Genomic DNA, 64,395 nt, shown 5'->3' with positions numbered 1-64,395 from the left:
ACTTGTGTCTGTAGCAAAAATCTCTCTCCCTCCACCCCTACCATATTCAGGTGACATTTCAAAGCCTCTAAACATTTGCAAGATAAAGCTTACATCTGTATTATACTTGAGAGCTGAAACTGGTATCTGCTGACAATGAATTTTTCCCATGGCATCATCTGCTCAGAAACACCTACCTGAAATGTAGTTCACATTCTTTTCCATATTTGGAATTACTCCAATAAAATATTCAACCTGTCAGGATCATTTATCTATAGCTTTCTGGTTTTGTAACTTTTTTAAAGTCCTATCTTGTAGTGCTTCCAATTGGCCTGGTTTAGCAGCTACTAGTTCCACCTATTTAATAGGGTGACCAGACAGCTAGTGTGAAAAATCGGGACTGGGTTGGGGGGTAATAGGAGCCTATATTAAAAAAAAGCCCCAAATATCGGGACTGTCCCTATAAAATCGGAACATCTGGTCACCCTACCTATTTAATGACCATGTTTGACAGCAGCAATTGTGACACTTGTAACCTGGATTCAGCTCCTGAACCAATGAGAGAGGCGACACTATATTTCCTCCAGTTAACTTGACAGCAAAACCAAAGTCCAATGATACATTGAGCAATATTTTTACCAACGTGGTCATTCTAAAGAAAACATGATATCCAATGACAAAGTCCAGAAATGGGAAACTTTGTATTGTATGGCCAGTGTTTTTTACTGTAGGTTGGGGATTTGGTACACCGTTCTTCAGTGCAATAAGAACTTAGTTATATAGATTTTTGCACAAATGAAATGGCAATACTAACAAATAATACCCTTAAATAATCCTGGTGAATAAAAGCAAAATATAAACCTTCACAACAAGCATAATCAGTTTTGCAAACAAGACACTAGCTAACTGCCACCTGATTCTGCTCCTACCAGTACTTGACTTTTGTCTTTTGGCCTCTCTGCTGGTATCGCTACCTTGACTACCTGTCATTGGATGTCTTTTTCCATGGCCTCTTTGATTTTCAACAGCTTCACTGTCGAAATTGGGAGACTGAATCCATTAACATGATGGTGTATATCTTGTTCCTCTTTCTCCAACTCACTGATACTGGGTTTCTGTGCCCTGCTCAGGGTGTCAGCTAACACCAGTAATCATCTTGGACAATATCTGATCTCTACCTGGTAGTGCTGGAGATATATCAACGTGTGCTGCAGTGTCTTTGGAGAATTAAGAAGGGACTTGGCCATGATTGTCTGTAGGCATTATGGCCTGATATCACTTTTACTTGGTGGCCATATGTGATGGAACTCAGCTCTATGTACATTAATGGAGAAAGGACCACTTGTCCCCAGGATTACTATGGACATTAAATGGTGTGGAGGTTGCTCCAGTTATCCTGGGAGACCTGGGTTATCCTCTACTTCCCTGAATAATGAAGACATTCTCAGGCTGCTTGGACAAAAGGAAGAAACTTTTTAACTACCTCCCTCAGTAGGAGAATGGTAGTGGAGTGTGTATTTGGCCAGTTGAAAGGAAGGTGTTTCTGTTTGCGGCTAGGGCTGGGGGTCAGTTAGGGTGACCAGACATCCCGATATTACCGGGACAGTCCCGATTTTAGGGGACTTGTCCCGTGTCCCGACCTTACATCGGTCGGGATGCACTTTATGTCCCGATATTGGGGGACCGCGGCAAGCCGGTGCTGCTCCCCGCTTCTTCCGGGCCCTGGAGCAGCGCAGCTGAGCTCCCGGCGCTGGCCGGCAGGAGCCTGCAGAGTGCTGCAGCCCCACTCCCCAGGCACGCACAGAAGCAGGGGCGGGGCTTGTAGGTGCCTGCAGTGGGCAGAGAGCACCCCTGCCCCCGCCCAGTGCAGGGAGCTCTTTGGGGGACGGCTCTGGTTGCTGGGTGGGGGGCAGGGATGGTAGCCCGGCTCAGCTTGTAGCTGAGCAGCAGCAGCTCGCGTTGCTCCTGAGCCACCGGCCACTCGCTCTAGGTAACTGCTTGCCTGCTCGGCCCCCTTTCCTCTGGCTCCCCGGTTCCAAAAGCCTCCAGTCCGGGATGGGGTTTAAAGGAGCAGCCCCCTAGCCATGCTGCCTGCCCTGCCCTCCTCTGGGGGCCGAGGAGCTCTCTGGAGTTAGGGCAGTCTTGCAGACCCAGCAATCGCTGTTTCCAGAGCCGAAGTCTCTTCCCCTGGAAGGGAGGGGATCTGGGTGGAAGGAGGCGTTTGTAAATGCACCATAGATTGAGTGGCTCTTGTTGATATACACAAGTACTGCTGTGTGCTCTCTTGAACAGAGTGTGTGTGTGTGGGGCTTTGGTTTCTGCTCTCTGCTAAACAACGAAGGCTTAAAAATGTGAAGAGGAGGACCAGAGGAGAGGAGGACCAGTCTGAGGGGAGCAGAGTCTCAGCCATAGGTGTGTTGGGGTATATGCTAGGTTGAAAAGTACCTCTCAAGACCCACTATACAAAAAGAATTGGGGGTTTGTTGTTGCTGGCTGCCGCGCCTCCCCGGCCTGCCCCCACCAATTTTTCCTCCTGTGCTCTGGCGGTGTTTTTTTGTTTTTTTTTTCTCCGCCCCCCGCATCCCGATATTTCACTTCTGTCATCTGGTCACCCTAGGGTCAGTGCCTGTGGCCAGAGCCTGGAGCTAGGGGCACGTGCTGTGCGGCCAGAGCCAGGGGTTGGAGCCTGCTGCCACATGGCTAGAGCTGTGGGTCAGCGCTTGGGGCCAGTGCCCACCACCATGTGGCCAGAGCCTGGAGCTGGGTGCTGGAGCCTGGGGCTGTATGGCCAGAGCTGGGGGTCAGCACCTGCTGGCGCTTGCTGCTGCAAGGCCATGGGTCGGCCCTCACTGCCTTGCGGCTGAGGATCAGCACCGGGGCTGGGGCCGCACGGTTGAAGTTGGGGGTTGGCATCTGAATCCCTGCAGCTGGAGGCTAGGGCCATGCGGCTGGAACTAAGGGTTGATGCCCAAAGCCCCATGGTCAGAGGAAACTGCCGTGCGGCTGGGGCTGGGGCCCAGAGCCAGTGCCTCCTGCTGCACAGCCAGAGCCCGGGAGTGGAGTCAGTGGCCAGCACCTGCCACTGCATGGCTGGAACCAGGAGCTGGAGCCCGAAGCCCTGTGGCTGGAGACCAGGGCTATGTTAGGGTTACCATATTTAAAAATTAAAAAAAGAGGACACTCCACGGGGCCCTGGCCCCGCCTCTGCCCCAACTCCGCCCCCTCCCCTGAGCGCCCGCATTCCCCCTCCTCCCTCCTAGCCATGTGAAACGGCTGCCCGAGCGCTACCGGCTTCGGGCAGCCCCCATGCCTCCGGACCCTGCGCCCCCGGAGCGGAAGTGCCCGGCCGGCGGCGCAAGATCTGGAGGCATGGGGGCTGCCCGAAGCTGGTAGCGCTCGGGCAGCTCGGCTCTTACAGAGCCGAGGAGTCAGGGAGCACAGCAGCCGCCGGAGCCCTCTGTAAGGTAAGCCAGGGATGCCGGAAGCTGGGAGTATTTTTCCCGGACATGTTCGGCTTTTTAGCAATTCCCCCCAGACGGGGTTTTGATTACCAAAAAGCCGGACATGTCCAGGAAAAACCGGACGTATGGTAACCCTAGGCTATGTGGCTGGAGACGGGGATCAGCACCTGCCGGGGTTGCACAGCCAGGCTCCTGAAGTCCTGCCGCTGGAGCCTGCTGTCCAACCACCATAGGGCTGACACCTGAGCTCCTCTTCCCCCCAGGTGGGTCGATAACTCACCTTGCTCCTGCAATGTTGCACCTCACCTGTCTCCAGAGGCAGTGCAGAGCAACACATCCAGGAGGGGGAGGGGCCAATGTTTTGCCCCCCAATCACCGCCCAAGAGGTTGTTGTGACTGCACAAAAAAACCCTGGTGGCCACATGCAAGAAATGCCGCTCTAGAGAATTTGCCTCTGGCTGGGACTTGGGCTGCATTGCAGGAATCAGGTTGGCTTTCTACTTGGCTGGCATGAGGGTCCTGAGTCCCAAAGAGATCCTGGCTCTTAGGGAACAGCAGGCAGCAGGTTCAACAACCTCACCGGATTGGATGGTTGTTTAGTGCAAAATTCTGTCCAGTTCCTCAAAAAATGGACAGGTTATGTGTCCCCTATCTGATTTCCCCCCTCCCCCCATCTTCCCTGGTTTTAATATTATCTGGCACTGCTCAGAATCCTGGACATCTACTTTTCAATGTCCACCAACAGATCATAATTCTGGAGGCTGGCCACAAGAGCTTCTAGCACTGTCACTTCACCCCAGATGGTGAGATCCATCTCAGCATGGCTCCAGGCGGCTGTGTGAGGCATGTTGTTGTGGGGCTTCTGGAGTAGCATTTCAGCCATGTTGATACATGGGAACCCAGGAGCAAATGGGCAAAATCTGGCCCTCCACCAGCTTTAAAATGGTGGGGGGCGGGGGGAGAGATGTCTTGGCAACATGACACCAGAGCAGGGGAGGGCATGCAGGTAAACAGGCAGACCAATAATGATCACCTGCAAAGCAGCGTGGGATAGTGATTGGAGGTATACCAAAGTGACCTGCAGCAGGATTGAGCGCACACAAACAACAGACCCAACTAATTCAGTTTGCAGCAAACAGCCCACTTTGCAAGAGGACTCCAGAGTTTGCAATAAATGTAGAGTTAGTGTGTTGTGGTGATTGCATCGTGTGTACAAAAGTGTTTCAAACCAGATTAACTTGATTTAAACCCTTTGGGTATGCAAGCCCTAAGTATCTAATTACATTTACATCTGTATTATGCACAAGATTCAGATCAAGCTTGTGCAGGCTTAAGCGCAGTCGCCCGGCTTCTCAAACTGAGGTTGTAGCAGTAGGTGCAAGGTGGTTGCAACCTCCCACTGTTGGGGGAGTAGGTGTTGCTAGATGTGTAGGAGGTTTGACCACGTCAGATGATGTATACTCTGATCCAGCACCTTCCTTCAGCAACTCTCACTGCAGGGCTCCCATGTAATCGTTAATGGAAAGCCTCAAAGAGGATGGTGTCTGTGCAACTGTCTTCATCTTTTAGGGTGGATCCCCTTGGGTGTAATTTAAACATCCCTGGGACAGGGTTGATGCATCTGATTCACAGTCATTAAGCTGAGTGTGGGTGCAAGAACAACACTTAGCAATTATAGTGCTTCATACTTGTGAAATGCTGTGCAACATTAATTCTCACAAATTATCAGCTCTTCAGGGCATGGATTTATACGTTCAGCACACTAACTCTTTATAAGTTATGTGTAGGCTGCTGGCATCTGTAATTAATAGGTGAGCAGAGAATGTGCCAATACCTTTATGTTCTATGGTCTGTGTCAGTGGTTCTCAACCAGGGGGACACGTATGCCTGGGGGTAGGCAGAGGTCTTCCAGGGGGTACATCAACTCAACTAGATATTTGCTTAATTAACAACAGGCTACATAAAAAGCACTAGTGAAGTCAGTACAAACTAAAATTTCATATAGACAAAATGAGAAGTAAGCAATGTTTCAGTCATAGTGTGCTGTGCCACTTTTGTATGTTTATCTGATTAAGTAAGCAAGTAGTTCTTAAGTGAGGTGAAACCTAGGGTATGCAAGACAAAGCAGACTCCTGAAAGGGCTAGAGCAATCTGGACAGTTTGAGAACCACTGGTCTATGTCCTCCAGGCAGTCAGGCTCGATGATCACAGTGGTGCCTTCTGGCCTTGGAATCTATGAAAAATCATTACTCCCTGCTTGTCATCTGCACTTGTTTCACACCTTAAACTGTGCTAAATTAAACTAAGCTAGGCAAAGACTGTGTCTTTCTGGGAAGTGCCCATTGTATTTTGGGGTACCACAAAATAGTAAACTTGGGCAAAGGAGGATTGGCATGTGAGGGGTGCCCTGGTTTGGAGGGAAGTGCTCTGGGTGTGTGTTAGGAGAAAATATGTGTGTGTGTGTGTGTGTGTGTTGGGCTAAAGTGGGATGGGATTGGGGGACAATGTGTGTGTGTGGGGGGGTGGAATTGGGGGACAGTGTGTGTGTGTGGGGGAGTGTTGGGCTGCAGTGGGATGGGATTGGGGGATGGTGTGTGTGTGTGGCATTGGGCTGCAGTGGAATGGGATTGGGGGACGGTGTGTGTGGTTGGGGTGTTGGGTTGCAATGGGATGGGATTGGGGGACAGTGTGTTGGGGGGTTGTTGGGTTGCAGTAGGATGGGATTGGGGGATGGTGTGTGTGAGGGGCATTGGGCTGCAGTGGGGTGGGACTGGGGGACGGTGTGTGTGTGTGTGTGGTGCGGGTGTTGGGGTGCAGTGGGATGGGATTGGGGGACTGTGTGTGTGTGGGGGGGTTGTTGGGTTGCAGTGGATGGGATTGGCGGATGCAGTGTATGTGTTGGGAGGGATTAGTTTGGCAGGTGGGGCGGGGGCAGGGTTGTTATCACTGCCCCTGTCTCCGCAGCAGGCGGCTCCACTCCAGCCCTGAGCACGACCGGTGCTGCCGGTCAGGGGCCCGGGCTCCACAGGGAGGGGAGAGAGGAAGGCGGGCGGGGCGACCTCTGCTCCCGAAGCCGCTGATTGGCGCCGCGCCGTGGCCTGAGGCAGCCGGCAGGGTTGGGCGGTGCTAGCGTAGCGTCCCCTCCCCTCCTCTCCTCTCCTCTCTCGCCCGCAGCAGGGAGTAGCCACCTCGGTGTCAGCAGCAGCGGCGCGGCCCCTTGCGAGTCCCTGGCAGCGCGGTGCGCTCCGCCGCAGCCTCCTCTCAGGTCAGTGCGGCCGCTGCCCTGCTCCACCGGCACATCTGCCCCGGCGTGCCCCCCATGCCGCCTGCTGCTCCCCGGCAGCGTGCGGGCACCGCTCAGCCTGGCCGGGGCGGACCTTTCCCCCGCCCCGGCAGCACGGCCTGGGCGGTGACAAGAGACTTGGCGGGTGCCAGGGCGCCGTGAGGCCTGGGGCTGCCCTGGAGCTCATTCACCCGAGGGAACCAGCCCCGGCCCCGACCCCGGCCCCTGCTATTCTTTTAATGCCTAACTCTAGCTGTGTCCTCGCTTCCCTAGCGCAGGGGCGCCTGATATGACTTCCTGTTTCTCTGTGCGGTGTAGTAGGGTTGTTGTTTATATGTTTGTACCGCACCTAGCACGCTGGGGGCCTGAACTGTGTCTGATCCTCGACATCAAGTGCTACCCCAGTGTGAATAATAAATTAATACTAATAGCTGACAGCGTGCTGCCTCTTTGAGTCACAGCTGTGTGACTTTCCCCTCCTCTCTAAAGTAGTTAAATATCCCCCCTTATTGTAGGTATTTATCCTCATTTTATAGATTGGGGGGGGGGGGAAACAGGCACAGCAAGGAGAAGTGAGTGGCCCAGTGTCACACAGGAAGTCTGTGTTGGAGCAGGAACTTGAATCCAGAACTCCCAAGCCCTAGGTTACTACCGGAGCCATTTAGCTGCCCTTGTGATCCTTTAGAGATACCACGAATATTGCTAAATCTCAAAAAGAACAGGAGTACTTGTGGCACCTTAGAGACTAACAAAGTCTCTATGATACGCTGAAGTTGCGTATCTTAGTTCGAAGTGGGGGGGTTAGTGTGGACCAGCCCTTTGTCTCTCCCCAGCAGAAGTTGGTCCAATAAAAGTCACCTTGATTCCTTCTTGTCAATGAAGTTATTGTTGTGTCTAGCGACACCATCAGAGGACCCCAACCACATCAGCCACACCATCAAGGGCTCATTCACCTGCACGTCTACTAATGTTAGATATGCCATGTGCCAGCAATGCCCCTCTGTCATGTACATTGGCCAAACCGGACAGTCCCTACGTAAAAGAATAAATGGACACAAATTGGACATCAGGAATAGTAACATACAAAAGCCAGTAGAACACTTCAGTCTCCCTGGACATTCTATAACAGATTTAAAAGTAGCTATACTTGAACAAAAAAAACTTCAGAAACAGACTTTAAAGAGAAATAGCAGATCTAAAATTCATTTGCAAATTTAAAACCATTAATTTGGGCTTGAATAGGGACTGGGAGTGGCTGGCTCATTACAGAAGCAGCTTTGCCACTCCTTGAATTGATACCTCCTCATCTATTATTGGGAGTGGACTACATCCATCCTGATTGAATTGGCCCTGTCAGTATTGGCTCTCCACTTGTGAGGTAACTCCCTTCTATTCATATGTCATATAATGCCTGCATCTGTAATTTTCACTCCATGCATCTGAAGAAGTGGGTTTTTTACCCATGAAAGCTTTTGCCCAAAAAAATCTGTTAGTCTTTAAGGTGCCACCGGACTTGTTATTGTGGTGGGAGGCACTTAGGCTGTTGCCTTCTTCTCACAAGGTTTTTGTGTGTTATATGCTGTCCATGGGAAAAATAACGTGGGTCCGTTGGGATAGGAAAAATAAAGTTTATAAACTATTAGCGGCCACCATTCTTTTTTTAGTAATAAAAATATCTGGTCACATCAGTGGCCCCTGAGCCTTTTGGTCCTTTACCTCCTCTGAGCAGTGCTTATGAGGTGGAAAGGGAAAGAGAGGTTATAAACAGTGGCAGGAGCTGCTATTTATTTGTTAAAGACATTCCTTGAGTACATTGGATGTTGTGAGATGGCTAAGTCAGGGCTGAATAGAACTGTAGGTGAATAGCATTGTCAATATTAATCATGTGAGAGGGTTACACTTGTTGGGCAGTTTGCACAAGAAAACTGTAGTGATTTTCTTAGTTATTTTTTTAAGAGCAAATCCAGGGAAGCACATGCACAGCTTAATACAGCTGGCCCAGCTTTCGCCATTCTTTGTTTAAAATTGATGTGTTGTTATAGTGTTTTTATTTCTGGTCCAGTACATCACCATTTTAAAAAAATGTTGATTTTTGGAAGGGAAGAATATTTGATTTATTTGTAATAATCCACTGGAAATCTTTATGAAAAGAAATAACGCTGCAGAAAAGTTTCTCAATTATAGTAGACAAAGTGACTCTTTGTATATTACTCCTACCCCCCTTGTCTCCCCCTCTATTTATTTCTTCTGTAGAAGAAGCCATACAACTTAACCTCAGGGTCTCACTTTTTTTTCTTTCGCAGCATAAATCTTTTTTTTCTTATGCAGTGTAGTTTTTACAAAGCCTTATTTTCTTACACAAATAAACAAAGAAGTGTATTTCTACAGAATGAAGATGTGGCTCTTTATAATTGTGGCATGTTTGATCCAAGGAATTGTAAGTTCAGAAACATTTGTCAGAAGAAGAAGAAATGTGGATCCTGAAACATCTATGAATATTGTAAGTTATGTATTGTAAAATTCCATTCAGTAGCTGCCATTTAAAAAAATTGATGTTTGTCATCTGTCATATGGTTACTATATACAGGGAATAACTAGTTATCTCAGATATTGTAGTATAATTACTGTGGGGAAAATGCTGACTTTTTAAAAATGATGATTACTTTAACTGTGGAAGGGTGTTTTGCCTATTAAACTTTAATTAATAATGCTCTCATTGTAGATCCAGATTAAGGAACAGAGGGAAATTGCCTAACCTAGTTCTTTAAATTGCCTAAACCTGTTTACATGCCTGACAGTAAGCAGGAGTCTTGTCAGTGATATTCTGTTTCCATCTTCCTACTTGCTTGCAAATTGAAAAAAGCTGTGGGTTGATTGAGGGTATGGGAGTGTGTGTGAGAAAGATGTAGAGCAGGGGTAGGCAACCTATGGCACGTGTGCCAAAGGCAGCACACAAGCTGATTTTCAGTGGCACTCACACTGCCCGGGTCCTGGCACCAGTTCGGGGGCCTCTGCATTTAATTGTCAATGAAGCTTCTTAAACATTTTAAAAACCTTATTTACTTTACATACAACAATAGTTTAGTTATATATTATAGACTTATAGAAAGAGACCTTCTAAAAATGTTAAAATGTACTGGCATGCGAAACCTTAAATTAGAGTGAATAAATAAAGACTTGGCACACCACTTCTGAAAGGTTGCTGATCCCTGATGTAGAGGAAGTAACATATATAAATAAAATGTATATCTCATATGCTGTTTCATGTCTTGTATGAAGGGGTAAATAACACTCTCACTTTCTACACATCAGTCATGATTTTATAGACTTCTATCATATTTCCCCCTTAGTCATCTCTTTTCCAAGATGAACAGTACCAACCTTTTAAATCTCTCCTCAAATGGAAGTTGTTCCCCACCGATAATAATTTTTGTTTCCCTTCTATGTACCTTTTCCAATTCTAATATTTTTTTCTTGAGATGGGGTGACCAGAACTGCAAACAATATTCAAGGTGTGGGCATACCATGGATTTATATAGTGGCATTATGATAGTTTTTGGTCTTCTTATCTTTCCCTTTCCTAATGGTTATCTTTTTTGACTGCTGCTGCACATTGAGCAGTTGTTTTCAGAGAACTATCCACAATGACTCCAAGATCTTTCTTGAGTGGTAACAGCTAATTTTAGACCCCATCATTTTGTATGTATAGTTGGGAGAAAGTTTTCTAATGTGCATTACTTTGCATTTATCAACATTGAATTTCATCTGCCATTTTGTTGCCCAGTTACCCAGTTTTGTGGGATCATCTTGTAACTCTTGGTAGTTAGGTCTAAAGCTGACTATCTTGAGTAATTTTGTATCATCTGTAAACTTTGCGACCCCACTGTTTATGCCTTTTTCCAGATCATTCTCTGTGGTCCTGCTTCCACTCTAGTTAAAATTGCTAGTAGGAACTGTACTTATTAAAACCACTTGTTGCTAGTAAGGTTCTAGTAAGTTTTTCCTGACAATTGCTTTGCTCCCCCTTTTGGTGTTCACTCTTGTCGCTTTTCCTTCTTTCTGTCATACTGACCAAGTCTTTACCCTCATTGGGTAAGGACTTGCTGTTAATTGTGATCTTATCGGCACTTCATTTTCCCCACCCTCTTTGTTATCTTCAGTTGTTGCATCACATCTGAAACTAGCTTATAAACTTTTTGGGGAAGAGAGAATTTGCCTTTTCCATACAACACCTAGCATATTTTTGAGCACTGTCTTTTAAAGGTAACTAGAGTTATTGCCAATAGGATCATGCAATTGTACCGGTTAGGCATTTACATATCTTTTAAATGATTCTGTTAAATGAGCTTTTTTTTTTTTTTTTTTTTTTTGGTTAAGGTTTGTGAACTAACTCACTTGCAGGTGATGGAACAGAAGTGAGTTTTTAGAAGAGATGGTGTTTAGTAGTCCTATTTTATAGTATTAGTGTCCGACATTAAAAGCCATAACCCAAGCATATGAACAGTGTGCAAAACTTTCCTGTTCTTGCTGTGATGGTTAAGTCATAATATAAATGACTTTATTGAAGCCACTGTTATACAACATTTTGTTTCAAACCTGCTGTGTTGTGGGTCATTTAGATGATGTATTTAAGTGTGATAGTGTTCCATGAGTGATAAATAGGAGTAAGGATCATGCCTCTAATATTTGAAATGTTTTAAAAATCTTGCCCTTTAGAAGAGAGATGCATCCCCTCATCTACCACTGATAGCATAATTTTTGGTGACTTGTCTATAATTGACAGATGTTTGTTGTTTCAGTGAGCATTGTCTGTCCTTCTTTCTACCACTTCAGTCTTTCCTTTCTTTATCCTGTTGTCCCTGATCTTCTTTCCCCTGCCCCCTTTTCCAACACTCTTGTCTCCCCTGGTTAGTGGTAAACTGGATGACCTATGTGGCTTCTCTATAGTGGAGACAGAGACTACCAGCTTTAGCCTGGGATACGCACTAGAACTTGGATCTCTCTCTCTGTAGGGGTTGGACATTGAGATAGATAAGAGATATTTCAAAGGCACCAAGAATTGTTAGGTTCCCAACTCCTATTGAAAATCAATGGGAGTTGGGTGCCTAATTCTCATTGGTGACTGAACGCATCATCACCTAGTAACAAACCTTTCTCTGATGGTCTCTCTCTACCACCTACCAGACATAGCCACAGCAATGGAGACATCACACTTCTATATTGTTGTCTGTGGAAAGACCTCCAAGCATTTTACAGACACTAATGAATTAAAAATGTCAACAGTTTCAATCAAAAGCTTTTGTTTTTCTTTTTGCAGAGTGAAATTGTTACCTACAGAGGCTACCCCAGTGAGGAGCATGAAGTGGTGACTGAAGATGGATATATCCTTAGCATTAACAGAATTCCTCATGGAAAGAAAAGCCATGGGACGAAGAAGGGTAAGATTTACTTCTGCCTGAAGAAAGAGAAGTCTTGAAAAAGATCACTTTAATTTAGAGAGATCTAACTCTTGTAATAAAGCTGACCAGGATAAAATGTTGGTAACCTGTGTGGTTTACAATTACTTATAAAGGAAAATAACAGTGCAGACTATGTTAGAGTAGGTAGATCATTGGGGGGAAGGGATTTCCTCCCAAAATTCAATTTGTAAGTGGTTTGTATTTTGTAGGATCTAAAATGGACACTTTTTTTTGTGTTGAAATTTTACTTACTGAAAAAACTCATTTTATGATAAATGAGAAATGGTAATTTTTTTTTAAGTAAGAATGTGCTAAAGTCTGTTTTGTTGCAAAATTTTAATTTTTTAAACTTGTTTTGTTTTAAAAACTTTAACACTAAAGGTAGGGGCAGGTCTTGTTCCTCTTCTGTTGAAAAACAAACGAGAAAGACACTTCACCTCCCCAAAACAAACAAAAATCCCAATGCTCTTCTGATTTCTGCATGGAAATAGGAATTAGACTAAGCTGATTTTAGATTCTAGCATGCTGTTCCTCCTTGTCTTTATAGTAAACTATAAAGCAAAGTAATAATTACTATAGCACCATATTGTACATAGCTATTTATAGTATGTAAAATATTGTAATAATAATACAAAAATCTTGTTTCTAAAGAAATGGGTGCAGTACAGCTTCACATAACCAAAGCCAAGACAGAGGGCCATGTGGATGTTGTTGCTTGTTGCCTCCCCAGAATTGGTCTTTCAGAAGCGGTTTGACAGGGAAGGAGAATTAGTAGCATATACTAAGCAGGAGGATGTCCACACCATAAAGAGTGGCATGAAAGAAGGCACAAAATTAGGAGAGGGGAAATCAAAAGTGGAGACAAAGGGAGTTTTCAGAAGAGAAGCTTGGGAGAAGTTTAGAGGGTGGGAGTGTGTATAGGAGGGAATGAGGCCAAAGGTACTGGCAAGGCCTAAGCTATAGAATTCTTTGAAAATAAGATTAAAATGGATGTGGAAGAAGAGAAGCATGTGCAGGAAACAGTCTTAGATCTGCTATACTGCTATGCTGTGGAAACTAATATGCTTGTAGACCTGAATAGCAATGGATGAATTCAGTCAGAATCAACTTATGTTTAAATTGGGGTAAATTCTGTCCTCTGAGGCATGCATGCAGCTATCATTTATTTCAATGGGAGCTGTATGCTTATATCTGAGGGTAGAGTCTGAACCCTTGGAGCTTAAAAAGCTGAAGATGTATGATGCATACATATGAATCTTATGGAAGGGGAGAAAAAGCAAATATTCTATAATTGCAGGTGTGAACAAATAGTATGGCAAAAGACCCTCTTCTACCAAAGGCAAAAAAATCTGTCTGTTCTTAATGGTTGATTTGATATCTCTTAAGCATGTTTGCCTTAACTACTGTCTCAAAGAGCATAGGGGCAGACAGTTTGGTGCACAAAGCAAGCTAGTCAAATTGGCTAGTTTTATATTTGTGCTTAAAAAATTCTGAGAAATCCACAAAGTGAAGATAGATTATGCTTCTGTGGGTTTTTTATTGAACCTTTCATCTGTAACATAAGCAAATAGAGTGAAGTTTCCTGTCTCAAAAGAGTGATGAGGGGGTGGAGAAGGAAGCAGTATCAAAGTTCATGTTTTGTAAAGCACTTTTAATTTTTAAAATCAAGGATTACTGAACAACTTTTGTCAAGTATGATCCCCTAGAAGAAGAATGAAGACTTCAAAGTTCATGTTGACTTCAAGCTGTTACAGACCTGGTATCTTTTCCCAAACAGTGTTTATTTACTGCTGACAGAATTTATAGTGCATAATATTTCATAATGTTTCTGTTGCAATATATGACAGATGTGAATAGGATTAATTGCAGTTATGTATGACATTATCTTTTGGAGCGAAAGTCCACAACAGTCTATGGTTCCACAGCTGCAAAAATTGTAAGGGAAATTTGTTGTGTTAAAGAAAAATGGCAATGACTTTGTTTGTTAATGAGTGCTAAAAATCAACATGAACAGTTGAATGGAAGGTATTAAAGTAAGTTCGCCTTCCATTCCCAGTTTCCATTCCCATGCTCCTAGGCATTGTGAGAACCTGCAGCACATGTTAATGTTGATACAGAGTGGAAGGGGATCTGATGCTAAAGACAGTGGTACACCATCTTAGTTTGTCATTGTCTTAGCCTAAAAAGCCTGATCCCTGGAAGTCACCTATGGGAAGGCCTTCCAGGCCTTGTGGGAAGAGGAGGGGAGCAAGGACAATGAAGAAAAGCTAGCATGCCTCCAGGATCAGGCCTCTTATCACCCAGAAATTATAAACACTGGGAACAAATAGCTCTCTATGTTCTTGCTGTAGTTCCTGCTTTTCTTGGGTTTGCTTGTTGCAAACCTGCTTTTTTGGATATGAGAAATACTAGGTCCGTTTTGCTCTAGTTAAGAACCTAATGTAACATTTTTAAACCCATAACTACAATAAAATAACTCTTTAAAACCCTGCTATTGTGGAAGATTACAATGCATGAATTTAAGACCTTGTGAGTATCATAAAGGCTGCTAATCTTACAGTCCTGTAGGTTAACCACTCAAATATAGAGATGAAGCAAATATTGAATACTCATTAGTTTGTCAGGACTTCAGTGTGAGGAGACCATGAAGCTTTGATTTATAACTACGTAAAATGCTTTATCTTTCAGGTCCCAAGCCTGCTGTTTTTCTGCAGCATGGTTTGCTTGCAGATGGTAGTAACTGGATCACAAATTTGGACAACAGCAGCCTGGGCTTTATGCTGGCAGATGCTGGCTTTGATGTTTGGATGGGAAACAGCAGGGGGAACACTTGGTCCAGAAAGCATAAACACTATACAGTGAAGCAAGAAGAATTCTGGGGTTTCAGGTAGCCGGATCTCATTTCTGAGGAGTGCGGTTTATTACATGTTATACATGCTGTCAACAGGAACCACTCCTTTCCCGCTGCCATTTCCTCCATGATGCCATGCCCCCACTATTAGCGCTGTGCCGATCACTGAATTTTTGGTTTGCTGGCAGCTCTTGGAGGCAAGAGGGTCGGGGTTGGTTTGGGTCAAACTGAAACATTTTTTGGTGAAGTGAAAAAGTAGGGAAAATTCCCTTTTGGGTCAAATGAAATGTTTTGTTCCCAGGCATTTTAAAAAAATAAAAGGTAATAAAGGTCTCAATTCACAGCAGAGGCAGTAGGGTTTCCCCCTTAGCCCAGTGGTCAGGGCATTGTCTTGGAACGTGGGAGACTCAGGTTTGAATTACTGCTGTGGAGCAGGGACTGGAACCCAGGTTTCCTCCTTCCCAGGAGAGTGCCCTAACCACTGGGGTATAGTCATTCTCTCTACCGCTGTCTGTCTGGACCAATGGCTATTCATGTACTTTTATACAAAGTGAAACCCCTTCAAGAGGAGGGATTGAGACACCCACCCCAGAATAGCCCATAAGCGGGTGGTAGGGCACTCTCCTGGGATGCGGGGAAAGGTAATTGTTCCAGTTGCTGCTCCAGAGCAGAGGTTTGAAGCTGAGTCTCCCACATATCAGGACCGTGCCCTAAGCACTGGGATAAAGACTGTGAGGGAGGACTCCCTCCCATCCCTCCCCCTGAAATTCCTTTGGCCAAATCTGCATTTTTATTTTGGCAAATAAACTGTTCATCTGAAAAATTTCACCCTGCTCTCACCTCATCTCAAAAAAGATATATTGGAATTGGAAAAGCTTCAGAAAAGGGCAACAAAAATTATTAAGGGTATAGAACGGAGAGATTAATAAGACTGGCACTTTTCAGCTTAGAAAAGAGACAACTAAGGGAGGATCTGATAGAGGTCTATAAAGTGATGGCTGGTGTGGAGAAAGTAAATAAGGAAGCGTTATTTATTCCTTCTCATAACACAAGAACTAGGGGTCACCAAATGAAATTAATAGGCAGCAGATTTAAAACAAACAAAAGGACGTATTTCTTCACCCAGTGCAGCCAACCTGTGGAACTCCTTGGCCTTCACAACATCCACTGGCAAGATTATAACAGGATTCAAAAAAGAATTAGATAAGTTCATGGAGGATAGGTCCATCAATGGCTGTTTGTCAGGATGGGCAGGGATGGTGTCCCTAGCCTCTGTTTTCCAGAAGCTGGGAATGGGCGAGAGGGAATGGATCACTTGACGATTACCTGTTCTGTTCATTCCCTCTGGGGTACCTGGCGTTGGCCATTGTCGGAAGACGGGATACTGGGCTAGATGGACCTTTGGTCTGACCCAGTATGGGCGTTCTTATGCTCTATCTACTACCCCACTTCAGTAACAGATTAAACAAGATTGTGCCACTGCACTTTTTTATCCTGGTTATATATGTGCTAATGTGCTAACAGTATGGGAAACTAGATATTTGCTATAATAACCTGATCCTGCCTTCATTGAAATCCAATGAGAAAATTTCCATTGACTTGAGTGGTTCAGGATCAAGCCCTAAGTGAATCTTGGTCAGAGTTTGGCTGTTCGGAATCAACCTTTGGAAGTTTTTATTCATTTTTAGCTGACTAATTTTCAATGTACTAAAGTTCCATTCAGTAATTCTTCTCTGCAAATGTTGATATGGAAATTTGATAGCTTTATTTATATAGTCCTCTTCTTGTCTTTGTTATAGTTTTGATGAAATGGCTAAATACGACCTTCCTGCCACTATAAACTTTATTGTGAATAAAACTGGACAGGAGAAAATCTATTACATTGGCCATTCACAGGGTACCACTATAGGTATGTTGAGAGATTTGCGCACTTTTGGTTAAATAATGATAAAATACAGATGTACTAGTACAGTTTGTTTTGTATCCTCATTAATACTAAAAGGCTAGAGAATTAACTTTCACCTATTTATTTGAAGTGAAAATTTGTAAAACACTAAATTAAACTAATAGACTACGCTATTCATCCAATTTCTGTAAAAACAAATATTCTAAAGAGTTGTGAAAATGTACATGAAAAATCATAGATTCATCACGCCAACTAAAATTTAAATTGATGCTCAGGTAAACCTTTAATTAACCAAACCAGTATTTAAAGACCAGTATTTAACCAAACCAGTATTTACTGATGCTAATTCAAATTCTTCTTTGAACACATACACAATTTCCAAATTCAGAACTTAAAACATACTACACTCTATAATTAAAACATGCCTAGCTAAAATTCTGATTTCATTTCTGTCAAATATTGTCTTATTAAGAAGTCTTCTGTTTTTTATTTTTAACAGCTTTCATCGCATTTTCAACTATGCCAGAGCTGGCTAAGAAAATAAAAATGTTTTTTGCATTGGCACCTGTAGCCACAGTCAAGTTCTCCACTAGCCCTCTGACAAAACTTGGAGTGCTTCCAGAGCTGCTTCTCAAGGTATGTATTTCAGTCAAGATATTTGTTTTAAACCTAAGTGAGAATATTTCTTTTCCATTTAAAATGGTTTTAGTAGAGATTATAAATAAAACTGTGTGTAGACTTAATGCATATGAATGTGCCTCTCTTGCTATGTACACACTTGTACAGAAGATTAACATGCATGACATGAATTCTAAGCCAAATTTTGACCTTGTATCAATATATGTCCAGAGTTGCTCTGTGATGGTTTTCCATATTGATAACTGCATAATTGAGAGTAGAATTTGGCCCAGTGACCACAAAATGCATTTGATGTTGCCCATTGCACCCCATGCTCCGCATTTAAAAAAAAATGGTGAATAATAATGTAAAAGCAAACATTTGTTTTGATGTTGGTGGATCACATACTGTCTGAAAACGCTTAATATTTATCTTTGATGTCCCATACACAAGGATGTTGAGAGCCTTCAAAATGGGAAAATTGAACTATCAGGCTGAGAAATTTAAATACATGACAGGAGAAGCTAGGGGAAAGTTAAAGCTTAAAATGTATCTTATAAATAGGCTTGACCTGAAAGAATCAGTATTATATTTACTCATTTGCACATGGGTCTAGGACTTGTGTTGCCAAAAAGCTATGATTAATATATACATTGGTCAATTTTAGTAGGGTCATGTGATATCCTTTTCTTCCTTTATATGGAGTATTTTTCATTTGTCATCAGTTTCTGCAGATTTATTTAGCAGTCACCTCTGTGTACTTCAGTCCTTATATAGATTTTTCCATTGATAAACTCATATGTTCTACTCCACTAAATTGGAATGTCTCCTAGAGACCCTGTTTAATCTAATGCCTGCTTCTTGGGCAGGAGAGTATTCGCATAAATGCTGCTCCCATTAAGGAGAATTGGGCAGGTGAAAAATACTATGGTCCTTTTTCAGACTTGAGATTCAAAATTATTATTTTTCACACAAGTTGCCAAACAAAAAGTGAGAGGAAACAGGAGGAGGATACAGTGAAGATGTTCACTAGCTGTTGTGTGTTGTGTACAGGGGCTGGACTGCCCACCTCTATTCACCAGCTATCCTTTGGTAGGAGAAGGAGGGGGAGCCATGTGAGTTATGGCAGACAAGATTTTAGATATTGGAAGTGTCACTTTATCTCTGTTAGGCACAATGTACCTTTTCTAACCACCGGACATATCTTGAATAGATATTTTTGTGTATTGTAACTGCCACTGGTTCCCCTTCTCCCCTCAGGCAGATAGAGATGAAGTCAAATAACACCTGCCAGCTCCCTCTGTCCCTCTTCTCATAGTGAAGATGGCTGCTTAGTTAAAATAATAGGCTGATCAGTGTTCCCAGTTAAGAGGCTTTTATTTTATAGAAAAAATGCACCTGTTCACATGGTCCTGTGAAACTTGACCCAGTCATGGTGACTTGCACAGTGAGCTATTGTGGAACCACCCAGTTAACCACAAACCAGTGGATGGGTCATAGTCTTTGTGCTGTGTCAGTGTGAGTAAAAAGCACTCTGTAGATCATGTTCAAACCCTTGGACTTTTTAAAAATAATATCTTGCAAGAGGAAACTGCCACCACAATGCAAGCTTGGTTTTATTCACATGGTTTGAATTGAGGAAGCTTCAAATATCAAACATACCAACTTAAGCAGATGTAGCTTAAAATATTTAACCTTTAGCAGAAATCTGACATGCCCTCTCTGACATAATGAATACAAAACTGATAAGAACTTTTTAAAAAGTTTGAATTTTCATGGATTTTCTTTGGTTAACCTTGAATAATTTATTCTGTTTTTAACTTGATAGCAAAGGTACTGATTATATATTTCACTTCAAATTAGTGATCTAGGCTCACATGGTGAAAGAGTGTAATACGAAACAATCTTTCTTTTATGAATTGAAGTAGTTATCCCAAGAAACCTATAGTATGAGTAAAAGCAAATAGCCTTCTCTTATGTGTATGTGCTTATTATTTTGCAGGATATGTTTGGAAAGAAGCAATTCCTTCCCCAGAATTCATTGCTGAAGTGGCTTGCCACTCATGTTTGTACCCACAGATTACTTGATGACCTTTGTGGCAATTTCTTCTTTCTTATATGTGGCTTTGATGAGAGAAACTTAAACATGGTATGTTCTGTATACACCTAGCAATTATCTCCTTGTGACTTTTAACAGTATAGACTATGATCTAAGAGTGTTTATATTCCATATGTAACTTGAAAAAAGTTTAATACCTTCTAGTTCTTGAGAGTTTGAATGAGTATCTTTTCTTGCTATAGACAGGAGTCCAGCTGCACAGTCTAGCTGATAAAATACATAGAACTAAATTTAAAAATGGATTGAAAGGATGAAACAATTTTTTTGTACTCTGTGGGAAGAACATGGGCAAGATGGATAGATGGAGAAGAGAATTAATGGTATAGAACATGGAAAGAAGGGAGAAGTAAAGATTAGACTTCACAACTTGGGATGCATCCATGTGCGAGAGCTGCTGAGATTTCCAGATCTCATAGTGGACATATGCAAATGCTTTTCTAGGAGTCAATTTGTACATTTTAAAAGTCTGTAGCTGTTCTGTGTTCCGATTGAAGCACAGGACACAGTGCAGGTGTGTTGTGGACAAATTGGTTAAGTGTATTTTTAGTCTGAAAAGCGATTTATGTAAAAAATCATCTACCAAGTCCTAATTGGTTATACCTGTGCAAATACATTGGAGGAAATGTTGTTGCAGAGGTGTCGCTGAAGATGCAGTTTAAAGATGAAGGTATGTATGTTTTGATGAGGGCATAATTTGGCCTGCGGAACCTTTTGTTGCTGGCAATAAAACTTCAGAAGGAAAGAATCCAGCTTGAAATTTCAGTCTCAAGGTTGAGTTTCCAGAGTTGGGTTTTTGTTTAAACAAACACCAAATAGCAGAACGTCTCTCTACATTGCTCTGGACATCTGTGACAGACAATAAACGTGGAATTCTACAATGCCACTTTTTTAGAATCCGTTTGTGGAGTAGTACTGTAAGCTGGGGACAGTGGTTGGGACACAATAGTAAGAATACAATGGGCAGGGATGGTGTCCCTAGCCTCTATTTGCCAGAAGCTGGGAATGGGCAACAGGGGATGGATCCCTTGATGATTCCCTGTTCAATTCATTCCCTCAGGGGCACCTGGCATTGGCCACTGTTGGAAGACAGGATACTGTGCTAGATGGAGCTTTAGGCCAACCCGGTATGGCTGCTTCTATGTTCTAACAGACATAAGGAGCTTTGGGTTTGGTCAGCACATGGAGAGAGAGAGTGAGTGCGAATCTGACTGGCTATTCCAGTGGGATCAAGCCACCTGAAGGAGCAATGAAATGGGGATAGTCTGATATGGGGAAGATTGTGCAAAATATTCCCAACAAAACTTTAATTTGCTTTGCTTTGCTTTTCCACGCAACTATTCTAAAATATTGTGGGAAAATCTTCAAATCATTTCTTCTGTCAAAAAAAACCAACAAAACTATTTGGGCAAAGTCACAACTTGAAACGTGGCCCAATTGATGTCTTGGCATTAACTTCAATAGGGCCAGGATTTCACCCTCAATTTAAAAAATGTTTGATTGAAAATCTGAATTTGGCATAATTTATATGAAATGGGAAAAATGGTAATTTTTGTGTGCAGAATTTCCCACTCCCCACATGCAATTTTGCATAGTTCTAAATATGGATTTAGACTTTACTCTGCCTGAGGATTCAGCTTTCAGAAGACAGTATTTTTAAACTGAAAATAAGCTTATTTGGAGCAACAGCCTATGTTAGTAGAAGTAGGCTAAACAGTTGGTCAAAACTAGTATAGTGTAGGGAGGCATTTAAAACTTAGAAGAACTTGGAACACTTTTGCTAACATTAACACTTTTAAACTTGTAAATTGATGTAAAAATTATTCATGCATATTACTGTTAAGTTTAAAGTCAATATTTATGACAAAATCCTTGTACTAAGGACACCATAGAATATTGAAACTGAAGTGTTTTTTTCTAAATTTAGTTTGCATTTCATTCAGCTGGGAAACAAAGCTAGATTGGTTAGTTTCAGTTTTGCATCTAGTAACTTTTATTAACTTGAGCAATACCGTTCTTTGTTTTTCTCAGTGTGTTCGGAGAAGGCTTACATCTCTTCCTTCACAACCATGCTGCTTTCTGGGAAAAAATCAAACCAAAACATTGAAACATTCCTAGTCAGATTCAGTTTCTTGTTTTGTGTGTGTGTGTGTGTGTGTGTGTGTGTGTGTGATTTTACAGTAAAATAAAACATCAGCTTTAGATCAAATTTAGTTTAAACTAAGTTGACAGTGTTATTCAATTAATAGCAAGACTTAAGCATCCTATCCAGTTTGTGTATACTAGTCTAGTCTTAACTTTCTGATCAGAACTTATTTCTTTTAAACTTATTCTATTCAGTTGTGCAGAAAGCAATAAAGGATGGACCTGATGCCCATTAATAGATGAAAATTGTGTTTAACTATGTTGCCGTTGCAGAGCCGAGTCGACGTGTATTCAACACATTGCCCTGCTGGGACATCTGTACAAAACATGATCCATTGGAGCCAGGTAGCGCTTCTGACATCTAAAGTGCCTGTTAACCTGACTTGTTTATAAAATACCGCTGTCAGCGAAATAGGGGTAAACATGTCAAAACGATCCTATGGTAGCACAGCCTTGATAAGACTCTGGGACTACTAAGGAGAAAGTCAGAACAGCAGGTGTTAATCACTGCAATTTTAATTTTAAAAAAATTCCCTTTCGATGTGGCATATATTTTTGCATGAGTGCAAAAAAATCGGTGCTGCAGATCAGCAGACAGTATTTCTGCCTGCGTTTTAAACTACCATATCCGAGATCATGTTGCTACAACAAACATTTGATTCTCCTTCAGTAACCTTGGTTTCTGACCGTGAGCTACATACTGTAGCAGGGCAAGTGGACAAATTGTGGATAGTTACAGTTTGTTTACACTTAGCAGTCCACATACTTGCAATTAATTTAAGTGGCTGTATCTCGGTGGTATAAAGCAGGTGCAGTACCCCTATGCTGCGGGAAGACATTTCTTGTGGAATCAGCAGCTGCTGGTCCCTGCATAGGTTCCTCAGAGTGAGATACAATCTTAGGGTATGTCTACACTACCTGCCGGATCGGCGGGCAGCGATCAACCTCCCGAGCGCTCTCCCATCGACTCCTGTACTCCACCGCCGCTAGAGGTGCAGGCAGAGTCAATGGGGGAGCGGCAGCAGTCAACTCACCGCAGTGAAGACACCACGGTGAGTAGGTCTAAGTATGTCGACTTCAGCTACATTATTCACGTAGCTGAAGTTGCATAACTTAGATCGATTTTCCCCCTCTTCCCTCCCCCCCCCAGTGTAGACCAGGCCTTACAGTCAACCTGGTTTTCTAAACAAAGTGTGTGTTGGTCTGATAAGTGTAATTTGAGCTTCCATGGGTTAGGTGTCAGGCCTGGAATGAAGTGGGAAGAGGCTCATAAAGAAAGATGGTTTTAAAAATTCATGTTTCTTAGACTGCTGTTTCTGAAAACATTTGGACTGTAAATGGTACTAAGTAAGTTTTAAAGGAAAACTCCATTGATGTGGTTGTCAGAGTTCAGGGCAACTGCACCTATATTTGTCCTCTGTGGTTCCAGCAAGGGCACCCCTTCTAGGCTCCTGGCCCCTCAGCTGTCCACCTCTGGCAGAGACCCACATCTTTCACTGCTGACTGGGGTACTTCAGCACTGCATAGTTCCCTGCTACACTGTGAATTCCCCAGCAAGCCGGACTGCCTTAACAGGCCTGCATGTGTGCTGCTTTCTCTCCGAAGGCTTTGAACAGATTAATTGCCCCAGTTGTAAGTTACCATGCAGCCCTGTGTAAGCAAGCATATTTATTCTTAAGGTGAAAGCACTACAGATAAAACAGACTTCAAACAATTAAAAGAACCTACACGCATGCTAATAAGCTTACCAGAGATCTCCCTCCCCCCCCACAACTCCAACAAGGGCTCTGACAGGTGTCAATCCTTCCAACATTTTGGATTGGAGGTTCTGTTTATATGCTAGATCAGAAAGAAGACCCTGTGTCAGTTTAAAGTCAGGCTATTATTCCAAAATTCCTTTCTTTGTCTGCTGGTCTCTGGAGAATCCAGTTTGAATCTGTATATGCTAGCCTTTCCAGGTGGTAGTACCTCACTGAAGGTGTTATAACCTGAGTGAATTTGCCTAATCACCCCATTAGTTCCTAGAGGGCTGTGATCACCTTGGCCCATGAAATTACATAAATCTCTGGCCCACACACTTCCTTTGTCTACACTCAACTTTTTTTTTTCCTCAACCTTTCTTACCGTTGCTACTAGTGAATGGGAAATGTTGAGAGATGTCTAATGTAGAGAGTGTTTTCTCCCCGAGTAGTACTTCCCATTGAGTTGCAGTAAGGTACTATTGAATCTGAGCAAGTGTGGCAGAATTGAGTTCTTAAGATGGTAATCTATACAATTGAGATAATTTCAAGGGAATTAAATTGGGCTGGGAGCCTTAGGCCAAAGCAACAGAATGTATTAATATCTAAGGGTATCTTGCATCACCAGCATTGCTTTTGTAACTCTCATGGCTAGTTGCATGGGGTTACCTTGCCAGACTTAACAGGTGTTTTTGTGTAATATTAGGCAAAAAATGTGTGTGCGCCTGAGTGGTTGGCCTGGATATATATAATTCTTTTTTTTTTTTTTTTTTTTTTTTGCTATGATCCATGCTTGTTCCCAGCACTGGCTACGTTTTCTTGTTACCAAAATGGCTAAGATGGCTTTGTGAGACATGAATTCATAGTTACTTTGCTGCAATGCAAATGCACCAAAACAGCAGCTTTGGAGGAAAAAATCTTTACTGTTTAAATAGTGACCTGCAGCACTGAGCCAGATTTTCAGAAATATATACAGTCCAATGTGCATGTGCAACTCCCAATTTGGATTAAATCCAGCACACTTGGAAGTTTACCTTTTAAAAATCTGGCCAATAATACTGTGTATTATTCCATTTTAGTACATGGCGTCTGCTCCTGCTTCTGGCCATAATCTGTAGGTGAAAATGTAAGATCTAAGAAACCTTGTGGAGAAGAAGTGGGCGTGGGAATGGTAGTATGAATATTTTAGAAGAGCAAAGGCTATAATCAGTTTAGCTTTCCTTTGCTCCAATTATCTTTGTCTCATTGCCTAGGTAAAACATTACCTCCTCTCCCTGGGGTATGTTCTTTGTTTTTAATTTAATCACATAGGATTAAGGCACTTCTCCAGATAACCTTCATGTTCTTTCTATACAATTCCTGAGTGCAGACACTGACCTTCATGTTTTTATGTGTGAATATTTATGTTTTAGGCCGTTAAATCTGGGGAACTCAAAGCTTATGACTGGGGAAGCAAGGCTGAAAATTTGGTTCACTATAACCAGGTAAAGAACTTTTAATGGAAGTCTTACAATCCTTGAGAAACAAAACAGAAAACTTCAAAAACTGCCAGGAGACCATGTGGGAATGTGATCTAGTCAGGCCTTGCAAATTAAGCAGGGACCTGCAGCTGGGATGCAAACATATAGGCACTCAGAAATGATTAGACATAAGGTGGCACTGTTGTCTCTGAGTCAGTACAGAGTCAGTGTTTCCAATATGACATGGGGCGATACTTTGTTGCAAGAGGTGCAGTAAATCAGTCAAGACCTTGGTTAAGACCTGAGTTGGGTGCAAGTTTTTCAGTGAATAGTGAATTAACAAAATATATATATATATATATATATATATATGCATGTAAGGGGCACTGAAAGTATTCACAAATTTGGAAATATTTTCAGCCAAAAGGAGAGAATATATTTGGAAAATGTCAAAGCTGTTCATTTTGACCATTCTGAAAAGTTTTGACTTTTTTGGTTTTGAAATATCTACATATTTAAAAAAATAGGATGAAACAAAAAAATACAAAAATTTCATTTTAGTGTTTTAGGGTGTGTTTTAGTCTGAAACAATTTTGTTTTTAAATGTCTTTCACTTTAGCAAAAACGTAAAAAAAAACTTTAGTTAGAAATAAACCAATTTCCCCCCCAGATTTTTTGGTGTGGCCCTTCAGTTGAAAAATCACTTATTTGCTCAGCTTTAGATCATTAGTGAAAAGTGCTGTGAGATCATTAGAGTTGTATAGGGTTAATTATGCTGCCCTGGCCAAACTTCAGCCTACTTAAAGCCCCTCTGCAGCTTCATTTGCATACCAAATTCTTCTCTAGATCTCTGTGCATAATGTTAACAGTTTACCCTTCTTTTGCTTTACTGTGGCTGTAATCTCTTGCAGTAATCCTAGTTTGAGCAGTGCAATACAGGCTAGAAACATGCATGCTTATTGGTAGGTGTAATTTTACTTTCAGTGTTATAGTGACCTGTAAAAGCAGTTTTGGGATTTAAATTTTACATGGTAGACTCTTTGCACACACAACTCAGCCAACATTACCTTGCAATGTCCAAAAACCACATTCTTCCTACCAAGCAGGCTTTAACATGGAGTTAGTCAGGGCTTCTCTTGAATTGATTGCTGCTCCCCAGCGACTGCTGCTCCAGAGCAAAGAAAGGGAAGGGCTAGGATTCTGACTTCTATCCTCTTGCATTTGCTAGTACATTGCAGTACTGCTAGACAAACCCCTTAGCAGATTGGCTCTTTCTAAAGCCAGAGTTGTCTTTTATTTATTTATTTATTTATTTATTTATTTTTATATTTATATTTATATATATATATATATATTTATATTATATATATATATATATATATATATATATATATATACACTTTCATTTTTAAAAGATTGCAATCTTTCTCCCCCCTCTCCCCATAGTCTACCCCTCCATTCTACAAAGTTAAAGATATGACCGTACCAACTGCACTGTGGACTGGTGGACATGACTGGCTTGCAGACGGGAAGGATATTGGCATATTGCTCACTCAAGTCACTAATCTGGTTTACCACAAACACATTCCTGAATGGGAACATCTGGATTTCATCTGGGGTCTCGACGCACCCCATCGCATGTATAAAGAAATCATTAACGAGATGAGCACATATCTGTAAAGCTGCCTGGGGTGTGTGGGGTTAAAATCTTGCTAAATGCCTCTCTTGGAATGTGTGGTGGTGTCTTGGAAATAGCACCACATCTTTATTTATAATGCCTTTAAAAATGCCAATAATGACTACTGGTTTGGATTAATATCTATTTTTGATATAAACAGTGTTATTTCTTTCACCCTTACATTCCCTTTGCTATCCTGCTGGCTTCATGCAATGTGGTAATACTGTCAGAAAACAGTAATGTGCCTTTGCCTAGAGGAAATATTTTAAATCCATGTAGATTTATTGATATGTTTAAAAGACAAATTAACCCACTTTGCATGTCAGCAGCCTGAAAGTTCAAAAGATAAGCACTTACCCCTGAATAAAATATTAAAATCAATTTGAAAATCAAATACAGTTGAACCTCAGAGTTACAAACACTTGGGATTGGAGGTTGTTCATAACTTTGAAATGTTTATAACACTGAACAAAACATTATGGTTCTTTCAAAAGTTTATAACTGAACATTGACTTAATACAGCCTTGAAGCTTTACTATGCAGAAGAAAAATGCTGCTTTCCCTTTATTTTTTTAGTAGTTTAACACAGTACTGTACTGTATTTGCTTTTTTTTTTGTCTCTGCTGCTGCCTGATTGTGTACTTCCGGTTCCAAATGAGGGGTGTGGTTGACTGGTCTGTTCATAACTCTGAGGTTCTACTGTAGATCTTTCCAAATCTTTTAGTGGTGCTCTTGCTAACACAGTGACAGTTTAAAACTGGCAGCACAGGAATCAAAGACACCTAGCTATTTTCTCTTGTGCTTTAATCATAAGTTAGCCATATTTTTCAGAACTAAACACGTCAGTTTACTTTCTTCCTAATGTTACTCCAAGAAGAATCATGCTGACACTGCATGCTTTCAGCGCCAATTGGAGTCACATATTCTGGGTCTGATTCATTATTGCATTATTCTGGACTTCAGTGGAGTTACACTGATGTAAAACTACACTAAGGCCCTTTATGTCTAAAATACAAAGTACTGATGAGAATTATTACTTATTGTTTGACCTTGCAAATGGCTGGGAGAAGCAAACACGTTAGAAGAAAACAATGCTTTCTGTAACCGTTACTTGTTATGAATTGCAGTGAAAAGGGCGGAAGATGTATGTAATGATTTATTTTTGCACTGATAACCACTGGAAAACAAGGCTCAAATATGTAGTTCTGGCAGAGGAGGGGCCAAAGGTAACAATTCTGTAATTCAGGTATACTGTGCCTACATTTTCACTAGAACTCAAACCATAATCAGCCACTTCACTGAAGAGCTAGGAGATCATAGGATTTCTGTGGCAGAGCAGGAATTAAACCCACGGTCTCCAGAGTCCCATTCTGTAATCCTAACCACAAAGCCATCCTTTCTCCTTTGGCTTCCTCCTCTATTTGATATAGAAAATACTAGATGTTAAACTCTTAGTGGAGAATTCTTTGTAAATAAACTAGAAAAAAAAGCCATAGTGTTGGGGTTTTTTACTCCTTATTGAGGCTCAGGAAGTCCCTTGCATTTATAAGTTCTGGTACTTTTTTTGATTAATATCCTAGTTGTGGCTCATAACAGAGCCCTATGCTCTATACTCCTGGTATTGGCGGCAGTTTTAAATTTCTTTAAAAAGGAAGTCTCTGAAAGTGTGTGAAGTGGTTTGGACAGCAGTTGTCAACAGTGCATGATGATCATTAATGCTTTAAATATTTTTCAATAAATCAGGATGATCTGTCAGAGCTTGGAATGGTGTGTTCTGTTACGTTGCATGTAGTTATACATATGCATATATAATGTTTGTCAAAGATACTTCATTGACATAGGTGTCCAGGACAGATACAACGTAGGGATAAGGTAGCAGACTAAACGCCCAGGGCACACTTCACCCCAGTCCTGAGAGGGTCACTATTAGCTCTAGAGAGATCATTCATTTAGTCTCTAGCTTCTCTTTGTGAGACTTTCAAGAAGGGTGCCAATTTTGATAATGTGTTCACAGGAATTGGACTGAGAACTCAACACGTTGCTTATAAGCCTTCATACAGTGGGTTATGACTTCTCCTCACAGCCGTGACCTGGGGAAAAGGCTTCCTGCTTCACACACCTAGTCCCGTACACAATCCCATTACCCAGTATTTTGTCTGTTAATCTGATATACAGTGAGTAGCACCATTGCTATGCAGGGGCCTAATCTCAAGACTCTCTCTGCAATAGAGAACATGAACTTCATTTACTGTCTCTATACACTGAACACAATCTGTAAATTTCATTTGTACATTAGTGTTTCCTCCTTTGGAACATGTTTGATCTTTAAACGTAGTAAATTCATGTTGTGATTTCCAGTACAGTAGAGGATGTGCATTGGGGTAGCTGGGTCCAAAAATTATCAACTTTCCCCAGGCTGCTGCCCTGAGGGAGTCCCAGCATGAGTGGAGGCAGCACAAAAACATCATCCCATGTTCACTTGCTGCTCCTGGCCCCCATGTCCCTCCCGGACGCAGTGCCCTTTTCTTTGGGTGCTCCAGGTACCTTCTCTAGCTCCCCTGCAGCCAGGCCTATCTCTCTCTACAGCCAGAGAGAGACTGTGTCTACTGGCTTTTATAGAGCCAGCTGGGTCTGTTTGGGGCATGGCCACAGCTGAGGCTGCCTCCCAATCAGCCCAGCCTAAGGCTTCCAGCCCCAGCCCTCTCCAAGGGCTGGCTTTTAACCCTTTCAGGCCAGAAGCGGGTGACCACCCCACTACACCGCCCCCTCAAGATCACCACCCCTGGGAGTAGAGAGGGTCTCCTGGCAGGCCCACGCACCTCCAGAGCCACTCGTTTCCTTTCAGACTCCTCCAGTTGCTTCCACAAGCAGGCCTCCTTGTTCATGACAGCGGCATACTCCTTAGCGAGGTCCAGGGCCCTCGCTTCGGCCTTGTGGCGGGCCTGCTCTGCAGCCTCCAGCCACGCACGAAGGCCAGACTCTCCCGGGCCCTCTTCCTTCAGGGTCTGGGTGCCTACTGTGACCTGCTCCACTACAGCCTGGGTCCCGGCCTCTTGTGGGGACCACTCTGTCCCAGTCTCCTTGTCTGCCATCCCCTGTTGGTGGCTCCCAGGCAGGGCTACTGCCCTCTCTGCAGCAGCTACCTGGCCGGTCCTTGACCCCTTTAGATCCTCAGGCCCCTCCACTGGAGTTTGCCCTCCTCCGAGGGGGCAGTTCCTCTTTGTGGCCCCATTCATGGCAGCCAAAGCAGGCTCGCCGCCCCTTTGCTGCCTTGGGCCCCCATCTTCCTCTGTTGGTCCTTCTCAGGTCCAGCCCTTCCTGGGCTACCCTGAGCTGTGCTCCTCAGGGTAGGGCACTCCATAGGTGCTCCCACTGCCCACAGTGGCAACACCACCTTCACCTGCTGACTTCCCTTGCCAGGTGGCCTCTCATAGGGGCTTGTCCCTGTCCTGGGTGAGGCTCCCTGCCCTTATCCCAGCAGGGACAATTAGCCTGTACATGTCCACGCCGCCCACAGATGTAACACGCCCGGCGCTCTCCCCCAGGCCTCCTGGCCCCAGCACTGGGCTGCTCCCACCAGTCTCGGCCGTCTTTTGGGACCTCCCTCCGCAGGAGTTTCCACAGGGCCCACTGCTCCTCTGCTAGCCGCCCCAACTGTTCCCGTAAGGCCCATTGTGCCTCACAGTGCTGCTGCTGCGTCTCTCCAGCTGTTGGACTGCCCCTTTCCTCAGGGGACCCGGCCCTGGAGCCCAGCCTGGAACGGCACAGGAACCCTCCGCGAAGAACACCTCTGCATAATCCGGCTCCATTATCCCCTTGCTTCTCTCAGGCAATAGTCCCAGTCCTGCTCTGCCCCTTATGTCAGGGGCGGACCACCTATGCTCACATTCTCTCGCACCAGTGTAATGGGGCATGACTCACCCCTGTGGTGCCTCCTGCTGGTACCTTCTGGGAATTAGCTCGTCAGTCCCGGAGTGCCCTTTGCAGGCTGATGTCTCACCACGCGCTGCTCCTAGCCCCCCATGTTTCTCCCAGACCTGGTGCCCCTTTCTTTGGGTGCTGCCCCCCCAGGCAGTACACCTAGTCTCTGGGTCTCCCCACCCACTATCCCCACTTCACCTCAGTACAGGGCTACTGCCAGCCACCATCTAGCCCCTATTCACTGGGGCAGACTGCAGTTTAAAAGCCACTTATCACAGGCAAGGAGGGGTTTGGACCTGCTGCCTCTGCCTAGCCTTGGGCTGCCCCCTGCAACCTCAGTACCTATTTGGCCTTATACTAGGCCGCAGCCTGGGGGGTTTCCAGGCTGGAGCTCCCCAACTCCCTTGGCCTTCCTCCAGCCCTGCTCCACTCCAGGTACTTTCTCTAGCTCCCCAGCAGCCAGGCCCATCTCTCTCTACAGCCAGAGAGACAGTGTGTAGCTGCTCCTGGCTTTTATAGGGCCAGCTTATCCCAGCAGGGACAATTATCATCTTGATTTATGGGTCTGGGGCATGGCCACAGCTGAGGCTACCTCCCAATCAGCCCAGCCTAAGGCTCCCAGCCCCAGGCCTCTCCAAGGACTGGCTTTTAACCCTTTCAGGCCAGGGGCAAGTGACCACCCCACTACAAGCTCATACAGGAGTTCAGAGATGATTTATATAAAAGAATACTAGGCAAGGGAAAGGGTACAGATCAGTGGGCCAAAAGGGGATGTGGGACTTAAAGGAATTTAACAGCAATAGTGAAACAATAGCACAGTCCCGTCACCCATCTCCAGAGGTGCCCAAAACCTCCCCACCTGAGGCCTCTAATCCCACCAGTGGTGCACATAGTATTGAGATATGCTAGCCTGGTGAGGTGGCTCCTCATTTTGGACCTGTGGCCTGGTGGGGCGCTCTGCTCCTCAGCTACTCAACCTTCACCTTCCCTCAGGAAACCTATGGCCAAAATGTTTATCACCAGCCCCAATCTAGCAGTGCCCATCACAGTCCTTTTTCCTGGGTTTACACACGCCATCATCCAGGGCAACATAGTCCGTATTCCTCTTCACCGATTCCTACCCATGCATACAATCCTGCTAACATGGTACACCCACCCTCAGCTGCTCTCAACTGTCCTGAAATCCTCCAGCTTCTTGCCCCTCTAGGCTGTTGTTCCTCCAGGACTTGTCTGAATGCCCTTAGGTGCCATCTGCTGGCTTACATTATTCCCATCCCCTCACCCCCCCCCCTTAAAAGGATGCATCCCTGCATCCTGCTGCAGCTTTTTCAAAGTCTTTAAGCTGTGATCTGCCCTTAGGGTTGGAGCCAGGTGTGAGTCACGGGAATGCTCTCCTGCTGAGCCCTCCCTGATGCCACATCAAGCAGTTACTCACGCTCACTATCCCCATCTTTGTTGGGCCAGGGTCATGGTGGGCTTTCTGACCAAGGAACAGGGTTTAGGGGTTGTGTGTTGGAACTGGGGGAGACTATAATACAGGACCCCTGTGAGTATCTCAGCTGAGATTGGGTGGTTACCCAGGGTTCAGTGTCCGTGCACTGGGAATTCACAGAGGGCTTCAGCCAGTTGTAGTGTACCACAAAATATTGTCCATTCAGCTCTGGAGATAGCTCAAATAGCACCTTAGGCAGTTTCCTGATGGCTGAAAAGGCATCATTACATTTTCTGTGTAATTTTTGACACTCCTTCTAGTCTGGTCTTGTTGTAATGAGATTTTGCTTTTAGCTGTTTTGAAAAACCTTGCAGCACCTTGATAGAGACCGGCAAAGAAAAACTGACAAAAAGAGGTTTAAATATTGTAGAAATTTCACCTCTCCCTATTGATACAATTAAGTATCAGTATCAGGACACTTTGAGTTGCATAAAACAGCAGTTAGTTTTAAGATGAAGGCTTTAGATAAATAGTAATTAGAGATAGTTTAAAGTTAGAAATCCAAAATGGCAGATGCAATAATCCTCTATGAAAGACACAGGGTTAGGGTATGGAAAGTTCCAGCAATTCATAGAGAAGAGCTTTGCTATCTAAAAATAGATCAGAGGGAGGAGCTCTACCCAAGATGGCATCAAAGGGAAGAGCTTAGCTATCTAAAAGTAGGTATGATGTAATAGGAAGGATCTAGAAATATGCTAATTTCAGGAAGCTGATTGGCTGTGCCAGGCTAATACATTACATTAATGAGCAGCCCTTGAGAGAGCAACCAGTATATAAGTCTGACAGTCAGCAGGCTTAGTCATGGGGTTTTGTGAAGATCAGAAGCCTCAAGAAGCAGCAAGAACAGCAGCTGAGACAACTGTAACGGTATCTTAAGAAGATTCCAGAAAGCAGCAGCAGTAGAATCTTGTCGAGGGCAGTAGCTTTAGAACACAGTAGCTATGGAAGCCTCTAAGGCAGCAGAAACCAAGGCTTCTGAGACAGCCTCAGGAAGATGGCCATAATAGTTCCAACCGTCATTGCAGCCCCAACAGCAACCTGACAGTATCGCCTTCCTTTTGTGACAGAGCAGAAAGACCTTTATAGACGGTATCAGAGGGCTTTATGAAAAGTAGAAGTAAGTGTGATTTTTGTCTCTAGTAAAAATGAATGATTGGGCATGCCTGTCAATAGAGCTAGATGCCTGTGTCTGAGTGAGATCCACCCCACCTAGCTGATCACCGCTCACAGGATGTTAGTGTTAAGCAAATGATTTAATTAAATCTGTAACATTGTAATAGTCTCTTTTACGTGAGTGTAAAGGTCATTCATACTACATTAAATAATAGTATTAGATTATAACATTAACACTAAGGCCTTTGTGCATGCAGGGTCTGTATATGCTTATTACAGTGTAACTGCTATATAGTCTGTATTCTGTGATGTTTTTTTATTTTGTTTTGCTGCTTTATTATATGACTCTTCAAATGTAATTCTGTTATGTTTGACTAGGTTTTATGTATTCTTTCTTGCTTTATTAGATCCACTGTAACTACTCATTTCTTCTAAATAAATATTATTTTGTTTTTTGAAGAATTACTGCTTGTGTTATCCATCCTTGAGCAGAAGGCTGTATCCATGTTGTGACAGATTTATGTTACCAATCTGCCAGGGGTGTCAGGTGATCAGTCTGAGGCTTCAGGCTCTTTAGGGGAGGAGATGGAGGAGCACACCAAGTGACTAAATTTTAAAGCCTTAGTAATAAAATAATAAAATAACAGCGGACTGCTGGGAATGCTCCCACGTCACTCAGAGGGAGGAAAAAAGTGTTAGTACCCCAGCCCTAACCCACTTTCATACTCACACACGCATGACCCGAGGCTGGCTAAGCCTGGGTGTAACGTAAGAAGGGGAAGGGTGGACGGGAGTTCTTGTCCTGTGCATGGGTCGTCCAGGGTCCGCTGTTGATCTCCAATTTGCTTTGGCTCTCAGGAGGGTTTTTAAGTCCTGGGTTCTTTTGTTGGCATCTTGTTCAGGGACCTCTGTCCTCCTTGCTTTTTGTACCACTCCAAACTGGCTTTCTGTGGCTTCCTCAGCGTTCCCAAAACATACCGGCTTCATAGACATGAGACTGTTTTTCCCCCTCGCTGGCCTTCACCCTCTTGCCAGTATTGCAATCCCCTGCAAGTCTGTTCACCTGAATCCTCCTTTCTCACAGCTGGTCGGGGTGGAATCCAGGCCCCAGTCTTTCTTGGCAGGCATCCAAGAGTCAGATGTGTGCTGCGGCCTTGAGCTGGCGGGAGTCAACATCTTATCTTCGGACTGAGCTAGCTAAAGTGTCGAGTTAATCCGTTCTCTGCTCTCTTCCTTCTTTCCCCTTTTGGCCTCTTGCAACCTGCAAAGGAATCCTTCACTCCACACCCACACCTTTGACCCTCCACCGAAATGCCTTGTGATGCTTGCAACCACGTTAGCAACATGCAATGCTGATCTGCCTTCACAGGGGACCTGAGGGAGGGGGCCATTGGGTTGTGACAGTGTCCTTCCAAGGGTTAGCTTGCTCTGGGGAGCCCTCTGCAGATCGGAGACAAGCCCCCTGGTAACACCCTGGCAATTCCTCTACGGTGGATCACTACTTTTATTGCCCCTTTAGATAAAGCAAATGTTTGGGAACTCCTGTCCTAAGGTAGCACATGCCTGCACCTATTCCTCTTTGGGTTGTGCAGAGATCCCCATTGCTTACGTGGAGCCTGAAGCCCCAACACAAAACCTAATTGCACACACACGAGTTCTAAAACCATTTATATAAAAGACTATTAGGCACGGAAATGGGTTCAGAGCAACAGACTGAAAGAGTATGGGGGACTTAAGAGAATTCGACAGCAACAGTGAAATAGTAAAAGAAAAAAAAATCCCAATGGCATAATTCCTTTCTCCACTTCTGGAGGTGTCAAAATCTTTACCCGTCACCTGATGCTTCTAATCCCACCGGTGGTGCACATAAAGATGAGATGCATTAGCCTTTTAAGATGCATGGTTCAGTTGCTACTTAGTTTGGACCTGCATCCTGGTGGGGTACATGACTCCTCGACTACTCAGCCTTCACCTTCCCTCAGGACACATGCGAGCCTAAGTCCAAAGTGTTCACCAGGCCCATGGATAGCAATTCCGGGCCCAAGGGCTGTCCCGAGGGGCGGGGAGCGGGACTTGGGGTGGAAGTGACAAAAAGGATGCCATTACTTCTGGGACCGACTGCGCCAGCCCACACGGTTTAGAGCGGTCGTGTGCGCCTAGGAGCCCTGTGGCCTGCCCAGACGATTTAAAAGGGCCAGGGGCTCCTGGCTGCCGCTGCAGTGGTGGTGGCTGGCAGTTGCCCCCTTTGTCCTCCCTCCCCCATTGGCGGGCGTGATGTTCACTGCCAGCCCCAGTCTTGCAGTGTCCATCACAGTCCTGTTCCTTGGGTTCACACACACTCCCAGCCAGAACAACACCGTCCTTCCTCCTTCCACCAAGGCCCTCCCCCCCCCCCCCCCCCGCCCACTGCTCACATTCCTGCCAAGATGATGCTCCTCCCAACTGTTGATTCTCATAGCTGCCATCTGCTGGCTTATTACACTTTTCTTTCTTTAGCATCCTGTACCCTGAGGTGCATAGGGCATCCACCAGTTTCCACCATTTATTTCTGTCTTGTGCTGATATGTTCAGGCTTCTGAGTGTCATGTTGATGGATTTCTCTTTTCTCTGTTGTTCTGCATGATGTTTCTCTGGGTCGCCCTCCTTTTCACTTTCCAGGTAGGGTTCACATTATCACTTGCAGCGGAAGTTGTGTTAATGGCATCCATAAAGAGTGTCCTGATATGTCCATCAGTGTCGTCTTACCATGTTTGACGCTTTAAATGAGTTTCCTCTACAAAGAATTTCTGATGTTGCAAGAAACTTTCCACTGGAAATGGAAGGGTTTTTTTTCATATACTACTTGTATAATATTATGACACTTGAGGGTTGGGGGTATAAAACAACTTGGAACTGCATAAAAATGCATCAGTATGGGAACAAAGGGAACACAGTATTCCTTCTATTGTGGACTTGAAGACAGTAGAAAGTTGTGCCATTTCAGCTATGCTAGTATAGGTGAAGTGGTACAACCCCTCCTAATGTGGATGCAGTAATATCTGTATAAAGGTGATTCCAGTATGTGCAGGAGATTAACTCAACTGGTATAAGTGCATTCACATTAGGGCTTGTATCAGTGTACCTGTTTTACTAAAGGTCAACTCCTCCCCCTCCCACAACTGAAATAGTCATACTGGTAAAACTTTTAAGTTCAGAGTTAGGTCTGAGTTAGGCTTATACTCTAATGAGGTGATCAGTATCAAGAAAGTAAGAGACTAGAGACACAGTTAATCAATCAATCGACACACAGGTCTACATTTTTTAAAAAGACGTGCAACATGTGAAGCATATGCATAAGCCCAGTATTTTCAGACTCCAATGTGTGCACACATCAAGTGTTTTGTGTATACAAAAGGATGTGTGTTTTGTCTACACATTTTAAAACATTTGGGCCAAAAAGTTTCTGATTAGAATTGTGGGCTAAAGCTTTCAGTGAAGCTGTCTGCAAGATGAATTTGGATTTATCTTCTTCTCCTGGTCCTCTGAAGGCATGTAGGAGGGTGGTTCTTTTTTTTTTTTTTTTTTTTTTTTAAATAGAAATAAAAAAGGTATGTCCTATACTCAGCACCTTGCAAAACATAAATATTTTTCTGATATTAAAGTTATGTTAATTTCAGCCATAGACAGCACAAACAATTTTGCTATTACTGAATTGAAGGACTAAGTAAATCTTGGATTGTGATCAAAGTTACATCAATGTGTGTGTGTGTGTGTGTGTGTGTGGTTTTTTTTTTTTTTTATTATTATTATACACTGATGACAGCATAAAGCAAATCTTTACTTCCAAAATAGCCATTATAACTAAGTCTCTCTGATACAAGCTTATATCTTAAAACCACTTAATCTTATGTCATTGATAAAGCCATTTGAAATCTGGTTTTGGCCACAAGGTGGTGCAGATGCACTCATAAATAATACTCTGCATCTAGTTCCTGTTATCTTAAAGGGGCTTTCTGAACAACCTCAGAACAAACCAATTAGCTATTAGCACATGCTGTTTTTACAGACCTCAACCACAGGGATTATACAACTTGTTTCACACAGCTTCTTGGAGGTGAGTCTTTATGTAAGGACCCAAGTTATCTTTCCTTTTTGTATCATGCTTAGTGGCATGTTCCAAAATAAGAGACAGGGAAGCTTTTACCTCCTTTGCAGTAATATCTGTAGCTTAGGCAAGGCTTGAATGACTCTCCTCTCCAGCTGCTGTCCTACAGAGCTTGTCTACCCTTCTCCCCAACTCCCTTTTCCGATAAGGGACTTAATGTGCATTGGGACCTGCCCTCTGATCTATCCTCTATCCCCATAACTGTGGACAGTAGGATGGAATTTGACCCCCTCCCCCCTGCTCTGAGTGCTGATCTTGGGTCCCTATCAAAATATTCTGGGAAAACAAATACAGAATGTTCTTCATTGTTAACATTTTGTTCTTGATGGTGGATCTTTCAGGGTCTGAATTTCCTTCATCAAGCTGTTAGACTTGTGCAGAGGAGCTCCACATTGTGAGCCTCACCCCTGGCAGCTGGGACTGGGAGAGGGTTTTGGAGTCATGCACTCATGTGCATTCTGTGGGATTCATCTGCAGGACCTCATTCCAATATATGGGTTGTTCAACCTAATCTCTAAAGCAAGACCCTCTGATTTTTGTGAAGTACCAATTTGCAATCCTGTAGCATATGGAAGCTTTGGCGGCATCATGAACTGAGTGAAAATCTCGGTGTATAATGACGAGTTAAATACAAAGAGGCTATGAAAGTACTTATTTCAGTAGTGTGCTCAGTAACTGAAATGCTTTTCAGTTTGTTTTACACTGACACAGAAACCTTGGGGCTTGTCCATGTGGTGCGTTAGTCTGCACCAGAGGGGTGTAAATTCTAGTGTGCACTAAAGTGTTGTGTGCTAACTGGCCCATGTGGACCCTGCTGGTGCGTACTAAAAGTTCCCTAGTGTGCGTTAATGTTGTACTATTTGATGTGGGCTGACAAAAACACCTCAGTTTGATGTGAGGAATGATGTATTTAAATAAAATAAAATTACCAAGGGCCCAATTTTGCACCCAGCTTAAGTCAATGTCACTTCCTTTAGTGGGTGCAGGATCACAACCTGAATATGTGCTGTGAACTAGACCGATTTGGGCCAAAGGCACAAATTCAGCTCCACAGCCTGATTTGGGGGGGTTGATTGTGCCCATTATGGAGATTAGGAGTGAGTAGCCTAAGCCAGACTCACCGCTTTATGCACTTTTTAAGCATCCCCACATGGCACAAATTGATGAGATAATTGAATGAGCAACAGGTGATTAACCAGTTAAAGTGATTCAGCTTGTCAGCAGAGGACAGTGAAAAGAGAGGAGGGTAGGGTAGGGAAGGTTGGAAGGAAAGGCCAAGGAAACCAAGCCCTGTGTCTGGGCAGAAGGTAAAAGCCTTATGTTGATAGGGACAAGCACTTGTATAGAATATGGTAAATAAAGCACATGGTTGTACACTTGGCAGGGGCGTGTGTAAGGACTGTTTACAGAGAGGAATCCGGGCTGTTTGCAAAATATGTGTGGACCTGGGTTCCAATTTCTACCCTTCTCACCTCAAAAGAGTTTGGGGTTCATATGTGGGGTTTAAATTCAGGTAAATCTTTCAGTATGAATTATAGAAAAAATACAACATTTTGACCTGATTAATGTGTAGCTATGGGCGTTGAGCCAGAGCTGCCACTGCTATGATTTACAAAATGGTAAAATGACAGCTCTTTAAACTGTCTGGGGTGAAGTGGCACAGAAAATCCTACTCCAACCTTTTCTCCTGTTTCTATTGTTCAGGGATAGCACACTCGTTTGTTTCTAGTTACCATTCATATAATACAGTGAGGGGGTTTTAGTATATTAATGATTGCCTGGTCCTGTAACTATACATCAATTTCCTAAATTAGTCTCCAGTATAGATGAGACGCATCTACCAGCTCTGACGCAGTAGTGCACTTTGTTGTTTTTGGAGCGAGAGTGATTTCCTTCTGGAGTGCTTGTGACCATGCTGTGTGTGATGTCACTAAGTGGGTGGGGTAAAGTCTTACAAAAGCAGCACAATCACAGCAGCCTCAGACAGCAGCAACATGAACTGCAGCGTGCACCACAGTGTGCTCCTCAGTTACGGGATGGAGAAGAGGCTAGACCCAGGCACTCTGCAGCTCCTCTGGGACTTTGTCAAAGCAAAGGAGCAATTACTCAAGTCCCCTTACTTTCCAGTGCTGTTTTCGTTTACAGCTTACCTGACTTTCTGTCTTCCTTACATTGCACTGGACTTCTTAAGCACTAAAGTACCAGCCGTGAGAAAATACAAAATCCAGCCTCTGAGTTATCCAACTCTGGGAATGATGGTACCGTGTATGGTTCAGTGTGTCTATCATCACGCTGTCTTTATCTTCCCAGTGACAGTTGCTCATTGGTACTGGAGACCAGTGGATTTACCAGTAATGGCTCCAGACCTGCCGAGGGTCCTGCTGGATGTAACGGTTTGCCTGCTTCTCTTTGATTTCCAGTATTTTCTGTGGCATTTGCTTCATCATAAGGTGCCTTGGCTCTACAAGACTTTTCACAAGGTTCATCATAAGCATGTATCTACGTTTGCTCTTACCACACAGTACTCAAGTGTTTGGGAGTTACTTTCACTGGGATTTTTTGCTGCCATAAATCCAGTGTTGCTGAAGTGCCATCCTTTGACAGAAATGATTTTCTTCCTTGTTAATATCTGGCTGTCAGTGGAGGATCATTCAGGCTATGAACTTCCATGGTCAACAAACAGACTGATGCCATTTGGCTTGTATGGAGGAGCTCCGCATCATGATCTCCATCACCTGAAGTTCAAATGTAACTATGCTCCTTACTTCACCCACTGGGACAGACTATTTGGAACACTTGCTCACGCACGTTCACAACAATAACAGGGAATTCGTCTGTTACCTACCTAATTTTGTAAAGCAAATAAATTAAGAGTATATTTTTTTTCAGAGCCACAGAAATATATATATATTATGTGAAAACATTTATAACAAATCTAATTTAATGTTTGTATATATATTTATGGAATTGCATATGTAATGTCTGTTACTACTTGTTTGGAAACAATGTCACATTATAAGGAAAGTATTGAGACACTCGCTGCCTTCTTTCCTTTGAACATGCTAGCTTTTATAAAGCATATTGTGTTACTGTGTTTTATATGTACAGAGAAATATTTTCTTGATGTTCTAGGAGGACTTGTGATATGAATAGAAACAACACACATAGTGTGCATTAAGAATTCCAAGAAACGATCTTATTTTAAAAAAGGTTGCTTCTGGATGGCGTTAAATGTCTAATCTGATTCTGTTTTTCTTTGCAATAATTTGGATCTTTATATTGCATACCCCAGTATATTCTTTTTTATTTTTTTAAGTGGAAATAAATCTTCATATTTGTTTAAAACTGTGTTTTGCTTCCTTATATTTGGTCCTCAGAAAGTGTATGATTCTGTCTATATGCAGTATTGTTGTTGGTCCGAGGATATTAGAGAGAGAAGAAGGGCCAAGGTAATATCTTCTCTTGGTACAATGTCCTGTTGAAGAGCTTGAAAGCTTGTCTCTCTCACCCACAGAAGTTGGTCCAGGAAAAGCTAGTACCTCACTCTCTGATTCTGTCTGCACAGTTTAGGTTGGGACCATTCTCATTTTTCGGTATTTGTCCTGATATTTCGCTCCGCCAGCAGTTTTTTGTTTTTCTCTCGCTGCCTGCAGCATCACTTTTTTTTTTTTTTTTTTTTTTGCTCCCAGTGTCCCGATATTTTCTTCCTCTCATCTGGTCACCCTAGCACAGTTTGGGGTTTGTTTAGATTTCAGAGGCAGGACTTTTCTTATTAAAATATTTAGGTTCATGTAGACAAATATATATATATGCTGAATATCACAATAGGACAGTTTGCTTGTCCTCCAAAATAAAGCACTAATCAAGAGGATTTAATAACTTTCAGGTTTTGATGATACAAAGAAAGGTAGAATTAGGTCTAAAAATCTGGGCTAAATTCCACTCATATTGATGTTGATTTTGAATAATTTGCACTACATTATGGTATAAGTGAAAGTAGAATGACCACTTCATAAGAGTCTGACTTGAAATTCCTGTAGTTGTCCTCCAACCAAATTACTTGCTATTGACTTGCAAAAACCTGGCTAAGAATCTGACTCGAATGCCCACAAAACCGAGGAATTTTTCCATTAATTTTCATGAATCTTGAAGGACGTTGGTTTAAGAACAAGAAGCTTTAAGGCTGGTAAGAGCTGTAACAGGGCTTCTTCTCCAGCTTGGTAGGTCTCATGCTTCCTTCTAGCGGTGGAGCAGGATCGAGTCTCTCAGAATTCCCCCCCTGTTTATAGTTGGTGGGGAAATTCTGTCTCCAAGTGGCCTTCCTGTTTCTGGGTCTGCTAGGCCCTCACTACTTCACTGGGGCTTCTGTCCTCCTCAATGGACATCCAGTGAGAGGAAAAGGGGGTGGGAGGGCCCGATCCCACCCTCTACTCTGGGCCCTAACCCAGGGACCCTACAAGTAGCAGCCTCACGCTGCCTGTTCCCAGGAAAAGCTGCTAGCTTCCCTGGGTTACTTCCCCATGTCCCTTGGTTTATTGCCCCTACTTTGCTTGGGCAGAGTTCTTCCCAACCCTCCTGCCAGGGGAGGGAGAACCCCTAGTCTCTGGTAGCAATTCTGGGCATGACAGCACCACAGCAAACACACCGCTCAGTCTCTCTCCTCTAGAAGGGTCCTTTTTTTTTTTTTTTCCCAGATCTTTGGACCTAGAACAGTCCTTAGCTCCTGTTTAGGGTGGGGTTATTCCCGGGTTCTTGTCAGCTTCCGCTCAGCTCACCTCCACTCTCACAACACCTATGGCACCTTTGACTGACTGGGGAAGTCTTTTAACCTGTTCTGGCAGGTTCTTAATTGGCTCCAGGTGTCCTAATTAACCTGGAGTAACCCCTGCTCAGTTACCAGGGGAAGAGGGACCGCTGTGTATCCTGAGGCCAATATACCTTCCCACCGGCACTCTCCTGTAGCAGTCTAGCCTGACCCTGTCACAGAGCATAGTTATTGATAACGTTGTCAAGATAGTCCAGAAATAAAAGGCTCATAGAAGAATGTAAACATACAAGTCTAGGGGCAGATCCCATGCTCCTCTCTCAGCAAAATCCCTAGTGATTTCACTGGGTGTTCCATTAGTGAAGTAGTACAGCATTGGTCCTCTAACTGCAAATCCTGAAAAGCTCCTGCATTGGATTTCTAGTAAACCCCACACAGACGCAGGTGAAGGTATGATTTTATGGAGCAGGATGACAATTCTGTATACATATTGCATGTAATCCCAAAATGCACTTGTATTTAACTTTCTTTAGCAGAAGAATATCACTCACTCTTAAGAGGCTGATCAACCTGGAATAAAGACCTTTGTTGCTGTTTGAGACTGTCAGGTTGTATGGTAAAGGTGGCAGCACACTTTTGGAAATATTTGGGGGAGGGGCAGAAGGCTTGGGGGGAAGCCATATGACATTCTTAGTAGCTGTTTGGGGTGATTGTTTCACTAATGAAATATCTCCATATAAAAATTTATGAAACCTTACAATTGTGTTACCCTGAAAAGATGTTAACGACCTAAAACCACATTTTGTTTTTAAAGGGGACTAAATAAGCTTAGATTTTTTTAAAAGAATATAACCAGCTGATGTGTACACTGACTAAGCAGAAATAAAGCCCCATCTAATCTGCCTGATTATAATAATCTTAAATATTGTGGGGTGCAGTGCAAGGAAAGGAAGTGTTCTCTTTTATGGCAAATGAGAGAGAAATTACAAACTCTGATTTCTCTTTAACCAATATATTAGCTTTGAAGTAATCCAAGGCTCAAAGCTCTACTCTTAAACTCAGGAAAAATGTCCACTGACTTCAGATGGCCAAATGCTTAACTTCTAGTGATGATCAGTGTCTTCAATGGGAGTTTGGTATTATACTGGACATGTGATGTTGTGATCTTGTCAGATCGCCGTGCTAAACAAGGTTAAGCCAAGCCAATATTTGGATAATATCTCTGTTTAAAAATAAAAACAAAAACCTATGAACGGATGCTACAGGAAATGAGACTGGTAATACAGTAAGTGCTCCCTTTGAAGTGATACTGAGTTAATGCTAGAGTACAGTGAGGACTCTGCCAGTGGAGGTGCTGTGTTTTGGGCACCTGCCCACTTGGTTAGGGTTGCCAGGTGTCTGGTTTTTGAGCGGAATGTCTGGTCAAAAAGGGAACCTGGCAGCATCTGGTCAGCTGCTCTTCCCGCCCCCAAGCCTGACGAAGAGAACTGGCTGGCTCCCGGACCAGGCTCCAAAGTAGGTACTGGTGTCGTCTGGAGGGGGACAAGGGGAGAATCCTGTCTGCCCCCCCGGCCTGCTGGGCCCTGATTTCCCCACCCCAGCCCCTCACTCCAGGGACCCCCCTGCCACCCCACTGGGCCCTGATTTCCCCAGCCCTTCGCTCTGGGGACTGACTCCTGCTGTGCCCCAATTGGGCAGGCAGGCAGGCTCCACATCAGCTCCTCCCAGCCCAGCTCTGCAGGCAGCAGGTGAATCCTGGGGGAAGAGTGAGTGATGGGGGTGGAGGTAGAAAGCAAGCAATGGAGGGGGAAGGCAGGTGGGGCGTGGGGCGGGGCATTTGGTTTCAGGGATTATAAAGCAATCCTATTAATGAGCTGCAAGAGTAGGCGTGTTAGGCCAAGTATTCTAGGCAAATGCTAAGTGAGTTGGTTTCACTAAGCCTTTCTGCTACCACCGGAGGAGAGGATGGCCATGGGATAGTTATTTCTCACACCCCACTGGGCCTCTGTCTATTAAGCCATCTCCACTATTCCAAATCTCAGAGCTTCCACATTTTATTTTTAAAGCCAACCTATGTTTCCTCCCTTACTCATTTATGGAACTTCCTCCAAAATTACACTGTTGTGAAGCCAGTATTAGGCAATCAGGTCTGGAACATGAGGCAGGATAAGGCATGGTATTGCATGAGCTGGCAAGGCTAGAACTTTTGTACTATTGTGCAGATCTGACACATAGAACACTCTTCTTGCCCTGAAGGGGCTTGAGATACATGACTAACTTGTGGCAGAGTACAACAATCAGTTTAACGTTCTCACTGGTCTCACCCAGGGCCCCTCTGCTGTCAAAATTACCATTGGCCTCAATACAGTACAGTAACTCCTCATTTAAAGTCATCCCGGTTAACGTCGTTTCATTGTTACGTTTTTGATCAATTAGGGAACATGCTCACTTAAAGTTGTGCAATGCTCCCTTCTAACGTCGTTTGGCAGCCGCCTGCTTTGTCCACTGCTTGCAGGAAGAGCAGCCCGTTGCAGCTGGCTGGTGGGGGCTTGGAACCAGGGTGGACCAGCAGCCCCCCATCAGCTCCCCGCTTCCCTAAGTTCCCTGTGCAGCAGCTGCCCATCAGGCTAGCAATTACAGCTGTCCCTCCCGCCACTGCCACGTGCTGCTCCTGCCCTCTGCCTTGGAGCTGCTCTCACAAGCCTTGGGGGGCAGGCCAATCTTCGCTTACAACCTGAAGCAAATACTCACCAGCAACTACACACCACACCACAGAAATACTAACCCAGGAACCAATCCCTGTAACAAACCCTGTTGCCTTCTCTGTCCCCATATCTACTCTAGTGACACCATCAAAGGACACAGCCACACCATCAGAGGCTCATTCATCCGCACATCTACTAATGTGATATATGCCATCATGTGCCAGCAATGCCCTCTGCCATGTACATTGCCCAAACCAAACAGTCTCTACGTAAAAGGATAAATGGACACAAATCAGACATCAGGAATGATAACATACAAAAGCCAGTGGAAGAACACTTCAATCTCCCTGGACACTCAATAACAGATTTAAAAGTAGCCATTCTTCAACAAAAAATACTTCAAAAACAGACTTCAAAGAGACACTGCAGAACTACAATTCATTTGCAAACTTAACACAGGACCTAACCAGATCAGCTACAACATCACCGGCTCATTCAACTGCACGTCCATCAATATTAAATATGCCATCATGTGCCAGCAATGCCCCTCTGCTATGTATATTGGCCAAACTGGACAGTCACTACACAAGAGGATAAATGGACACAAGTCAGATATCAGGAATGGCAATATACAAAAACCTGTAGGAGAACACTTCAACCTCCCTGGCCACACAATAGCAGATGTAAAGGTAGCCATCTTACAGCAAAAAAACTTCAGGACCAGACTCCAAAGAGAAACTGCTGAGCTCCAGTTCATTTGCCCAAATTTGACACCATCAGATCAGGATTAAACAAAGACTGTGAATGGCTATCCAACTACAGAAGCAGTTTCTCCTCCCTTGGTGTTCACACCTCAACTGCTAGCAGAGCACCTCACCCTCCCTGATTGAACTAACCTCATTATCTCCATACTGATTTATACCTGCCTCTGGAAATTTCCATTACTTGCATCTGAAGAAGTGAGGTCTTACCCATGAAAGCTTATGCTCCCAATACTTCTGTTAGTCTTAAAGGTGCCACAGGACCCTCTGTTGCTTTTTACAGATTCAGACTAACACTGCTACCCCTCTGATACTTGACATCCTGAACAGTCAACAGTACTTCCTGTAGCAGCTGTTGGAATTTCTTGGAGGCCTTACATCTACTAATCAAGCCCAGTCCCAGTCTCTGAGATTGGGTAAGAATACAAACTAAAGTTGTATTTTTGCCCCAAGTGAAATACAGATTCCTGCAGTGTCAAATTAAAAAGCAGTACCTTGCATTTCTAGAAGTGAATGCTTTTGCCAGCTTTCCTTTTCCTTAAGTAACCCCTCTGCCAAATGCCAATGGCAGCAACAAGGGCTAGATTCCATCTGGGTAGGTGTCCTTTTACTAAAATAAATAAAAATATAGTCAGAGCCCCCATTTGGTTGCACGTTTACCTTTTATCTCCACTGGGTTTTCCTTGACACAAGGACTGATTACATTTTGGTTTCCTATGCACCTGTTATTATATTAATAAAAACAGACAAAGCATAGGCAGAAATAGCAGTTTGGATTCAACCTTCCTTTGCCTAAAGCCACACTAAGGCATCTATTAGTTGATATACCAGTCTACAATGACCATAAACACTTAGCGTCAGAACCTAGAACTCTGAATTATCTTATGACAGCATGGGAGACATCTGTGCATGCTTCCTCTGTCCCAACACAGGACACTTACAAAAATGAAGACACTGAATAAACAGGGTAAAAGCTAGACGTTTGCTAAAAATAGATGCATACATATTAGAGAGACAATGTGGGAGAAGTAATATCTTTTATTGGACCTACTTCTGTTGGTGAAAGACATGCTTTTGAGCTACACGGAGATCTCCAGGTCTGGGAAAAGTACTCAGAGTGTCACTATTAACTACAGGTTTCAGAGTAGCAGCCGTGTTAGTCTGTATCCGCAAAAAGAACAGGAGTACCTGTGGCACCTTAGAGACTAACATATATGCATCCGAAGAAGTGGGCTGTAGTCCACGAAAGCTTATGCTCTAATAAATTTGTTAGTCTCTAAGGTGCCACAAGTACGCCTGTTCTTTTTACTATTAACTACAAAATGGAACAAATTGTTTAGCATAAATAAACACATATTGCAAGAGACCATTCAAGGTGAAATGCCCAGTTAACATCTTTGCAGTCATAGGACATGGGTTAGTGGTTACAGATTATTGTAATAAGCCATAAATCCAGTGTCTTTATTAAAACCATGATTTTTAGTGTCTAGCAAAGTTATGAATTTAAGCTCTTAGGCTTGTCTTTTGAGGGTTTTGTGCAGGCTTCCTTTGAGGATGGTGATTGAGAGGTCAAATATAGAGTGATTGTTTTGTGAAAAATATTAATCCACAGGTGATATGGTGTTTTACCCTTTTTAGCATTTTTCTATGTGAGTTTATTCAAGAACATAGTGATTGGTTGGTTTCACCCACATAGTTGTTATTGGGACACTTAGACATGCAGACCTCATCTAGTGCACTATCACAACAAGTGACGTAGGATGCATTCATCTTGAAAGGTGTGTTGTGAAGGGGGAAGGTTGAGTATCGTAGCAATGGAGATATTTCTGCAAGTTTTGCGTCTGTTGTTATGGCAGGGTCTGGTGCCACTTTGAGTTGGTGGGGTCTGGTCTGTGGGCACCTTGCTTCTGATGATGAGCTTGGCAAGGTGTGGGTGTTGTTTGAATGCCAGAACAAGGGGTTCAGGAAAGTTCTTTCAGGATGTGGTCCCCATCAAGTATGGATTGTAGTTGTTTAACGAAACCTTGTATGGGTTCCTGTGTGAAGTGGTAAGTATCAATTAGGGGTGTGCAGTTGGTGGGTTTTTTTTTCTGTATTGAAGCAGGTTCTCTTGGAGTATTTGGGTGGCCCATTCCATGATACAATCTACTTCTCTGGTGGAGTGTCCTTGTTTGGTGAAAGTGGTTTTAAGTGTGTTATGGTGTATATCCCAGACTTTTTCCTCTGAGCATATTTTGTGGTATCTAAGTGACTGGCTGTAGATAACATATTTCTTAGTATGTTTAGATTTGTGAAGGTAAGGCTGGTGATTTGTGCGTTTCTTCTGTATAATTGTCTGTAGGGTACCATTGCTGAAGCTGATCTAGGAAGTTGTTGCTGGTGCGGCAGTGTTCTAAAGAGAGTTTGATGGATGGGTGCTGGTTGTTGAAGTTGTGGTGGAAATCTGAGGAGTTTGGGTTGTCTGTCCATAGGATGAATATATCATTGATGTTTGTCAGGTTTATCACTGGTTTTATGGTGCTTTTGTCCAGAAATTCTTCCTCAAGATGGCACATGAAGAGGTTGGCATACTGGGGAGCCATCCTGGCTGTTCCCATAATTTGTAATTTGGATGATTTTGCTGATGTGTTTGGAGTGGATATCTGAGTGCTGTCCATTGTCTTGTAGATATTTGAGGCAGGGAGCAATGCAGTCATTCTGAGGGATGCTGATATATAGGGAGGTTGTTAATGTTGAGGACTTTCTAGAGGAAGTTGGTTGTGTCCTGGAGAAAGCTGCCTCTTTGTGTGGTGAGTGGTTTGAGGATGGCTTCTGTGAGTCCTGCTGTTCCTTCAGTAAGAGTGCCATGGCCAAATATGATGGGTCTGCCTGGGTTTCCTTGTTTGTGTATCTTGGGAAGCATGTAGAAGGTCCCTGGGGTGGGCTTGTGGGGATGAGGTTGAAGAGTTTTTCTTGGAGTTGTTTGAGGAAGGATTTGATGACATCCTTAAATTCTTGGATGAACTGGCATGTGGGGTCTTCTTTGAGTTCTTTATAATAGGAGGTGTTGGAAAGTTGTTGGTTGGCCTCATTAACATAGGCATCATGGATGTGAAGTATGATGCCACCCCCTTTGTCTGCTGGTTTAGTCTTTTCAAAGTTCAGTTCATGCAACTTATTTCAGAGATTTTATGATACCTTATACTGAAGGTATACTATTAGTGTAGTAACCCTGGCCCCAGCACTAGCACCTGCTGTAGTTTTGAGTTATTGAGATGCTATTAGGACCTGAGGCTGTGATTGAGCAGTATGGAATGCTGTCCTGGGAAAGGAATAGCCAATGGGAGAGTAGCTTAAGCTGAGCGAGTGGCTCTGAAGATGTCAGCAGAGGCAGTTGGAAGAAGCTGTGAGAGAAGAAGGACTTAGATGCTGAACTAGTGGATGAACCGGAGCTGAGGTAAATGCTGAGGTGAAAAATGAAAGAGGAAGAGGAGAATAAGAGGAGGGACTGGGAAGTGAAAAGGAGGAAAGAAGCAGTAAAAAAATAGAACCGGGCATGTGAGCAGACGCTATTGGAGACGGGAAGTAGTAGAGGGAAATAAAATCTACAGATGTACCGAAGATAGAATATCAAGGGGAGGGCCAGCTCTACTGTTTTTGCCGCCCCAAGCAACATGCCGAATTGCCACCGCGGACAGCGGGGTCAGTCCGTGTGCTGTTAGGGTGGCACACGCGTTTCCACGGCGGCAGCAATTCAGTGGCAGCTTCTGTCTTCAGCTGGAGGCGGCGGCAATTCGGCGCGCTGCTTGTGTGTGTGTGTGGGGGGGGCGGCAAAAACACACGGACTGCTGCCTCTTGCAGATTGCCGCCCCAAGCACCTGCTTGGAATGCTGGTACCTGGAGCCGGCCCTGATCAAGGGAAAAAAACAACTGAAAAGAAATATAATTGATGAAAAAGGGAATTGATTGAAAAGCTGTGTTAGATTAAAATAGATCCTGAAAAGAGTAAATTAAAAGTCCAACTGCCAACAACCTACAGTAAATAAACAGAGAAAATGACTGTGTGAACATCTGTTGATGCAATACAGTTCTAAAGTGCCTAATGGTCAAGTGGGGATTACAAGGTGAAGAAATTAACAGAATGTTAGGAACCATTAGGAAAGGAATAGATAATAAGACAGAAAATATCATAATGCCTCTTTATAAATCCAGGGTATGCCCACATTTTGAGTTCAGATCTGCTCGCCCCATTTCAATATGATATATTGGAATTGGAAAAGGTACAGAGAGGGCAACAAAAATAATTAGGGGTATGGAACAGCTTCCATATGATGAGGGATTAAAAAGACTGGGACTGTTCAGTTTGGAAAGAGACGACTAACAGAATATGATAGAGGTTTATAAAATCTTGACTGGTGTGGAGAAAGTAAATAAGGAAGTGTTATTTACTCCTTCACATAACACAACAACTAGGGGTCACCAAATTAAATGAATAGGCAGTAGGTTTAAAACAAACAAAAGGATGTACTTCTTCACACAATGTACAGTCAACTTGTGGAACTCTTTGCCAGAGGATGTTGAGAAGGCCAAAACTATAACAGGGTTCAATAAAAGATAAGTTCCTGGTCTGTCAATGGCTATTAGTCAGGATGGGCAGGTATTCACACTATGATCTGAGTATTCTTAGCCTCTGTTTGCTAGAAGCTGGGAGTGGATGACTGGGGATGGATCACTTGATTGCCTGTTCTCTGTTCATTCCCTCTGAAGCACCTGGCATTGGCCACTGTCGGAAGATTGGTTACTGTGCTAGATGGACCATTGGTCTGACCCAGTATGGCAATTCTTATGTTCTTAACTCTGCTTGTGGAGAAACTTGCTGAAAAGAGAGAGAGCCACAGGAACATTGAATCTAAGGATTAAATCAAGTCAAACAGAAGCAAAGAATAGAATAGCAAGAATGGAGCTGGACTTACAACCAAGGAGACCAAGAGTTGAATCTTCTCTGAAGCGATAATGGATAACTTGAGTAATTTCTTTTGTTCTTGTTAGTAATGATGCCTTTGGTGTTAACTGCACAAAGTAAGGAAGAGTAGTGTGTACATGCTTGTGAAGGTTAATGTGCTAGTAACGTACAGTTTATTATTATATTATTTATGCTCTGGTACAATTTTGGGTTTCCCTTATAGAGATCAAAAAATTTAAAATTATCCCTTTTGTCTTGGTTTGCCTCTCCTCACATTTAGCATAGCCTAGCTTGGGGTCACTGTCCCAGCACCATAAGATCAGCTAGCAGAAAAATAGAGCAATGCCCCTCTGCCATGTACATTGGCCAAACCGGACAGTCTCTACGCAAAAGAATTAATGGACACAAATCTGACATCAGGAATCAAAATACTCAAAAACCAGTGGGAGAACACTTTAACCTGTCTGGTCATTCAGTGACAGACCTGCGGGTGGCTATATTACAACAGAAAAACTTCAAAAACAGACTCCAAAGAGAGACTGCTGAGCTAGAATTGATATGCAAACTAGACACAATCAACTCCGGTTTGAATAAGGACTGGGAATGGCTGAGCCATTACAAACATTGAATCTATCTCCCCTTGTAAGTATTCTCACACTTCTTATCAAACTGTCTGTACTTGGCTAGCTTGATTATCACTTCAAAAGTTTTTTTTCTCTTAATTAATTGGCCTCTCAGAGTTGGTAAGACAACTCCCACCTGTTTATGCTCTCTGTATGTGTGTATATATATCTCCTCAATATATGTTCCATTCTATATGCATCCGATGAAGTGGGCTGTAGTCCACGAAAGCTTATGCTCTAATAAATTTGTTAGTCTCTGAGGTGCCACAAGTACTCCTGTTCTTCTTTTTGCGGATACAGACTAACTCGGCTGTTACTCTGAAACCAGAAAAATATTGATGACTTTGATGATATATGGTGGAAGTCACTGGAAAAGGTGGAAGAAAATTAAAAAGGGAGAAAATGTGTGGAGGAGTGCAGGGGGGAAATGAAGAAAACTTCCTCCCCCTTCCACTCTCTCTGCCTCTTCTATTTTTATTCTCTTTTACAAAGAGAAAAAAGTAGGAGGGGAGGGAGAGGTGGGAAAAGGAACAAAAAATAAAATATTAAATGTGGTCAGCTTTTGAAAACTGAAATGAAATGTCAATTTGAAATTAAGCAAGTATTTTCATTTGAATTTTTTTATCAAAATGGAAGCTTCTTAAATGGAATTGTTTACAAAATATTTTGATTTGGATGAAACTGCATTTTTATTTAAAGAAAATTGGCTTAGGTCTACATTTTCCCACCTCTGACTAACAGAAGAAGCTGTTTATTTTCACTTATAAAACACAAATCCAATTAATGCAACACGATTTCACATGTACAGAAACTCTGCACCTGGGTAATTTTTGTTCAATACAACACATGCTGTATTTTCAGCGTCAGTCACTACTTCCTTGATCCGGAACTTCTTCCCAAATTTGAGATATTTCCTGAGATCCTTACATGGAATGTGGAAGTTGAATAAAAATGCGGACGTATCATGTGGTATCTAAGACCACAATGTACGTACAAAGTGTCCACTTGTTTTACTGCCTTTGCATTTTAAGGCTCCTAAACTGGGTTTCAGTCAGAATTCTGACTGAAGAGAATTTGTCAGAATCCTGCTCAACCGATGGCATCTACATTGTCCCCTTAATGCCTGCTTGTTATGTCATCTGTGTGAATCACCTTCCCTACAATTAAAATAAAAAAAGTGGAGGAAGTATTCATTTTATTAAGCCAAAATTAGATGTGTGACAAGCTTCAGACTTCTGCATCTAGCTACGTATGCAGGAAATCCAATTTCCATAAACACATTTCACTGCCTTTGTCTCTGAAGACTTCCCCCAAAAAGACCTTTCTGTCACATGCTGAGAATTCTTCTAAAAACGTCTGGGAAAATACAGACGTATAGTAACTCTAAGTCCAAAGTCCTGGGGTTGATGGCACTTCCCGGGGCAGTATATACACACATTCTAGTCTATGAATTTTTTCTTCAACTTCCACATTCCATATAAGGACCTCAGGAAATATCTCAAGTTTGGGCAGAAGTTCCGGATCAAGGAAGGAGTGACTGACGCTGAAAATACAGCATGTGTTGTATTGAACAAAACTTAGCCAGTTACAGAGTATCTGTACATGTGAAATCATGTTGCATTAACTGGATTTGTATTTTCAAGCTCCTTCTGTTTGTCAGTGAGCTGGGAAAAGGTAAAGCTGATGAATTTTTTAAAATAAAAACCACAGTTTCATCAAAATAAAAATCCTTTGCAAACACAGTTTCATTTTGACTTTTTTAGAAACTTCAAATTTTGATGAAAGAATTGAAATGAAAATGCGTTTAATTTCAAATTGATATTTTCATTTCATTTCAGTTTTCCAAAGCTGACAACATTTCATTTTTTTGTTCCTTTGACACCCCTCACCATAAAAGTAGAAAAGGGAGAGAGTGGAGAGTCCACTCAAACACTCATTTTCCCTCTTTCTCTAACACAGACGCGCCCCTCCCCCCCACCACCATTTTTGTCATCTTTAGAGTGGCCAATGTTTTTCAAAAATTCAACATTTTTACAAAAAATGTTTCTGCATTTTTCAACCTGCTCTACTGTTGTATATTGTCTAAGGGCACATCTTCACTGGCAACATTAACGTGGCTTTTGTAGGCGTGGCACAGCGCTGGAGAGCTATAAAAAACCCACCCCCACAAGGGGCGTAGCTCCCGGCGCTGATGCACTGTCTATACTGGCACGTTACAGCACTGCAACTTGCAGCACTCAGGGGGGTGTTTTTTCACACTTCCGAGCAAGAAAGTTGCAGCGCTGTAACGTGCCAGTGTAGACAAGTTTTAAATGTTAGATTGGAGGGACTCTCTGTGTTATTTGGTTGTAAAGTGCCTACTAGAAGAGGTCCCTCCCTCCTGTCTGAAATTCCTTGTGGTGCTACCGCAACACAAACAATATTTAAGTGTTCTGACTGTTTTTCAGCTTTGGGAGAGGCTAATTGGGAGTTACACTATTGTTGAGGTCTGGAAGTGGTGATCTACAGGAGTGGATCATGATTTCGTTAGCATTTACTTTTTAATCCTCCGTGATTTTGTGGTAAAGGGAGTATTTGATCCTATTGTTGAGATAGGAGCAAACATTTCTTGTTCTTTTTTAGGAGGGGGAATTGACCCCGTTCTGCACTGTAAGCATTGTTGCTAGAGTTCCTGTGATATTTGGCTGCAGCACTTTAGGGTTTCTCTGGGGTATGTTGATTAGGGTTACCATACATCCATATTTTCCCGGACATGTCCGGCTTTTTAGTTCTTAAATCACCGTCCGGGAGGAATTTTTAAATATCTAAAAACGTCTGGGAAAATACAGACATATAGTAACTCTAAGTCCAAAGTCCCAGGGTTGGTGGCACTTCCTGGGGCAGCTCCCGATGCCCGCCCGCCAGCAGGAGACTGCAGTGTGGGCAGCCCCTAGGCACAGAGGTGGAGGGGGTCTCCGTGTGCTGCACTGGCTCCCTCCTGCCCAATCAGAGCTGCGGGAGCAGGGCTTGCAGGTGCCAACAGCAGGCAGAGAGCCTTCTGCCTAGAGTGGCCAGATACCAAGTGTGAAAAATTGGGACTGGGGTGGGGGGTAATAGGTGCCTACATAAGACAAAGCCCTAAATATCGGGACTGTCCCTATAAAATCGGGACATCTGGTCACCCTACCTCTGCCCCCAACCTGACCCGACCCTAGGAGCCAGAGGGACCTGCCAAATGCTTCCCGGGAGCCACCCCAGGTAAGCACTGCCAGGACCCCCCACTTCACCCCCTGGCAGGTCCCTCTGGCTCTTAGGGTTGGATCAGGTCGGGGGAAGGGGGCAGAGGGCTCTCTGTGTGCTGCCAGCGCCTGCAAGCCCCGCTCCGCAACTTCATCAGCTCCCGTTGGCACTTTCCCCAGCGAATGGGAGCCACAGAGCTTGCGCTTGTGGCGGGCACAGCATGTGGAGACCCCTTGGCTGCCCCTGATCCTAGGATCCAGAGGGACCTGCAGCACGAGGGGTGAGTAGGCGAGCAGGATGGGGTGAAGAGGCAAGCAGTGAGCAGCGGGGGTTGAGTAGGTGAGGGGTGAGTAGGTGAGCGGGGGGGGGGAAGTGTGAGAAGGCCAGCAGCGGGCAGCGGGGGTTGAAGAGGTGAGCGGCGAGGCAGCCAGCGGTGGGTGGGTGTGCGGGGCTGAGGAGGCAAAAAGCAGTTAACCAGCGGCAGGCAGGGGTTCTTTGGGCGGGCATAGGGGTTTCTGGCAGGGGAGTGAGGAGGTGAGTGGCAGGTGTGAGGAGGCGAGTGGTGGGTGGGGGACTGAGGAGGGACGCAGCAAGCCAGCGGCGGGCCAGGGGGTAAGGAGGGGTGCAGTGGCGGGGCCAAGCGGGAAGGGGGCAACTCGACCTGGGGCAGAGTGGGGGTGGAGCATGGGAGGAGCAGGGGTAGACTGTGGACGGGGCTGACACCCTCCGTGGAGTGTCCTCTTTTTTGAATGTTCAAATATGGTTACCCTAATGGTGGTGGTGGTGGTGGTAGTTGTTGTTGGAGTTTGGACCTACACCTCACTCCTGTAGAGCAGAGTGGGTTGAATTATTCTGTCAAATAGTGTTAACAGAGGTTTTATTGGCGGTATAGATATACTATGGAGATATAACTATATCTACTGTAGTTATCCACCTGTTACTTTGTGACATAGAAGGCCAGCAGAGTCTTTTAATATTTTTAGAACCAGTATGAAGCACATTTAATGTGGTCCTATTAAGCCCAAGCATTTGTTATTTAGGATATGGTCAATTTCCATGTCTTCATAACAGTGCTAAACTCAATCCAGTACCAAATTTAATGACTTGGTCCCACCTCTATACTGGGCCAAAGGCTTGATCTGAACACATCTGCACTTTGGGAGTTCAAAATCTGAAATTTGCTGCTTAGGCCCATCTCTGCAAATCTACTATCAGAATAGTAAATGCAACATAGAAATAACAACACTTTAAAATTGGAGTCTGATTCCACCACTAGTGCTTAGACACTAGTTTAAATCCTGTTGGTAAAATTTTCAAAGGGGAGAGGGCCTCAACTTAGCCTCTAAAATTGCCAGCACAATGTTGAGTATGTGTACACTTTATTGCACATATGCTTTTCAACTTTGCACATGCAAAATCTCACTTGTATATGCACACTGTTTGCTCCTACAGAACAGCTAGTCAGATGGCTATGTTACTGATTTACATTCACAACTGAGTTTTTGCATATGCAAATTCTTAACACTGCAAAAAATGCATGTACAAATATATACCCATTCAAATTTACAACTGAAATTTCAAAGCCTGCTTTTTTGAAGGTTTTACGCTTGAGGGGTTTTCTTGTTTTGTTTCTACTTCTTGGGAGGATTATTAATTATTATTATTTTAATTATTATTTTGAAACTTTTATAAAGCTATGGTAGAAAATCAGATATGGACAAAGGTTAACATTTTCCAAATGTGCCTAAGTTCTAATTTAAAAAGTGCCTTAGAAACTTAGGAGCCTAAATCCCATTTTCAAAACTGACTTAGTCACTAAGGGATGTCTAAACTGCAGTTATACACCCACGGCTGGCCTGTGCCAGCTGACTTGGGCTCACAGGATTCAGGCTAAGGGGCTATTTAATTGTGGTGTAGATGTTCGGGTTTGGGTTGCAGCCCGAGCTCTGGGACCCTCTCATCTCACAGGGTCCTAGAGCCGAGGCTCCAGTCTGACCCCAAATATCTACACAGCAATTAAACAGTCCCTTATCCTGAGCCCCACAACCTGAGTCAGCTGGCACAGGCCAGCTGCGAGTTTTTAATTGCAGCGTAAACATACCCTTAAGGGCCTAAATTCCACTGACTTTCAATGAGACAGGCTCCTAAGTCACTTAGGTGCTTTTGAAAAATGTTACCCCAAATCTTTAACAATTTTGGAGTCTGCGCAGTATGATAGTCAGTAATTAAGTACTAAAGTTTAGCAAATACTCCCAGCTGTAACAAAGAGGCTGCTTTCACCCGATGCTTGTTAGATGAGCAACTCTTTTGGCATAGGTTCAAGAACTGGTATTAAAACACCATATAAAGCTTTTAACATTTCTAAAATTGATTACATATGTTTTCATGGACTTTAAACTTGAAGTGGCAGAGCCTAAGATTTCTGGGATAGAGGTTCTGTGTAAAAGTAAATCTTCTAATTTACTTTATGAAAAACTCCGTAGATTTAGCTATGTCACAGCTGTTATGAATATCATGTGGATTTTGTGAACTATAGTTTTATAGAGAAGAATCAAACCAAATCAAAAAATAAATCAATTCATGAAAAACAATTAATAGCTAATATGAATGGTGCAGATTGTAAGGCTTTGAACCTGGGCCTGCAGGAATACAAGGCAATGACCTCCCCTGTGCCACCCGTCTGCAGCTGTAAACCTGACTACTCCCTGCAATCCACAAAGGTTTTACACCACAGGAAGGTCTGCCTTGAGGGGTCTGACTGGCAACGGTCTTAGCAATCCCTGATTGGCTCCTTGATCCTAAATAAGCCCATGGGGCATACTAGGAAGTGTCTAGGAAACAATATGGATCCCTAATTAGCTGTCATGACTGCCCTGCTTCTGAACTCCTGGTACTGACCTAGGCTCTGACTTGGATTCTGACTCCCAATTGACCTCTGCAACCCCAACTCGGGCCCTGATACCTGGTATTGACCCTCAGCCTGATTCCTGACTTCATCTCTGGCTTTGGCCCTCTGCTTCACTCCTGACTCTGACTCTGGCTTAACCCTCAGCTTGACTCTTGACCCTGATACTGGCTCTGACCACTGGCTCGGATCCCAAGCTCCTGCTACTAGTCCTGCCTACTTTCACCCAGGATCTTGACCATAGGCGCCAACTTTCTCCGGCACCGGTGGGTGCCCATGCCCCCCTGCCCCTGGCCCCACCCCCATTCAAACCCCACCCCAAAGTCCCCACCCTAACTCCGCCCCGCCCTGGCCCTGCCTCTTCCCCCAGTGCGCTGCGTTGCCCCTCCTCCCCCTCCCTCCCTGCCCCGTGAATCAGCTGTTTTGTGGCGCAAGCGCTGGGAGGGAGGCGGGAGAAGTTGGACGCAGCAGCGCACTCGCGGAGGAGGCAGAGGTAAGCTGGAGCAGGGGGGGCGGGAAGCTGCCAGTGGGTGCTGAGCACCCACCAGCTTTTTTCCGTGGGTGCTCCAGCCCCAGAGCACCCACGGAGTTGGCGCCTATGCTCTTGACACAGGTAAACCAACTCTTCCCAAGAAAGAAATGCTGCTAGGGAAGTTCCAGGAGCAAACAACCAAACTTTCCTTGTGAAGGTTAACCAACCACTAATGTAGGGCCTGATCCAAGGCCCACTGTAGTCAATAAAGATCTTTCCAGCTCACTAAAGAGCTGTGTTTTTATTTTGACCATCTCACACTCCATTTGTGAAATTGAGAAAGTTTGCAAGCTCCGGGGAAGTCTGTTCAATTGAACTTATTGATGGAACAAATATTGTCCAGCTCTCCTCTCTTCTCTTATATCATAACTCTCCCTCAGCACACTCTTGTTTCTTTCAGCTTAAATAAACCCTTCAGTTGTTGTTGAAAACTTCCTCCAAAGAAAATTGGCTGTAACTCAAAGAACGAGTTTGCCAACTTCTGCACTGTTTATATTTGAGCAGTAGGATAATTGCGTTTTGATGTCTGAAATGATGTTTGCTGTGGTTGCATTCTGCAGCCTAGAAGAATTAATATACTGCTAGTACAGGGGTTCTCAAGCTGAGGGTCGGGATCCCTCAAGGGGTCACAAGGTTATTACATGGGGTGGTCGTGAGCTGTCAGCCTCCATCCCCAAATCCCGCTTTGCCTCCATTTGCCTTATAATGGTGTTAAATATATTAAAAAGTTTTCTTAATTTATAAGGGGGGTTGCACTCAGAAGCTTGCTATGTAAAAGGGGTCACCAGTAAAAAAGTTTGAGAGCCACTGTGCTAGTACCTATCATTACAAGGACCATATATAAATATTTTTATAATGTAGTTAAACTTTAAAGAGGAATACCGACCTTGCAATACATGAGATACACTAAACTCACATTTGCATTGAACACATATATGTTGGGATATTCACGAATCAGGCCTCATGGAGGGTTTGACAGACAGACTGGACAGCTTCCTGCAATACCCTTGGGAGACCTTAGTGTATTAAGCCCTATTAATATTAAGTTGCTGTTGATTTCATGAGAGCAGGATCAGACCTATATGCATAGGAATGTTTATTGATTTTAATATGTTGTCTCTGTAATGCTTTTACCTTAAGAATAAATGTACTTGCTTAGAAAGAGCTATGAGGTAACTTGTAACTATGGGCAATACACTGGCCATAGCTCTCAGAGAGAAAGCAAAGCACGGGTGCTGGCCTTGTTAGGCAGTCTGGCTTGCAGGGAATATCACAGTGTAAGGCAGGGAACTGCGTATCCTTAAAATTCCTGGTCAGGAGGGAGTAAGACATGGGTCTCCACCCAAGAGAGGTGACAGCTGGAAGCCTAAAGTAGGTGCCCTTTGTGGACCCTGGAGGGGAAAGACAGGTGTAGTTGCCTGTGACAGAGGATTTCTTTAGGGAGGAGAGCAGCTTTCCACTCCAGGAGGTGCCTTTTCTCCCCACTGCCACTAGCCTGTTGCAGCTTGTCTCTCATCCCTGCTCCCTCTCTCTCACCAGAAGAGCGGATTTTAAAGGTCCTTAATTGGACTCCGGTATCTCTAGTTCATCTCAGGGGGAAAAGGGCCTTTCCCATTCTAGGGCTGATATATTGACTTTCCTCCACTCTCTTATAGTTGTAAGGTCTGACTTTGTCAAAGTTCCTACACATACCACGACCACCAGCTCCTCCCCAGCACTGCACATAAGTCTGTGTAAATGTCTCAGGAGATCTGCAACCTTCGCACCTAGCAGTCAATTCACTATGCAGTTCTCGAGGTCTTAACAAACCCAACTGTCTGGATTTCTAATAATCAAATTCCCTAGTACTATTGCCAGTCTCTTCTTAATACCTGGGGTCCCCTCCCCTGGTGGGGTATCCTCAGTGCAAGAGGATACCATGACATCATCCTCTTCAGCAGCACAGAGGCCGTCAGACTGGGGGTGGGACCATTTTACTGTGTCCCACAAAGTGTCCTCTGTGTACTTCTCTGCCTCCGTTAGCTCCTCCAGTTCAGCCCCTCTAGTCTCAAGAACCCGCACTTGGACTCTGAGGGCCATAAGCTGCTTGCACTGAATGTGCACACATGCCACCTACCTACAAGGCATGTAATCAAACATGCTGCATTCAGTGCAATGAAGTGGATAGCCTCCATTCTGCTCCTGGACTTCTGCCTGCATTATTTTTATTCTTGCTGGGGTTTTTTTGGAGAGGGGATGGGGTTTATTGACCTAACTTTAGAGAATGTTAGGTGTAGCTGGCTCTCATGCTCCTCCTCTAAACTCCCTGTTTTCTTCTCCTGTTCACTAACTGCTCTGGTTGCTTAGTGGCTGGCTTTTTAATCCCCTGTTCTGAGTAGCCCTGCATTCTTGTTAAGGGATTCTAAGGATAGGGATCAAAGGATAGCAGGCTAGAGCCTCGTTAGGAAGCTCTCAGCTTTCCCTAGCAGTAGGGTTGCCAGGTGTCCAGTTTTCAACCGGAATGGTCAGTCAAAAAGGGACCTGGTAAAAGTCCAGTTTGCAGCACAGGCAAGCTCCCTATCCGGTTCTGTGAGACTTCTGGGAAGTTGCCAGCATCTCCCTCTGGCTCCTGGGTGGAGGGGCAACCATGAGGGCTCTGTGCACTGCTCCCACCCCTAGCACCAGCTCAGCAGCTTCCATTGGCCAGGAACCACGGCCAATAGGAGCTGAGGGGGCGATGCCTGCAGGCGCAGGTAGCTTGCAGAGCCATGTTGTTGCACCTCCGCCTAGGAGCTGGAGGGAGATGTCACTGCTTCCTGGGAGCTGCCTGAGGTAAGCGCCGCCTGGAGTCTGCACCCCTCCCCCCCTCCCACACCCAAACACCCTGCCCCACCTGTGAGCCCCCTTCTGCATCCCAAACCCCTGCCCCACCCTAGAGCCCACAGCCAGAGCTCTCCCCTCCCCCTGCTGCAGCCTGGATCCCCCTTCCACACCCTGAACCCCTCATTTCTGGCCCCACCCCAGAGCCTGCATCCCCAGCCAGAGCCCTCACCCCCTCCCGCACCTCAACCCCCTGCCCCATCCTGGAGCCCTCTTCTACACCCCAAACTCCTCATCCCTGGCCCTACCCCAGAGCACGCAGCCAGAGCCCTCACCCCCTCTCGCACCCTGCCCCAATCCAGTGAAAATCAGTGAGTGAGTGAGGGTTGGGGAGAGACAAGGTTGTTCAGTTTTTTTGCAAATAGAAAGTTGCCACCCCTACCTAGCAGGCCACTAGGCTTAGTGCACAGCCCCCCAAACAGACTACACTATAAACTTCAAACAAGCAGGTACACGGTGCCCTGTTAATAGCTAGTTGCTATTGATTTCAGTGAGTGCAGGAGCAGACCCAAAGTACTTCCCCTTCCTAGACAGGAGTAGCAACACTGTAACTTGTTCTATTTTCACCAGACTGTTTGGTCCTTCTTGTGATTTCCGGGGTGGATTTTATTTTCTGTTTATGACATACTGGCTCAATTGTCTCTTGAGGTTTATTATGTAACATGTAAGGTTTATAACCAAATAATTAGCTTACCATAGGCTGGCAGTGATCTAAAGCCAACAACTACCTTCACCTGCTCCCATTCTGTTTCTTGTTTTGTTTTCTTTTTCTTGAGTTCTCCAATAAAGCTAATATCCTGCATACATCTCTTTCGTTTAATGGAACTTCATCTGAATTTCTGTTTCCTGTATTCACTCATTTGACTTTCCCCTATGACTCAGACTTCACTGTCTTGTCATAAAGGAAACCGTCCCCTCCTTTCACTAAAGGGTATTTCATAATCACCCACACTCGGTACAAAAAGCAGATTTGTCTTTAATAGCTTATGCAGGCATTTATTCAGTTTATCATCATAACTAAAAGAGCAGAGCACGTAAAACCCAGTCTAAATTTAATCTGTACTTCCCATTTTATTTCCTCCACGTATTGAGCAACAGACAGTGGTGTGTTTCTAAACATGTTAGTTTTAAAGACTTTTGGGGTTATATTAATGGATACTTTCTTGTGCTCCTAAACCAGTATCAGGATCGTGTCCAAAAATAATCCCTAATGAGCAAATCAACAGGTGATGGCAAGAATAAAATGTGCAGAATGTGAAGAGGTGAATTCTTAAATAACTAAATTTAGTTGTCTTCCTTCAGAAAGTTTACTGAAAAATAACATCATTCTGAAATGTGGTGGAATAAAATGGAATGCAGCGCTTTCAGAAAATAATCCTAAGTATCTCTTAATAAAAGAAGGCCACACATGTAATTAATAGATGGTAGTTAAACTAATAATTGTGGACACAGTAATTAGTGCTAATGAAGGTAAGGTATTATTATTATTTATATTAATGTATTGCCCAGGAGTTCCAGTCATGGACCAGGACCCTATTGTGTTAGGTGCTGTACAAACATGGAATAAAAAGATAGTCCTTGCCCCAAAGAGGTAGTAGTTCTGCCTTTAGTTAGGTGTCATAAGGACCCCATGTATTCCATAGCAGTGGACTCTATATTTTTCTGTATAACTGACTCCTGTATCTAAGGATTAATTTAAAACACATTATGTTTCTAGCTCTTATAGATACAAATCACAGAACAAACAAACAAAATCCTTCAAAATACAAGCCAAGTGTAAACCAATGCAGTTTTCCCCCGAGTCTGCAGAGTGCCTAAAACTACAGCTGTAAGAAATATGAGAACTCCCCTTATAATATCAATGGGCTGTTAACTCAGAAATGTAATGAGGGCAATTTAAATGTCAACATTCACTATTTCACTGCTAATCTTTGTAACATAAGTGTTCACTAATGGGCTTACACATGACTCCACAACAGTTGCCAATGCCTTTCCTGGTGCCCAAATGTCCCTTATCCAACTGCCCACATGTTCAAATCCCTCCTGCCTCCCTGACAGTTCCTACAATGGAGTTATAAACTGTGTATGTACAGAAATCTGCAGTGCTTGTGCTAAACTGGGTGTCATCTCCCTGTCACTCCAGTTTGTTAGCCGCCCAAACAATCTCCTTAGAAGTTCTGCCAGCCTTTACTTTGCCCTGCAGGTTAACTGTAAGTGCACCCTACTCCCTGTGCCCCCTTGAATCGTGTTCCTCTGTAGCATGCAGTCTCTGTCACTGGACATGCACAGAATTAATAAGTTCGCTGTCTCCAGAGAGACAGTTTATACATCAGCCTGTTTGGTTCAGCTGAGGCAGGGCTGGGGTGGGTGGATGAAGAAACAAAGTGACTCTCAATGCTGAAAAAAGAACAGGAGTACTTGTGGGACCTTAGAGACTAACAAATTTATTTGAGCATAAGCTTTTGTGGGCTACAGCTTCTGGGCTGTAGCCCATGAAAGCTTATGCTCAAATAAATTTGTTAGTCTCTAAGGTGCCACAAGTACTCCTGTTCTTTTTGCGGATACAGACTAACAGGGCTGCTACGCTGAAACCTCTCAATCCTGAGTGCCCTGAGGAAGTGTCATAGTTGGGAAGTCAGGCAGGATTTACACACAGTTTGCTGGCTGGCTGAGGTTCACACTTCAAGCACTCATAAACTAGATTTTGAGAGATTCCCAAGTGAGGAGGGTGGATACCAGGAAAAGGTTACAGGGCAAGTATAAAGATGAGCAAGATAAATAAAAAGCCAGAAAACCAGGCTGGGGCAGGCCTCAGTGAATCACACATGAAATTAGAGCTGTCCCGAATAGAGAGAGAGAAAGCCGACAAAGAACATTAGCACCAGCAAGTCTCTGTCTTGCTGAGGCAGGGGGGTAACATAGTGGCCTCCAGCTCTGGCACCCCAAGAAAGTGTACCAGTAAGATACATTGAAAATGTAAGGGTAGCAGAAAATAAATTTTAATTGAATATCAAAATAACACAAATAGTGCACTGTTTGGTATTATTCATTTTCACACTCACTTCAATAAAAATCACCATTATTTATTTACCTGAAGCTGCTACTGGATTTGCCATCTTCCACAGCAGAGTCTCTCAGGGTATATCTACGCTGCAATTGGAGGTGTCACTGCAGCATGTGTATGCAAACTCTTTGATTGAACAAGCTCAAATAGCAATAGCAATGAAGCCATGATAGCACAAGCTAGCTGCTTGAGAACTTCCCTGGGGTCCTGGGCATGTGGAACTAGCTCATGCTGCAGCCCATGCTGCCAAGGGTTCACTGCTGCTGTTATTCGAATTAGCTAGATCAAAGCTAGCTCGGGTATGTGTATCCATGCTGCAGTCACAACTCTGATTGCAGTGTAAACATACCCTCAAAGACCAACAGGTCTTGCCATGGAATTTAGGACTCACTTGCTGCACAGCACACAGGAACGTAGGCATGCTGTAACTTTGTGCAAGGTTCCCCAGAGAGTTATAGTAACACACTTTTTACATGGCTCATAGTTAAGGGCCCTGCCCTTTTGGGTAGAAATTCTCAACTGTGGGAAATGAACAAAAGTAGGATTTGAATGTGGCCCACAAAAGGTGAAAGAGAGTTTACTAAACCAGTGTTCCATCCAGCTCCCCAGATCTGTGCCTTTCAGAAAATGGTCACATTTTCATCACAGAGGTAGG

At 43.8% G+C, this 64,395-nt stretch overlaps 2 protein-coding genes across 2 annotated transcripts; both read left to right on the top strand.

Moving 5' to 3' along the window:
• Positions 1-6,541: 6,541 nt before the first annotated feature.
• Positions 6,542-28,450, top strand: LIPA (lipase A, lysosomal acid type; the record flags this gene model as incomplete). Its single annotated transcript, XM_054033897.1, has 10 exons — positions 6,542-6,705; positions 9,112-9,223; positions 12,041-12,161; positions 14,871-15,069; positions 16,833-16,942; positions 17,439-17,575; positions 19,560-19,706; positions 22,092-22,163; positions 24,970-25,041; positions 26,464-28,450. Coding segments are annotated over 10 exons (1,368 nt in total), but the record flags the coding sequence as incomplete, so codon positions are not given.
• Positions 28,451-39,355: 10,905 nt separating this feature from the next.
• On the top strand, positions 39,356-40,704 carry CH25H (cholesterol 25-hydroxylase). The gene has a single exon (XM_054034621.1). The coding sequence runs from the start codon at positions 39,360-39,362 to the stop codon at positions 40,185-40,187; it is 828 nt and encodes a 275-aa protein (XP_053890596.1). The 5' UTR covers positions 39,356-39,359; the 3' UTR covers positions 40,188-40,704.
• Positions 40,705-64,395: the final 23,691 nt, after the last annotated feature.

This window comes from Malaclemys terrapin, chromosome 7, assembly GCF_027887155.1.
Source record: "Malaclemys terrapin pileata isolate rMalTer1 chromosome 7, rMalTer1.hap1, whole genome shotgun sequence".
NCBI classification, from domain to species: domain Eukaryota; kingdom Metazoa; phylum Chordata; order Testudines; family Emydidae; genus Malaclemys; species Malaclemys terrapin.
This window is presented reverse-complemented; position numbering and strand designations above follow the sequence as displayed.

What these genes read in the sequence shown, in the direction of transcription:
- CH25H (XM_054034621.1), top strand. Translation starts at nt 39,360, where the DNA reads ATGAACTGCAGCGTGCACCACAGTGTGCTCCTCAGTTACGGGATGGAG.